Source organism: Nelumbo lutea, chromosome 2 (genome assembly GCF_056320005.1).
Source record: "Nelumbo lutea isolate HS-2025 chromosome 2, American lotus-T2T, whole genome shotgun sequence".
NCBI lineage: Eukaryota > Viridiplantae > Streptophyta > Magnoliopsida > Proteales > Nelumbonaceae > Nelumbo > Nelumbo lutea.
This window is the reverse complement of record NC_142685.1, coordinates 101,818,144-101,890,232: the sequence shown is the minus strand read 5'-3', so window position 1 is coordinate 101,890,232 and position 72,089 is coordinate 101,818,144. Positions and strand designations below refer to the sequence as shown.

Here is a 72,089-nt window from a genome sequence, read left to right as displayed (position 1 = left end):
CGTGATCAGGTATGTCATTTAAAGGTCATCTGTGATGTCTGATGTGTTTCAACAACGCTGGTTTAGATTTGGCAAATTCTCTCTCTCTCTCTCTACGCTTCCTCCTCAATTGTGTAACAGGTTGCAGCTTTTCAGCACATAGAAAGAATCTCTTTCTTTCCCGAGTGAGATCTACAGCATATGTCGGGCAGTTACATTCAGTCTGTGACATGTTTTCCATATAAATATCAATGTATTTGAGGTAGCAGATCCCATCTCTCAACCACTATTTCTATAGGTCACACCCTGAAAGTGAAAGAATGCCACTTTTTCCCAGCTCGCTCTATTGAACTCCACCACGCACAAAATCTTCAATGGCAACCTTATTTTCATGGTTTTCAAAATCGGATCGAACCGGATAGTTGGACCGAAAAAATTTAGAATGGTTATTTGATTGGTTCCATTTTTCTTTAAAATTATTTTTTTTTCTCAAAAATCGTTAATTTTGGTCAGCAAACTGCTGAACTGATCGATTAATTGTTTGAACCGTTCGAATGATTTTGACCGTTTTTCGATTTTTTTATTTTTTTGTCAGAAAGTGCTGGCCATTTCGGGTCGAATGGTTGAACCGTTCGAACCGATAACCGGACCCCTGACCGGTTCAGTCACTGGTTCGATTTTAAAAACCATGCATATTTTAGTAATTCAAGCTATATGTTTGGTTAAAAATTTAGTCCAAAGCATGGTTTTGAAAATCGGATCAGACCGGATGATCAGACCGGTTGACTCGAGAATCAGTTAGGCAACTGATTCTGTTTCACCCGCTCCTAGGCCAAAAAAAATCGTTGATTTTGTCAGCAACACATAGACCCGGCCAGTTGAACCATCAATCCATCAATCCAGACAATGGTTTTTATTTATTTTTATTTTAATTGTTTTTTATTTATTATTTTTTAAAATCAAAACGGGCCATCCATTCGAACCAGACAGTCAGACCGTTCAATCCGAGAACTGGTCCCCAAAATGGTTCCGTGTCCAGTTCAGTTTTGAAAATCTTGCTTCAAAGAATCACTATTTGATCAAAATGAAATTTGAATCAAAGTTGACTCTTTTTTATGTTGAAAAGAATTAGGTGGCGTTTGTAAAACTGAATTAAAATTTCTGAATAGACCTGTTTAAGGGCTAGGTTGGGCTTTGCTTCTTTATTAATAAAATACATTTATCTAGATCTAGAGCCTGAGCCCGACCTCATATGAAGTCCAAAGTCAGCCTAGAAATCGGACAAGATTATAAAACTGATTTATTTATAATAAACAATCTCAAAACCCAAAAATACTAAAAAACACTATGACTTAAGAAAAGAGAAGAGGAACATAGAAAAATATATTATATATTTCTACTATATAAAATTTTATCAGGTCAGTCCTGAGCCGGCCTGAAAAAAAAATGGGCCTAGTGTTTTGAGCCAGAGCCCTGAGCTGTGAGATTAAAATCATGTTCATCTGACAAAATAATAAGCTAGGCCGAGCCGGGCCAACCCTTTGGGCCACCTAGCCCATTAACAGATCTATGTCAGAAAACAAAAAAAGATACCAGTATGACTCTAGATTTTGAATAGTAAATTTGTGCTTTCTAAATGTAGTTGAACTGTTTGAATTTCTGAATATAATGATATCCATATATACCCTTATGAATTTATATTTCATGTTTTAGATGAAGAGAAAATAAAATGAATAAAATTGGGAAGAAAATGGTTTATTAGTAAAACATTGGTTCCATTAAATAAAGAGAAGCAAAAGAAAAATAGTGTGAGAAAGAGGTAAGAGTAAAAAATGTGGTTCAAAGTATCAATAATTTTGCATATTGAGAATTTGTGTTGAATGATACTCTTTCTTTTTTTATTATTTTTGTGGTATTATTGCATCACCTTTTAAAGTGGATAATTTCATTGGTTCTGGCACATGTAATAAAAGTTAAATTTGATTATACATGTCAACTTTATATTTTTGCCCTCACCTTGAACAAGTGTGAATGACAATGTGGAAATTTTGTATGACTAAATTATCCGAATTATTTTTGAATTTGGTCCCTCTCTAGTTATAAGGACAGGATTGTAGTTTGAACAACCACTTTTCTCCCCATTCTAATCCCTCTCTTATGGCCTTGATCATTTTTACTTACCTGAATAAGTGTATTTACCTGAGCCAATGTTTCCCAGGCAAAACTTGATTAGATAAGCAAGTTTCTAGGACCTTTGTATACTACCAGTTACCTGGATAAAGAGAGAGAGGTGAAAGGGAGAGAATGCTTATTGGCTTCAACAAGCATGCAGGTAAGTTGTTTATCCACCTTGCAGGAGGATATCAGTTACCTGAGTAACTTATACCCTTAGGTATCTTCGTTTACCATGGGACTCAATATAGCAACAAATTAACCAAAGTATTATGGTCAATTTATCGGTTGACCAACTTACCCCCCACCCTGGCTAAATACCAACAAACGAGTGGGGCCTAAGTCTTACATTTAAGGTATTAACTCTCATTACCATTCATTAAATTATATTATTAAGTAGAATACCCCTATTTTCTGAATTTGGCCCCTCTCTAATTTTGAGGGCACAAAATGTAATTTTAACTACTAAATTTCTCTTCTTTCAATTCACTCTCATTAAGTATTATATTTAAGGTATTAACTCACATTCTCACATTGAATCTTATATTTAAACTATTCTTTTCATCAATAAATTCTATCAATTAGCTAGATCCCTATGCAATACTTTTAACAATACAAAATACATGATTTTTTTTTTAAATTTATCCAAAAATATGACTATTCTTCCATCCTAATGGCAAGTAAACAATTCAACCATCTGGGTCAATGGGTCAATCCATGATGTCATGATTAAATAAAAAAAAAATTCAATAAAAATAAATAAAAAATAAAAAGTATAAAAAAAAATTGGGCACATCTCTAATTGTTTTATATTAAAAAATAAGTCCAATAAATACTAATTATTCTTAGGCTATGCTTGGTGATTAAGTGGTTTGAGAAATAAGCACCAAGTGCTTATTCTAAGTAATTATTTGAGCAATCACTTAATGTTGTTTGGTGATGGTGACCCATTTTCCAAACCACTTATTGGGTATTTTAAGTACTTATTATAGTGGGGATGTTTGGTGAGCCACTTTCCCTATAAGTGCTTATTTTAGTGTAAATGATAATTTTAGCCCTTATTTCACACACATTTTTAGCCATGTGGGACTACACATTAAGTGGACAATGTCATCGGTGATGGAAACGATATCAAGGATATACTCACTGAAAGTTTGCAAAGGCAATGGTTACTGCAAGGATACCATTGTGTTCACATTAGATTTCAAATTTGAAATCAATTTTTCTGAAAGAGAGGGAGGTTCCGAAGAGTTGAGTTGCAAAAGTGATGATTACAAGAAGAGTACCATAGACGAAGGCATTCCCTCTTTGGCTCGCATAGCCAATGAGAAGAAGCAGAAAAATCAACAAAAAGGCATTTGAAATGGCCTTGCCTATTGGGAGGGTTTGAGTGGTTGCCTTAAAGTCATCGTCGGTCACCCCTCCAATCTCTTGTCATTGCTGCCCTGTTCAAACTGTGTGAATGGAGAAGACAAGGGTTTTCTCCATTTGCGATGTAGTTTGGGTATTACCAAAATATTTTTCAAAGTAGACTATCCCAAAAATTTCAAAAAAGCACTTGTTGAATAAGTGCTTGAAAAATCCACCTGGAACCTGTTTTTTTAAGTGCTTCTTTTTCAAATAAGCACTTATTCTTGACTTATTTTCCAAACAAGCATAAGTGCTTATTTTCCATTAATGTGTGGTCTCAGGATTTCTTTTAAGTACTTATTGGAATAAGTGCTTAAAAGAAGTAAAATCAAACAGGGACGTATTGATATGTTGGCATAAATATAAATTTAAAACCAATCCAAAAAATATAATTATTTTTGTGGTGATGGATCAACAATTCAATCTTTTTAGTCAAATGTCAACCCTTGATCTCATAATTAAATAAAAATAAAAAAGATAAAAAATAAAAAATGTAATAATACAAAATTTTGTAATAAACATTTAAGCACTTTATCTAATACTTTATATTAATCATATTAAAGAAAATGTGTGATAAATAATAGTTGTTTTTATTGATGTTGAAAATAAAATTTAAAATGTAAAATCGACCCAAAAATGAAATTACTTTGTCGATGGTAGGCCAACACTTCATAACTTTTCGAGTCATATGTGTCAACCCTTGATTTCATAACTAAATAATAAAAATTAAAAAATAAAATATGAAAAAAATGGAAACTCTATAGAAAATATTTGGACACATCTTTAATATTGTATACTAATCATGTTAAAAGGTAAACACGATAAACAAGAATTATTTTTAACTTTTTATTGGTGATGGAAATAAAATACAAAATTTTAAACTAACCCAAAAATGAAATTGTTTTTGTGTTTGGTGGTAGATTAACAATCCAACCTTTCAATTCAAATGTGTCAACCCCTAAAGTTGTAATTAAATAATAATGATAAAAAAGAGAAACATACAAAAAATATATAAATTATATAGAAAACATTTGAGTGTCTCTCAAATATTTTATATTAACTAACCATATTAAAGAAAAATAAGTGTGACAAATAAGAAATATATATATATATATATATATACTATTTATAAAAGTGTGAATGAAGAGGTATTGGCTTATGGAATTTTTCTTTACTAAAACACCCCTCCTTTTGAATTTAGTTCTTCTCAATTGAAAGGGCAGAAAAAGTAATTAAAAGAATACCATTAAATACATTCAATTACCTCTCATTAAGTCTCATATTTAAGTCATTAAATAAATCACATTCTCTCTCATTGAATCCAACATTTATACTTTTTTTTATTACCATTAAATTCCACTAATAAATCCATACACAATAATTATTAATAGAATGAAATTTTATATTTTTAAAATAAACATAGAAACGAAATCATATTTTTCATTTAGTTGGTGAGTAAGTAGTTCAACATTTGAACCAAATGGATAATTTTGTGATGTCATAAATAAATAGTACAAATTTAGAAATACCAAAAATACTTTTGTATATCATTACTAATTCCACTAATAAATCCAAACACAATAATTATTAATAGAATAAAATTTTATATTTTTAAAATAAACCTATAAATGAAATCATATTTTCCATCTAGGTGGTGGGTAAGTACTTCAACCATTTGGTTCAAATGGATAACTTCATGATGTCATAAATAAATAATACAAATTTATAAATATAAAAATACAAAAAATATTAAAAATTTGGAAACATTTCTATTATTATATATGTTATATTAAAAAATAAATATGACAAAATAGACATAATTTTATTACTGATGAACATCAAATAAACAACTTAAAACCGATGGAAAATTAAACCATCTTCCTATTTAGGGGGTGGTTTAGTGGTTCAACCTTTTTGGTTAAATAGGTTAATCCATGATGTATAATTAAAATTATATTTTTTAAAATAAAATAGTACAAAAAATATGAAACAATTTTGGGCACATCTATAATATTATATACTAATAATACAAACAAAAATAAGTATGATAAGTAATAATTATTTTATCAATGATATTCATGATGCCATAAATAAATAATACAAATTCAGAAATATAAAAAATACTTTTGCTTATCATCATCAAATTCCACTAATAAATCCATACACAATGATTATTAATAGAATGAAATTTTATATTTTTAAAATAAACCTAGAAATGAAATCATATTTTCCATCTAGGTCGTGGGTAAGTACTTCAGCCATTTGGGTCAAATGGATAATTTCATGATGTCATAAATAAATAATAAAAATTTATAAATATAAAAAATATAGAAAAAACAAATTTTGAAAAAATTGGACACATTTCTATTATTATATATTTGTCATATTAAAAAATAAGTATGATAAAATATACATAATTTTAATGATGGACATAAAATATACAACTTAAAACCAATGAGAAATTAAACTATCTTCCTATCTAGGGGTGGGATAGTGGTTCAACCATTAAGGTCAAATAAGTTAACCCATGATGTGTAATTAAAAATAATTTTTTTAAACTAGAATAGTACAAAAAAAATATGAAACAATTTTGGACACATCTATAATATTATATACTAATAATATAAACAAAAATAAGTATGATAAATAATAATTATTTTATCAATGATATTAATGAAATACAAAATTTAAAACCAATTTGAAAATGAAACCATTTCCATATCTAGATGGTAGGTAGGTCAATGATCTAACATGTCGGGTTAAATGGGTCAATCTATGATAAAATGGAATACATGATTTGAAATAAGAATTGATTTTATTGATGATAAATGGAATACATGATTTAAAATTAACCGAAAAAGCAAAATGGCTTTTCTATCCACGTGGTGGGTTAGTGGTTAAACTATCCATGTCAAATGGATCAACACACGATGTTATTATTAAATAATAAAATACATAAAATTCTAGAAAATGTAGAAAATAGTTGATAGTTTTGCGTACATTCTATAATATTATATATTCATCATATAAAAAAGTGTTATTAATGAGAATTATTTTCATTAATGATAGAAATGGGATAAAAAATAAAGAGTATTAATGTCTAATACATGACCTGACTAACTATGTCAAATGATTAAATAATTTAATTATCTAGGTCATCGTATGAAAGTGGTTTGGTAGTGATGCAAATAGATCATATCATATTTAAATCAGGGTATATTCAAATCTGATATGATCCAAAGATTCGACCGGATCTCATAAATATTGATTCAAATCCGAATCCAATTAAGAAGTCGAATATACGAATTTGACACGATTTGATTTAATTTTTTTAAATAATAAATTAATAGAAGAAAAAGAAAATATAACAGTTGAAATAAAAACCAAAAAAATATAAGTATTTTTCAACTATTTCCATCATATAAAAAGTTTACAAAAATGCAATAATAAATAACATATATACATATAATGGATTTGACCACAATATTAAAAACCAATGTTCAAACAATATATTGGAATTGCATTTCTTCTTGGTAAATAAGTAATTTTTATTATCTCATAAATTAAATAATAAAAAATAAAAATATAGAATTTTTATAAATTTTATAAAAAAATTGAACATACATTAATATTATATGTTCTTCATATTAAAGAAAAATATGTTTGAAAAAATAAGAATTATTGTTAGTAAAGATAGAAATAGCTAAAATACAAAGAAAAAAATGAATTAATGTCTTAATCATAGTCTATTTTCTTAGTTAAATAGGTTAATGGTTCACTTAGTAAGGTCATTTGGTTGCTGATTATTATTATCATCATCATCATTTGATATTGCCACGTACAAAAATAAATGTGAAAAATAAGAATTACTTTTATTGATGATGAAAATGTAATACATGATTTAAAATCAACCAAAACAGAAAAATTGGTTTTTCCATCCAAGTGGTGGGTTAGTGGTTTAACTATCCATGTCAAATGGATCAACACATGATATTATTATTAAATAATAAAATACATAAAAATCTAGAAATGTAGAAATTTATAGATAATTTTAGGTACATTTCTATAATATTTTATATTCATCATATAAAAAATTGTGATTAATGAGAATTATTTTCATTAATGATAGAAATGGAATAAAAATTAGGATAAAAAATAAAGAGCATTAATGTCTAGCATATTTATAAATAAATAATAAATAACATATATTATATATAAATGATATATATAAATAATTGATTTGACCACACTATTAAAAACCAATATTCAAACAATATATTAGATTTGCATTTTCTCTTGGTAAATAAGTAATTTTTATTATCTCATAAATTAAATAATAAAAAATATAAATATAGATTTTTTTTATAAATTTTATAGAAAAATTTGACATTCATTAATATTATATATTCTTCTTATTAAACAAAAATATGTTTTAACAATAGGAATTATTGTTAGTAAAGATAAAAATGGATAAAATACAAAGAGAAAAAATGAATTAATGTCTTAATCATAGTCTATTTCCTAGTTAAATAGGTTAATGATTCAACCGGTAAGATCATGTGGTTGTTGACTATTATCATCATCTTCATTTGATCTTGCCATGTGCAATGTGCGTGCACTTTTACTAGTGTATATATATAAATTATAAAACACCTCTTAACTAATCATTAAGAGGCCAAGCATGTGAGAGGAATCTTTGAAATTAAGATTCTTGATTCAGATATTGTATCGAATGGTCTGCAATGTCTAGAAGATCATCTTTCTAGATCCTAGACATCCATTTAGTGCAAACAAACATGCCCTTAATTCTAACAGTTTTCATAAATCCAAATAAAAAATGATGTTTAAAATCACAAAATTCATTAGAACTAGTACTCTAGAAGCGTGCCAAATATAGCCTCAATCTTTTCTTATCACCAAAAGTTGGAAATCAAGTGTTAGGCATGTAAAATGGTCGACACTCTTTACTTTTATTGTTTCTTAGGTATGATAGTTTAGAGTTGCCAATGGGTCAGTTTTGCAAAACTACGCAACTGAACAACCGGTTATGTCAGTTTTGGCTCCATGATTTTGTCTCGATTAATAATCATGTTGGCTCTGATTCTTTCTTGTTATGAACCGATTATTTTATTAAATATATATAATGTTTTCCTAATTTTACTATATTTTCTAAAATGGTAAATTTGATAGATAATATATACAATAATATTAGTTAAAAATTCATTTTATATCATTTTTATTAAGATTATATTATCAAAATTTATGTTTTAAGTTATTATTTAAATAAATAAATAAACATAGTTTTCAGAATAATCAGGTCTATCAGATAAGACCTAATAAGACCCAACTATTAATCAAGATGATTCTGATCTCATTCGTGTCCCGATTAATAATAAGTTTGGAACTGGTTCTACCTAGAACCAACCTAGACCCATTACTATTTTAAATATTAAATCTAATTATTGCTTGTATTGGTGACTTAAAAATTGATACATATCATACACTTCACACCAATAATTGATACATATCATACACTCGGCCCTCATCGGTTGCCCCTCACTCTCGAGTTAAGATCAGCTCGACGAATGGAGTAGCTTGTTTCTTTGGCCCGGAGTGACTAATTTGATGAGCTCGTAGCCATTGATCCAATTTGCTCCCTTGGTTGGAAGAGTCTAAGTGTTGAATGTAGCCTTACGCAGGACCACACTGTCTTGATCATCGGAGCACGAGAGCGAATTCATCCGTTCGAGGAGAGGTGGAGCAAGTACCCCGAGGACACCTACCTTATCTGGGATGCAACCATCAAGGAGTTCTGCAATCCGACCAAGTACCTCAAGAGCAAAGCTCATCATGCCGTCCTCAAGAGGGGGTTCTAAATGCGTGACTACCTCATCAAGTCACTCCACCCAGGTAGGCTACAACACAATGTCCGTTGAGTTGGTTCTCGAAAGAGTAGCCAGTGAGTTCGATGTGGAGCCTGAAACTGAGGTGGAGGTCAGCTGTGAAGAGACCGGCCAAGTTTGCATCTACCATGGTGCTGAAAGTGAACTAGTCATTCCTTCGTTTCTTTTCTCTCCCTTTTTGTTTTCTCTTTTTTTTTTTTTTTCCAGGTCAGCGGTGAGATGTCGATGTCCTTTGAGGTCGATTAAGTGTAGCAACTGCAACCATGGCGTTGTCAAGCTAGATAGATAGGGGGCCAACCTACTGAGATCGGTCTTCATGTTGTCGATGTGTTTCAAGGTCAGCTTGAGGGGGCCTTCTCTAAAAAGCGGTATGGCTTTCCCTTAGAACTCGACTTGATTAGGTTGCCAGAGCGGATAGTCATTCTGTAGTAGCTTTAAATGTGGCTACTTCTATGTCGTTACTTGAGATTGGATTCCTCAGGTAGGTGCTTGCGAGATCATGGCGTATATGTACCACCTGCTCCCGGAACCACTAGCTGCCCACTCCTACTGGAGTCCTGGGAGGCTCACCTTGAGGGGTTGGCTCTGCTGTCTGTGGGTTGCCTACTCTCACGGGAACCACAAAGGGCTCAACGTATGAGGCCGGTTCCACATTTAGTTCGCTTCCAACTCTCAGGGGAGCCATGAAGAGCTCGATCTGTAATGAGGCTTTGCAGTTTAGGCAGGAGGCAATTTGGACCAAACCGTTGAGGCTCACCCGGGCTGGTTGTTCATTTTTGTTCTGCTTATGAGATTTGTTGATACGTACATTACTCTCGATGTTGGATGATAGGGTGATGCCACGGCTGCACTGGATCAGCCCTCGGAGACGCCGATCGTCTACTCCTATGAGAAGCCACAGGGAGCTCAACCTGTGGGGGCAGCTCTACTAATTGTAGGTCACCAACTCGCATGGGAGCCTTGAAAGGCTCGACCCGCAAGGGCGTTCGCATCATCCGTAGGCCGTTAACTCCCTCGAGAACCGTGAAGGGTTCAACCTGTAGGAGAGACCTTGCAAAGAAGGCTGACGAGACTCGTCCGGGCTGAAATGAGGTTGGTAGAGCTGCTTAGTCTGTTGGCCATCAACTCCCACGAGAACCATGAATGGCTCAACCTGCAGGGGCGGCCTAACTCCGAGGTGCCTATCGCTAGATTGCTAGTTGTTGAAGTCGTTCTACAACGGCATGAGTGCGCCGAACTTCTCCCGTGCCTACATCTGGAAATTTGTGCTTTAGCTCATAGAATTACTATGCTTCAATCCCAACGGGAACTGCTAATGGCTCTACCGCGGGGAGAGGGGATTCACATGAGGTAGTTATGTGTTTGTCTAGGGTAATGGGAGTGTTGGGTTCGGCACGGTTGCTACTCCAAGAAATGCTATGGGCACTGAACTTGCCTGATTGTCACAAGGGAGAGTTCTCAAGGTTCATTACGGATCTTCTTGCCCCCCAGACAACGCCAATTGATGGAGTCATGGGAGGCAACACCCCCCCTCCCGCTTATTGGTAACTTGGATGATGATTGATGGTGCACGATCTAACTGGTCTCTAGAGGATTTATGCTAGATGAAGACTTGGATGCCGAGCTGACTAGGCTGAGCTGGGGGGTAGATTGGGTTCCGAGCTAGGTTGATTGCCGAGCTGGGTAAATCTTCAGAGAAACCTGCAAGGAATCAATGTTAGAGGACCCGGGGTGGCTAACCCGACGAAGTTGCTTCGATGCTTAAGTTAGTATCTGGTAGTGAATTGCGAACTGGAAATCGAATAAATATGAGAGCTAGAGTGCAATTAATCGTGTGTACCTTGTGTCACTGAGATAGATGCCCTTATATAGGCGTTGTTTGGCATGGGCTTCACGCATCGTGTCCGAGCTCTCCGGGAAGACGTGCCTAACTGACCCGATGTCCTTGAAGGTAGTCATACACGTAGACCAGTCTTCGCGCCTTGTTCGGTTTTCTTTGGAACATAAGGTACGGGGGCCAACTTCCAAGAAACCTGAGAGTGTCAGGAATAGGGGTGATCATGGGGGTTTCGGGCCTATAACATAAGCCCTAGCCCTGGTCTACACGGGCCCGGGCCGGGCCGGGCCTGATTCCGAGCCAATGTCTTTCATATATAAAACATTATATATCTATAATATTTTATATTAAATGACATAACATGCATATAAACTTTTATTTGATATATTAAATAATATAAAATATTACATATAATATAAATTATACATGTCATGTTATAATATTTATATATAAAATATATAATATAATGTAAAATAACATGTATACATTATACATAAAATGTGTAAGTTTAAATATATGTGGGCCGGGCTTGAAGTATTAAACCCAAGCCTAGCCCTAAAATTTGCGGGGCTGAACACAAAACCCAGGCCCAAGCCTGGAATTTCCAGGTTGGGCCGAGCTGGGCTGAAATGATCACCCCTGGTGGGGATATGCATGCCGATTTGGTTGATGAACACATCTCGCAGGTCGCCACTTGGACCTCAATTAGGTCTGGAAGCCCTCAAGGGAGGTTGATCCTCATCGAGGTCACTTCGACTGCATTGACGAGGTGCCACAGGTCGGCCCTAGATGATGTGCTACAAGCCGCTCAGAGTTATGAATGAAGTCGTCAACTAGGTTTTCACCAGGTCAGCAGTGGTGGCAGGTCGCCTGGTCGGACTCCATTTCCTTGGCTAAGGCAAGTCATCGCCTAGGTGATGCCAAGGCATCATCCAGTTGTTCTGAATTGCCATGTGTCATGATGTCACTGGAGGGCCAAATCCGCCCTCATCAAGTTTGGAATTGGTTCTACCTAGAAACAACCTAGACCCATTACTATTTTAAATATTAAATCTACCTAAGTATTGCTTGTATTGGTGACTTAAAAATTGATACATATCATACACTTCACACCAATAAATTTCAATATTTTGAACCTTGCCCATTCAAGATACCTTGGTCAATCCCCCAAACAGATTAACCCGCTTGTCACAACTATCTTTGACCTAATAGTAATTTAAATAGTAGCAACAAAGGAAAATCGAATTATCAAAGGATCCTTTTAGGTTGCGTTTGGAAACGATGCAAACATGTAGAGTGTAAAATGGTTTATATAAATTACAAAGTTGGGTTAGTTTTGCATTGACAAATTTACCTTTTTACCAAATAGACTTTTAGCTGTAATGGATGCAAACGTGAATTTCAATAAAGCATATTCTTTTTTCTTATCAAAAGCCCACTTGAATGTAAATTTACTTCTTTTTTTATTGATGTACTTTTACATCTTATTATCAATGTAAATATGCATTGGTTTGTCATTTGTCAATATATAAATGTAATGTTACCAAACACAGGCAAAAGTGAATCAGAGTGCAAATTTACCCTGAACCAGGATTTACACTCCATTTGAATCATTTCCAAACGCAACTTAGGAAATATTTTTTCACTAAAAAACATACTACTTTTGAGGAAAAATCCAATACCACGTGAAATATAGAGTCTATGCCAGATGATCCAAGAGCTGAAAAATGGGTAATCATGAACAGGCTGGGCTAGGCTTTGCATGGGAGACATAGCCTAAGCCTGGGACTGGCCTGACCCGGGTTCTGAGCTTGAAACATAAGCCTAGGCCTAGACATACATGGGCTTGGGCCGAGCTGGGCCTGATTCAGAGCCTAAAGCTTTTGTATATAAAATATAAAATATAAAATATAAAATATATATTATATATAGTGTACAAAGTTTATTTTATACATTATAATATAAAATATGATAAATAATATGTAATCATGCCATATTGTAATATTTATATAAAATAAACCTTATAAATTTTTATGAATTTGTACAAATAGGAACAATAACAAGTAAAGTAATTAATATCACAATTTAGGGAGAATATCATAACATAAATGGGGTTTGTGATATATATATATATATATATACTATGCATGAATCAGGCCTAAATACAAAACTTAGGCCTAAGCCTAAAATTTGCAAGTTAGGGACAGGCTGAAATGGTCACTCGCCAAATATAGATGTATCCGATCGAAACCCATATAACTAAATTCTCCAAGATAAGATCAATAAACCTCACGTGCACCCTTCTCTATTCCTACAATGTATCATATGTAATGCAAAGAAAAAGGTCTAAAATAAATTTATAATTTAGGTTGCGTTTAGTTGCAATGCAAATTTATTTGCACTAATAAAATGTATAGACTGCAAATGTAAAAAAAATATAATTTTTTATTTAATTTTATTTTGGGTTTTACTTTTATTCTACTTCATGTCTTAATTTACTTAATGTGTATTGTAATCAAACAAATTTATTTTCATTGCAATCAAACACGTCATTATTTCAAAATAAAATTCGTCTGGCTGCAAATTGGAGAGCTGCCGCCACCCACCGCCACGTAATAGATCAGGGCGGTGCTGGTCCTGCTGGACGGTCCGGACCTAATGATTGTACACAAAAGAAGTCTCATATTAAAAGATACTGCCGGCCAGTCCATATATTTTATTTTGGTATTCTGCTGGATTGAGTATGATACAAACTCAAATGCATTAACCGATTCTGTTCCATTCAATTCCTTTCTTTGTCCTATGCAAGGCCCACATTTTTAAAATAGGCTTAGATCGAATTTGTTTTGGCCGGCTAAATTCCAACCTGTCAGAATTGACTCGGCAACAAACCAACCAAGTTTGAATCTTACCATTTTCAAGGGTTTTAGGTTGGATTATGAGATTATTATAATAACAATATAACATGTTGAAGCTGCATCATAAGATTTTCTGAACCGGTTCGTTTTGCTAATAGATTGGTAGTTAGGATTGATTTGGAGCCTAAATCGTTTTTGCCCTTTGGATTGTGGATCATCAAATACTAGTTTGATCGTGGGTTATCATTTTATATTTTTAATTCAGTTTTTAGTTTTTCTATTTATAAAAAATATTAAAAATTATGATTTGGGGTAAAAAAAAAAATTTAGCAAAAATAACAAGGAGAAGGCACCTTTGTCTCCACGAGATACATATATCTCAAAATGTTATTTAAAATAAAAAGAAAAAAAGAAAATCCACTCCAATCAAACATGTGAACACAGCCTCCAAAAATTTATATATATATTAGGTATGCAATCTATGACTTAACTTTTAAATTAAATAAATCAATGATTCAACCATCCAAATTAAGCAATTTTTACCAAGTCAATAAGTTTTGACTAAATTTCAGGTTTTAGCCAATCCAGCTCTAAAATCGTGACCGACTGATGGTTCGGATGATTCAACTGTCGATATCAATAACGGATTGAAAACATTGGGCTTAATTTGAATTGATTTCACTTTATTGTCTTTGGAGCACAAAACGGGTTGCTGTGGAGCGTATAGCCGGATTAATTCTCAAGTCATTAGGAACTACATCCACCAACTACACTACACTAACTTTAGGGTATGTTCCAATTTTTTCTTCTTTCTTTTTTCTTTTCCTTTGCTATACAACCTGGGGGGACAGTAGCCATCCCACATACCCATAACCCTTGTGGCAGTAGTATTTGATCCCAATTCTCTATTACAATTTACAAGTAACCAGAAAACTTATCAATTGAGTCATTTCCGTTTCATTCTAAGGCTATATTCATATTTATCCGGATAAATGTTTCGTAGGTAACACTCTCATATAACTACATTTACCTTTATATGTTGATCCATTTTGAATCACAAACTGAACACCACCTTAAGCGCCATTGACACACTATAACCCAAACCAGGCTTCATATTTTTATAATCCAACCTAACCTTCTCCATCGACACTTCTCTTTTTTTTGGGGCTGAGATACGTGGCATGAAGCCAAAAGAGAAAAGAGTTGCGCGGGGTCAAGAATGGGATTATACCTGTCTTATATAGTCAGAGCACTTGTTGCATATCCATATCAATCCCTTCTAAGGATGCAGCTTCTACATTAAAAGAAATAGAACATCAAGGACTAATATTTGTTGGAAAAAATATTAAAAAGACTTAGGACGTAGGGATTACTTGGACAAATTGAGATGAAACATGTGGCCAATCTAGATGGTCCCCTGCCCAATGAACGGTTTGGATCTGCCACATCATCCCTCCACGAAGTAGTAGAACAGGTTGTGAAGGGAAGCTTCCTACTTGATCCTATTTGGAAGTCTTTCTCCTAATAACAATAATAAATGTAATAATCCATGCTCATGCATGGGTTGTCTATTAACATGAATGTTTTTGTTTTGATTTGATTTTGAAATTGTCACATCAATTAAAAACAAACGGATTCGATTATGATACAGTATCTAAAAAACCACTGACTAATAAACCAGAATCATAAGCGGAACAAGGTGTTATTTATCAAAATTCAGGTGATTTTAATTGATAAAACAAAAAGATTTTCCTAAAAATCTTTTCTGTATCATAGATTTTTCTAAAACAAAAAGATGTTATTCAACCATGTTTTTTTTTTAATTTTTTGAAAAGCATAAATAAATTGGTTTTATTTAAAAAAAATAATGTTTCTAAAACCATTGAAGTGATGGTTTCTAAAATAAAACAAATTTTGTAATACATATATCATATGATTTATGAAATATGATATGAAGTGATTGTTTGACAACATGGTTGGGTTTGTTTTTGAAAACAAAAACAACTGCCATGTCAACAAAATGATGGTAGTTTCTTTTTTTTGAAAACAAAACCATGTTAAACACTCACTAAATAATTAGACGAAAACATGTTCTTTAAACCAGAAATTCATCAACATGTATCTGGTTTCAATTTTGGAAACCAAAACCACGTTTTCCCTATTTTGGTTTAAGAATCAGTTTGTTTTTAAGCTTTCATAAAAAAAAAGTTTGTTTCCAGTCTAGGGGTTGTTCGGTTCTGTTGTCATTTATTTAATAAATATTTTATACTTTTTTCATCTTGAAAATAGGAGAAAAATAGTTGAAAATTGTTCTCTGATGTTTTTTGACAGATAGGCGCCATGACACCATTAAATGCCACATAAACTGAATATTGAAAAAAATGCTTAGGTGATGGAATAAACATTAAAAAGAAGCTTAATGTAGGCTGCGTTTGGTTTGAAGAAAAAAGTAGGAAAAGGGAAAGACAGCTATAAAAGGTTGGTAAAAGTTTCTTTACATTTTCCTTACTTTTCCTGCCTTTTCCTTCAAACTAAACATAATAAATGACTATTACACAAACCCAGACAAATGTTTTTTTTAGGGGATGCTTATATGGAACTGAACTGGTGTCATTTTTCAGGTAAACAGCAATGAAACTAAACACCATCCAAATGGTTTTGATTTATTTTTAGCACCCACAACTATAAGAAGAAACAGAACACCCCCGACCCTTAGATGAAATCTGAAATTATGCCACATAATTTGCCATTTGATGATTCCGATCGACCAAACAGTACCCACACTCCAAACTAGTAATGCCCACCAAATGCTTCCACATTCACCATCCAGCCTTTCAGGGACACGAACAAACACATATATGCTCACACATGTGGGTCAATTTTCAACCAAACAATCTAATCGTTCCAACATACCAGTTGGTCAATCATATATTAACTCAGCATTCTTAAGACTAAGCGTTGTTTATGTAATTTAATCAATTAGCCTCTTAAAATAATGTTTCTTTGTGAATTTTTATATTTCTGTCGATTACTTGATTTTCAGGAATACATGAATGGAACCGGATTCTTGACAAATTGGCCAAGGCTACTACTTGGAGCAAGAAAAGGCCCCAGCAAGAGTTTGTTAGTTCTAATGTAGTTATCTGAAGCTTCCGTCTATAATAAGGAAAGTCAGTTTATCCGGATTAGCTTGGAAGCCAATCGAGTGAAGTTGAGGAAGAAACTGACGAAAGCTTAGGAGAGGCTTTACTCCAAACAATTGGCTTCTTGTCAGAGTTGTACATACGCCCGAGTCAACAACGATTCCATGAGGACAAAAAACTGACTGAAAATAAGAACCATCACCTACAATCCTGGAAAAGCCCATATGGAGCCACTGTGAAGAATCCCATTTCTACGGGACTCTTGTTTTCTTATATTACAATGCAAGATTTCTATTTGATTAGCAGAGTTTGTCAAACACCATTAAATAGTTGATCTGGCAATTTTAGACACAAAGTGAGAGGAGGAAGAAATGCATAAGAGTGCAATTTTATTTGGAAGAGAGTGGTTGATGAGTGAATTGGTCATTAATTCTAATTAATCTAATTAAGGCCTTGGTGCTTAATTAACCAAGCCCATTTTTCATTTAGGCTGTGTTGGTAGTAATGCAATGTTATTTGCACTAGAACAAATGGATAAGAGTGCAAATGAAAAAAAAATGTAAATTTTGGTTTAATTTTATTTTGGGTTTTACTTTATTCTGCCTCATATGTCTTAATTTACTTCATTTGTAATGCAATCAAATAAAATAAGCTAAAATTTGAAATAAGAATAGATCAAAATTTACACTGAAATTGTTTGTATTGCCATAGTTTTGCATCAGTATAAATTTATTTGCATTACAACCAGCCTTATGGTCAAATTTAAATTTATAAGTATGTAGACCTATAAATACCCGAGTCAGAATATGATATGCTATAAACATCATGCTACAAACTTTCCAATAAAACCAATCGCAATCACCTACTATGTTGGGTGGTTGAAGCATTGGGCAATTCAAACCTCACATGTTTTCATATTTTTATATATAAATAGTGTATAAATGTGTATGTGTGTATGCATGTATCCACAACTATTAAGGGTTTGACTATGATACTGGAAAGATATGATATCTGAAATTTTTGTAATCAATCATTTGATCTTTTTTATCTAAATTCATGGGGGTTTTGATTTGTCAAAGCTAGGGCTGTTAATGAATCAGGCCTATTCTACAAACCTAAACTAAGCGACTTAGACCCTGTTTGGTGTGTCTTTTTGCACAGTCTTTGGTTGTTTACAAGTTGGGCAGACTACATCTTGGTCTTTTTTCATTTGTTTATAACAAATCTAACCACCAAAAGTCAGTTCGCTGAAAAGACTCAAAGAGCTCATTTTGGACTGATTTTAAGAAGCTCCAAATGGTGCTTTTACGTCTTTCTCGCTTTATTCTCATGTAGTAGCCAAACTAGCTTTGGGCTGCTTAGATCTTCATGCAAAAGCTCAATGCGTCTTTTGATTGTGAGAGCTACCAGAAGATCTTCCCAAAAAGACTTGCCAAAAGGACCCTTATTATAGTTCCGGTTCCACAATTTTGTCCCAATTAATAATTGGGTCGGTTCCGGTTCTTGTCTTTGCTGAATCAATTCAAAACCAGAACTAATTATTTTATTATATATATAAGATCTGTTTTAATTTTCTTATAATTTGTATCGTATTTAATGTTTGAAATGATAAATTTAATAGATAATATGTAAGATAATATTAGTTAAAAATGTTTAATTATTAACATATAAAGATTTTAGCATTTTCTATCATTTTTATTAACTTTTATTATCAATTTTTAATTTTAAATTATTATTTAAATAAACAAAAATATATTCAGTACAATTGGATCTATTGGGGACTATTAACCAAGACGGTTTTGGATCTGTGATTTTGTCCAGATTAATTAATCGGTTTGGGACTAAAACCACCATGTCCTAAACTCTTGATCCAGACCTGACCTATTGACAGCCCAGTCAAAGCTCTTCGCAGCAGAGATTTCCCTTAGTTTAAAGGCAATTTTCTTTAATTTAATACTAGTAGTACTCATAAGGCACCATAGCTTTGTTGCCATATTGGATCAAGGAAAAAAAGCTTTGTCCCCATATTTAAATGTAAGAAGTGAAAATATTTTTTTAAAGCAAAAAGAAGTGAAGAAACTGGGCAAACTTGAACCCAATTCTTTTTTTTTTTTTTTTTTATTCTTTGATATTTAACCTGAACCCAACTCAATCCAACCAAAACAATCACTTGTCTTGGGTTAGGGTTGATCTCGACTCGGCTTAACCTGGTCTGAGGTGCACCCCTAACTGGAACCCAATTGACTGACCACTACTACCCTCTTTGAGTTGGTTTGAAACTTTTATCCCAACCACTCTTCCCTCTCTCTCTTCCCTTATCTTCCCCAACCAACAGACAAAAGTTACCTAAACCCTGGTCTTCCAGTCCCTTTCCTTTTTATATCTTCTCCACTCACAAACTCACAGAAACCTCTGTCCCTTCGCCTTTCCCTCTCTTCTCTTTTCTTTGCTCTCTCCACCAAATAATGCGTAACCACACAAGCAGCTGCACTGTCAGTTTTAGTCATCCCAATCTAGCTCCTATGTTCGGTTGAGCTGAAGAAAAGCACATTCACGATCAGAATGCGAAGGTGAAATTTTGATGGATATAGCTTGGACCTCAGCGTAATTGATAATTTTCATTAATTGGATATGAGAACCTAATATCAATTCAGTTAGATGAAGTGCTCGATGGCAAATATTATTGATTAATTGATAAGTTCAACTGGATCCTCGTTGAGGATACACTATGTAAGTAATGAGATGATCTGGTTGGAGACTCAGAGAGAATGCAAGATTGGTCTGGTTATAGTTTGGGTAGGTGAGTTCTTCGTGGAAACGTTGTGACGTTGTGGCAGGTGATAAGGTCCAGAGATTAGATATTGGTTGGGGGAGAGAAAGAAGATAGAGAGAAAAAGTTTAGAGAGGGGGGGGGGGGGGGGAGGGGGGAAGGATTTAGGTTGGGACTGGGTTTCATATTAATGGAGGGCATGCTGTGGGGCATTATGGGGCAGCCCCTTGTGAGGTGGAGATGTGATCACCCGTTTACAGTAAATCTGGACACAAGAATTTGTTTGGTTTGGTTTGTGGGAACAGGGGCCTAGAATCAGAACAGGACCAGCGATTGGTTAGATAGAATTAAAATCCAGTTCTCATTTCTAGTAGAATAGCATTCTTACATTTAAGGGAATGACAATTCTCACCCTTGGGAATGAGAATCCCATTCCAGGATTACAAAAAAACAGGTTGTTGTTGGTGGAAATTGACTGCCAGCATAGTCCATCAAACCACCGGTGCATAACTATGCTGGCAGACATAACCACCAATAAAGTTGCCGGTGTTCATGACCGCCAAGAGGGATCAACTTTAGTTAAAAAATTATTTTTTCCATTTTATTGTTTCATACTTTCATGCTAAATGTTCACCACATCTAATGATTCTAATCCCAATTAAATGAATTTAAGGCTATTATTTTCAAAGCAATATTTCATTATATTTCTATACAAATAAAATTAGGATAAAAAGACTTAAACATACCCTTGACTCAAACGCATCCTGAATTTTTTCAAAAACACTTAAATTTCCTTTGATTCTTTTACCCTTCATTTGCCTTCAAATTTTCAAAAATCTACCCTGATTTTTTTAAACTCATATAGGTGGTGGACTTCTCTCTCTCTATCTATTTATATATATAATTCTCATAATTCTCTACATCTCATACGATGCAAAGAATCAACATATAATGTGGACCAATATAATGTGGAATCTCCATTCCTTGCATAGATTTCCAGTTACAAATCATACAAGAACCCATTTTAGAGGAGAAAGACAAAACACATAAATTATTATAATATTTTTAATAGAAAAAAACTATGAACATTAAAAATATGGGAAAGGGAGCAAGAAGGAAGTAGAGGCTATAATTACATTGAATTGCAAAGAAAATCTGAACAATGAATACAATTTCTTTCTAAATCCAACCCCCCAAAAAAATGTTATCAATATTTTAATAATGTCTATTTGAATCAAATAAATGAAAGAAATAGGCCATTGTTAGGGTATCAACGATATTCGAAAATCCGATTTCGAATTCGATATTCGACATAATCGAATCGAATCGGATAATTTGAATATCTAATTGGTCGAATTAGGATATCTTATTCTTACCGAATAGTCAATCGGATTCGAATTCGGATGACTTGATTCGATTCGATAAATATTCGAATTCGACTGATTATTTAATTCTTATATATAATATATAAAATATTTTATATAATATATATAATAATTAAGTTATATAAATAATTTATATATTTATATACTTTATATTAACAAAATATTTATGTTATATATTTATTAATTATCTAAAATAATTAATTAATCGAATTCAAATCGAATCAGATTCGAATTCGGATATTAATTTTCAATATCCGTCGGATATTGAATCGAATTTGGATATCAAATTTTCTAATCAAATTCAAATTCAGATATTGCCTGATCCGATTCGAATTCGATTCATTTACACCCCTAATTCCAGTTTTGATTCTAGGAGATTTCAATTTTGATATCGATTCCAGTTCCTTCCAATGGCGAACCAAATGAACCCTGAATATCCCATGATCTTTAGTTATAACATCTAAGAATTGAAGATCAAATATAATGCTTGTTCTTTAAAATAAACCATATATTTCAACATATATTTTGATGCTTGATATATTTCTCAAGATCCTGTAAGGCAAAGCTATATTCACCAAAGCTTTTAAAGGGGGCTGATCCCTTTGAACTTAAACATACCTTGTGGGCTGATCCCTTTATACACACATAAAGCAAAATTCCTTATTCCTTAAGAACTTCTCCTCAACTTTCCCTTATTTCCTATCAAACCATCAACATAGAAAAGAATGGAATTCTATTTGCAATAAGAATCTAAGAGGCATTTCAATTTTGATCCATCTACTATTCTTCTTCCACCAATGGGTAGATGATATACTGTTTTCTTACATTACCATTTTCTTTGATGGATACAGTTTGTTAGTTAGACACCACTAAAATAGAATCTCAAATTGGCAATTTTGGAAATAAGCCATGAAAATATTGTTATTTGCTAATATTGCAATTATTACTATTTCTCATGGTTTTATTCTAAAGTTCCCTTAATATCCAAAATTAGATTTTATTACTAATAAAGTAAAAAAATATGTAATTTGGTCTTAACTCTTAAAAAAATATAAGGAAGGTGCCAGCCGGCTGAGCTGGAAAAGTCAGTGCATGTTGTTCCTCTTCCCACTGATCTAAGATCAAACCCTGCCTTCACCCCTAGTTTTTCTTAGCAAATAGGGGAAAAAATAAAAAGAAGAAGAAGAACCAAGGTGATATGTGGTCGATGTTAGTCCAACCTTATTTGAGAATTAAAAAAAAAAAACTAAAAAAGAACTAGTATTTGTGGTCAACATTATAGAAAGGGATGAACTAATGGCCCTTATTTAGAATGCGTTTGGTTCCATTGGTGTTTATTGAGTAACGTTTTGTATTTGATGTGGCTACAAAACTGAGAAAAGCAATTAATGAGGGTGTTTATGACACATAGGCATCATTAGGCACCACATCATCAAAAGTGCCAATAAACGCCTACCCATTGGGGGAAGTTTCCTAAAACGGGAGAGATGCACAGAATTTGCAAACATTGATGCGTATGGATGCGCATAATGAGACATTTGCTGATGGGGCACCTATATGACAGTGTTTATTCAATAAACACCAACGGAACCAAACATATAATTAATTTGAATAATCTTTTTTTATTGTCACACATGAATTATCTTGCCCTTCTTATTTTTCCTAATTCTTCATTCTTCTCCTCTTCCCTTACTAAACACAAAAGAAAAGAAACTAAAATAAATAAAAAAGAATAATAACTTCGGCCAATATCTTCCCCAACTTATTCATACAATAATTGCTCTCTCTCTCTCTCTACCTCCCCCAAGTAAGGAGGTCAGTGTTTAATGGTCTTAACGTCCGAGTCCAGATCTGGTAGGCATATTTGCTGGGCACACTTTGGCAATCAGTGTGCAATATCTGCCCCACGAATGTGCCTTTCAGTTCAACCAACAACCTCATGTGGGACAGATGTACAACACTGATTGTGTGCTTACAAAGAGTGCCAAGCAAATGTGCCTATCAGATCCAGACTTTCAATATACAGTTCATCAGCTTCACCACTGAAACAATCTCTTTTATGGTATTGGGTCCCTTAGCTTTGTAACCTTAGCATACTTTTTATCTTGCTTGCTATCTCAAACAAATCTCCATACAGCTGCTCTTTTTGTTGAAATGCTCTTATGTATTCAGAGGTTGGAGCTGTGCTAGACACATTAGGACAACACCCATTGTTATACCTCTCATTTTCCATTATTCTTTGTCATGGAAACAAATCCAACTAGAAAGCAGATGAACATGAATAAAGTAGAAAACAATGCTATTTCTGCAAATCAACTCCAGCCCATCCTTGCTCATTGCTTTATATCATTGCAGTGCCCAGTTGATGTACCAATTATGGCCACTTGGTGTGCAGCAATGTAGTGCTGACTGCTGATGATGAACAAAAGAAACCAAGTCATTAGATTAAAGACCAGCAAGACAACCTAGATAAGTGATGCCATCAATCTCATGGTCAGTGGATCTCACCAAAGTGTTTTCACAGTTAGTTCATGCCCAGCCAAGAATGACATTGTGGAAAGATTCCTTAACCTACTATGCTGCTTGTTAGCTAGTAAAGGTAAATATTAAATCTCATGTGAATATAGACATTGATATAAATGAATACCTAGATTTTTTTAGTGTTTTTCTACCTACCCAAGTAGCAGTCTTCTCAATCAATTCTCAAAAAGTAACTTTAGCCATAACACTGTTTGAAAATCCCTTACCGTATGTTTTAAATAATATCACCCCTTCTATTAGACAAAAAGTTACCTTGATTTGATACCTCTGATAATCAAATAAATAGATATTTTTAAAGAATATCATCCTTGTTTTTAACCATTCAAGATGATTCCATCTTGTCATTGGTTAATTTATCAAATTAGATATTGAATTTATTAGGTGAAAATCTTTAATATGAATTTAAAAGAAAATTGATAGATTTTTTTATGATATTAACTTTTTTGATGGACACTTTAACCATTGTTAATTAATCAAATTGGATTGAATTGAATTTCTTAGGTGAAAAATCATTGATATAGATATATGAATTAAAAAGAATATTAGATAGAATTTATGATTTTAACTTTTCTTGATAGGCATTTTATAGTTTTAGCTGTGGCATCTATAGTAATTCAAGTAGAAGAACTGAATTGAATGTTAACCACCCAACCAATTTGATATTTCTTATACTTCCAATAACATAACAAATTAATCTAAGAAAACATGGATTAATTAAGTGCATGATTTGAAAGATGAAAACACCATGTTAGCAGATCTCCAAACAAAAATAGGGCATAAAATGCAAGAGAATGATAGTGAATAAAACAGGAAGGATTTAGATTACATAGATGTAGCTGTCTTTTATCTCTTTTATGTAACAAAAAAAACGATACCTCTATGTACTGTTTTTATCATTGTAAGAAGGGATTTTCCATTCGGAAGGCACCCATTTATAAAAAATAAAGTAGATGTGCCCAAATGAAAGAAAGGTGGCAGAGTATATTAATCCCATAAACAACTTGTGGAGAGTGGATACTATTCATCAATCTTTTTTGTTTTCACCAAGCACTGCTGACGGGAGCTCGAGTTGTGTGGTTTGGCTCTGATTTCTCAATCCGGGTTGATAGAACTCAAACAGAACTTTTGAAGAAACGGTTCAAGACTGATAACAAGGATCATGAGGATAATGCTTCTCTTCATTATGGTTGTGTTTGGCATTGCTTCTTCTATTAAAAATGTTTGGGGTTTATCAATACAAAATTTTGACGAAGTAGGCCATTGTTTACATAATAATTTTATTTTTAATATTAAATGCAGTTACTATTGCCACTTATTCATGAAATGTCAGTAATTTGTATTGATAAACCCCAAAGGTTTATAGTAAAAACAGTAAATACAAAACACATAGGTTGTGTGATTATACCATGGCACATAACGCTGTAAATTATAACCATTTATATAATTTATATTTTATCTATTAATAAAAGATTATTTGAAAATGCTGTGTTTTTGCCAAGTAGTCATTGGTTCGAGTTTCATAAAATTTATTTTCAATATATTATGTTCATAATATACAATATGAAACCATTTTTAATTCGTTTTATTAATGCTATATTAATAGTTTGGTGTTTTTAGTTTAATCTGTTAATGCTGTTCAATACCCGAATGCATGCAATCCAAATTCGATATAAATCTGATGAGATTCAATTTACATCTAAATATAAATGAATCAAATTTATATCTACTTTATATCCAATTCATTAATTTGCACCCCTATATCACATTTGGAAAGCTAGAAACTGAGCCATATTTGAAGGAAAGCCTTTCAATCCTTATACGCTGTTTTTTTTTTTTTTTTTTTTAAATCACTGAGTTAGGGAGCTTACTACTGGCTACTGTGACCACCTAGTAGAGATGTCAAATACTAATCATGGGTAGGGGTGTTCATAGGTCAGTTTGAGTCATTTTCTTCAATCGACCTGACTTAGTCGGTTTATTTATTGACTAAATCGAAATCGACCGATCCTGAAGCAAAACCGATCTAAACATGAAGGGTCGGTTTATCTGTTTAGTCAGTTTTTGTATATATTTTAAACTAAAATACCTATTTCTAAATATCTATTATATTTAAGTTTATTTCCTTTTAGTTTTTAGTTTTATGCAAAATCAAAATGTATATTTAAATCGATTAGTTTTTTATGCAAAACTGATTTTTGTCAATATATATTTAAATTTATACAAAATTGAATTAAATATTGTACTATTGTATTATATTTGTATTGATTTTATGTTTTTAGTTTTTATCATAAATAACCAATTTTTTTTTTCAAATTTCAAACAAACACAAATAAAATATATCAACATTTAACATATAGGGTAGAGACTAATTAATAATTACTTAAACAGTTAAACACATAGGATCGATTCAGTTCAGTTTTTTATATAAATCGAAACCAACCGATAGTTTTAAAAAACTGACCAACTTGGATTGGGTCGGAGTTGTTTGATCGATTTAATCGATTTGACATTTAATATGAACACCCCTAGGACGACCAATCTCTGAGGCAACTGGTGGGGTAGACTAATGGAGCATCTGAGAGGTTCTTGGAATAATTCTCAGAAACTTATCTGATGAAAGAACATCCCAATTTGTAGTGCACGTGAAGTGAAGGCCATGGCCTTCAAAGAAGTAATGATTTTTTTTTTGTTAGAATTAATTGGGATTTTGGCTCTCATTTTGGAAGGTGAATCGCAAACTATTATTCTGCTCTTGTTGGTGGAAAGCTCTGAACCACCATAAGGTATATGAGCCCGAATCTGCTACCAACTATATGAATTTGTATCGCCAATTGTAAGGTGCTGATGAAGAAACTCACCATTACTTTTTTTTGGGGTACTACATACTACTTGGGCAACATGACAGCGCATGGCTTAGCAAAATTTGGTTGTTTTTTGATAGTGTTTATTAGGGTTAATCTTCCTGACTTTTTAATTTTTTATCACCTATCTTCGGCCAGGGCCCATGTACTAAGAATTCTTGATGAATGAGATTGGTCTTAGGAATAATCCGTATCATCAAATTCATAACCAATCAACCGGTATACATTCAAGTTCACATGGGTTTGTGATTGGTTATTATTTATTAAAGCTTTTCAAGTACCTTTCCGGTATATATCATAGAAATTGTCATCCTTAATTAATGCTCCACATAATTTTTGTGCTGGAAAAGAGTGCAGTTGAATGAGGTTGCCCTCTTTTCCAGGGCACAAGCCCTCCTTGCCAAGGCACCCTTTTTAACATTATGGGATCCAAACACAATTCATCAATTCATAGATGGGACAGAAATGTGCCCAAAATTAATGGTGATTCAGTTGGTAAGTTTTTTGGTTGTAGCGGAGCTGGGCTGTGTTTTATTGCAATGCAAATAAATTTGCATTGATACAAAATCATGGCAGTACAAATAATTTAAGTGTAAATTCTGACTTATTTTTGTTTTAAATTTTAACTTATTTTGTTTGATTATAGTACAAAAAAAAATAAAGTAATTAAAACATGAAGCAAAATAAAGTAAAATCTAAAATAAAATTAAACAAGAATTTGCATTTTTTTTTACACTTGCACTCCCATGCATTTGTACTAGTGCAAATAAAATTGCACTGCAACCAAACACAGCCCTAGAGTCTAATTAGTTCTTATCCATGTTCCATTCTACAGGGCTGTAAATGGTATTCGTTTACTGGAACTTAACCTCAAATTCAATCTGGTTAAGGGTGATTTGAATTTTATCTGTTTGCAATTTGGATTTGAATTTCATCTACTGTTTGTAATTTGGATGGAATGTGAATTTATTCCTATCCAATTCAATTTGGTTTAATTTAAAAGTTGATGCTTTATACTTAAAATTTACGGCCTTTTATTAGTAGAGTTGGTTTTAATATTGTAATTCTTAGGATCATTTACTAAAACAGCTGTTGTAATTTCATGGATTTACTAAAGCCTACCCTTTCGTTCTATTAAAACACCCTTTATAGTTTACAACCAATTTAATTAATCAACTTTCCATTAGATGGAAGTGGGAAATGACAGTTTTGACCTTAATATCCCTTCAAATAAAATTTGTTGTCTATTTGAAGAAGGAAGACATGCCACAGTTGATGAAGAATAATAGAACACTGAATGTCATTGTTTCTCTTCTTCATTCTATTGAAGACAAGCATTTTTTGATTGGTCTGAAAGTCAAACCTTGTTTCTTTCTAGAAGGTCAGTATGAAGTTTTAGGGGTGCTTTCGAAATAAAAAAGCAAGGGCTCATGCCCTTAAACATTTTCTACTTTGTTTTACGTGGTCATGTTACCATTTTTAGATTGGAATATAAAGGATTCTCAATAAATGTCTATTAAGTAAATTGGTTGTAAACTATGTGGGCGTTTTAGTAAAATGTAAACTATATGTAGGTTTTAGTAGATCCGTAAAATTAAAAGGGTGTTTTAGTAAATGACCCTACTTTTCACTTAGAGCCTATTTGGGAGGGTTTTTATGCAATGACTACTAGCTTTTCAAAATGAGCCTCATATAGAAAGCCTAGAAGCTATGTCTCGTGAAAAAGTCCAAATACACTTTTATTGAGCTAAGAGAGTGACTTTCCATTTAGACCTGTTCAAGGGTCAGGTAGCTTGACAAGCTTGGTTGCAAGTTTAGGCTCAAGCATAGAATTTAGGCCTATGGGCACGGGCTTAGGTTGTAAGTATCAGGTTTGAGTAAGTCTTGGAATTTTGTAAATAAGCCCAACCTTATGATATTGTATATAATAAAAAATATATTACGATTTACTAATGTATTATTATTAATAATATAATAAAAAATATATGATAATAATGTATAATAAAATTTGCTTTTTCCTATTTAGACTGGGCTTTACGCTTGGGCACAGGCTTCGAACTTTATTTAAGGGTCAGGGTTGAGATCAAGGTCTAGGCTTGATGATTAGGCTAAGCTTGGACTTGAGCATGCACAAGGTAGGCCCCATATAGAAAGCCTAGAAGCTTTGTTTGGTGAAAGTCTTGAAAAGCCATGAACAAGATATGCTTTCCATTCAACATAAAAGAGTTGCTCAATGGCTTCTATGTTTGGGTTGAGTTGCATTAATGTACTTCTTTGGTTGAGAACTCATGTTCTTAAAAAGTACTTAGAATAACTAATTTTGGCACATTTGGAACACCCATGTTAGTGAAGGGTGAGCATGGGTTGAATTGGTTAGGTTCCAAGGAAAAACTTGGAATATACCCTATAGGGCTCAGTTCTAGGTTTTTGGAACTAGAACCTACCTTAGTAGGGTTAGTTTTGGCCTTGGTGGTTCTAGGGTCAATTATAAGGTCTATCCATGGAACCTATTCTTTCTTTAACCCCCCCCTCCCCCCCCCCCCCCCCCACACACACACACTTGGGAAGAAAAAAAGACTTTTGTTTTTTAAAAAAACTTATTTTTTAATAATAATATTAAAAATTATCATTATAATTTAAATTTTAAATATTATCTTTTACATTACTTGTTATATATAAATATTAAATTGAAGAAAAATGATCAAATCACTTAATGGTCCATTTGGCTTGTGCAATTGGGATGGAAAAATAGGAATATTCTTCGAAGATTCATATTTTCCCAAGTTTGTTTTGGGCGAAAGGGTGAGATGTGACAAGAATACATGTCTCAATTTCTAGGATGTGGGGTCTCACCAAATAGGTGCAACCCCACTGGGAACTGGGAAAGGAAGTTGAGTGAGAAATTTTCATTGAGGAGGCAACTGAGTGTAGTCTTCTTCTCAAACACCCCAACGGTTTACTCACTAGCACCATCTCTAGTTTTCATTGCCAGAAAATGGCTTTCGGCTTCTGGCATCCAACAGTTTTCATTGCCAGACTTCCGGCATTTTCCTCTCTCAGATCTAGTGTCGCTCTTCCATTGGCGTTTGCTTCTTCCAGAAAATGGCTTTTGGCTTCTGGCATCCAACAATTTTTATTGCCAGAAAACGGCTTCCGATGTCTGCCTCTTCCAAATCTGGCATTGTTCTTCCACCATTGTTCTTCCTCTGTCGTTCTTCCACCGTTGTCTACCTCTTCTAGAAAAAAAAATTCCCTTCTCATCCCATCCCATCTCATCTCATCATTTCTTAGCAATCAAAGGGACCATAAGTGAGACAATGGCCTTTATAAAATAGTGCTTTCGTTTCATATCTTCATATCCTTAAAGCATTTTTGGGTTATTTTCAAGGTGAATTTAGTTCCAAGCATGGTTACCCTATCTGGTAACAAATTGGGTAGGGTCTGCTAATCCAAAATCAGCTCCATTTAATTTTGGGTAAAATCTACCTATTTACTCACTCATGTTGGCTTTCCGAATTTTCATCCAATATAACTTCAGAGATTTCCATACGGGGCAGCCTAGCTTAGAATGCCAAAGGTCTAGAAGTTGTGCCTCAAAAACCCTTTCAAACGGGTACTTAATAGTTTCTTCAAAGCGACGAAAGCAGCTCAATCAAAGCTGGGCTCTTAAAGCAGTCATTTATCCAAATTCAATACGAATGCGATATGAATATGAAAGCTGAATCCTTCCCAAACGGGTTCTTAGAGCAGTCATTTACTCCAATGCGATATGAATATGATGAATAAGAAATAATTTGAACCAAAATATATAAAAAATCATATTGGATCCTCCTTATATCCAATTCGATCGGATCCATTTCCAGCCCCACAATTCTAATTTCTATTTGTAAAGCTCAGTTCTAGATTCTAATCCAAAGATGAAAAATGGAGGAAGAAGATACCAGAGGCTATCCTACTCACACGCAAGTAGATTTGAAACATTTAATGATTATGCTACTACCTAATCGAGTTCGGATTGGCTCTGCACAGAGTGCACCCCCCAAAAGACCCACAGCTCATCCCAACCATGGGAGATGTTCCCAATGCACAGTTACGATGTGTAGTGGGGCGCGTGGAGGTGGGCAGCCAAGTTGAATTCTACTGAGCCACCGGGTGGACACACTTGAACCGAGACCGAGATAATAGGCACCTGACAAAGGGGTCGGAGCTCGGTAATGCTGAGTTCTTACACTTATAACCGCTAGAATACAGACATACGGGAACGTATAAATCTTCGGAATTAACACATACGGCAGAGACCAGAGACAGCGAAGATCAAGGAAATTAATTAAAAATAATTATAGTTATTAAAAATAAAACACAGAGAGATAGAGAGAGAAAAAAAAATAAAAAAGCCATCTTTTCATTCTTTTTCACAGTTTCCAGCCATGGCCGGTGCCACCGTGACTGATTGGTTCCTTCTTTTCCTTAATTTTCCTTTTCCGACTTTGCCATCCAAAATTTCCTTTTCTTCTTTTTTATTTTTTCTTATTGGCTTGTTTTGCTTCTATCCTTTTCTTATTCTAATAGAATTAAGAAATGAAAAAAAGAAAAAGCCTCTAAAACCCCAGAAACGCAAAAGGAGGAGAGAGAAGAGGGAGAGAGAAAGAGTTTAGAGAGAGAGAGAGAGCAATTATTCGCTTTTTTAAGTATCCTCTCTTTTGCCAGCTCTGCATCGCTTCCCATTTCGCATCCCTTCCTCCCACGTTCTGCTCTCTGCAAAGTGAAAGATAGAGGGAAAAGGAAGGAGTGATAGAGATCTAAGGTATGTTCTATTCGTATCTGATGATGATTCATTGTAAATTGTTCTCGTATTTGTGATTTGATTGGTGCTGAGATCACTGAATTTCGTAGATCTTCTTCGCCTCTGGACCTGCTTCTGATTGCTTGTAGGTTTGCCGTTTTTTTTGGTATCTGCTGCAATTGTATGTGAATCTTGTTGATCTGAGCTTCTGCATGTGTCAACTTCGTTTTCAGGAGATCTTCAAACTCTAGAGTATACTGTCTTTGATTGCTTGTCTTTTCCTTACTGTTCTTTTGCTTGATCATTCTATTATTTCTTTTTGTTGAAAGATTGGAGGTTTCCTTGTGTTCTTATTGTCGATTGTGTGGGTTCCTGTGTTGGAGATCTATTAATTCACTGTATGGCATGTTCTGATGTGTTGTTTGTGCAATCGAGGGGATTTTAATTGTGAGTTGGCATTTGGACAAAGTGATAGACTTTCCGAGAATTTCTTTCAGAGGATTACAAGTGGACTGGATGCATTCTTTCGCTTTCTTAGAAGATTATGGTTAAATCTGTAGATCCCTGGTATCTCTAGGATTGCCTATAATCTGGCAGACCACTTTGGAATAGCAATTTCACCCTGGGGAATCAGCACAAATAGTTCAGAATGTAGATTATAGTTTTTAACTCTCAATCAGTTGGGATCTTCTTGATCGGTTCATTTCTCCAGAGCTGAACCTGGAACATTTGTATATTTCGGGAAAAGTTATCAGTAAATGAGAATAAGGATAAAAATGGATCTCCAGACTCATCACCTGGTTGAAACAATGGAAGGAGAGAAACTGCATCATTTAATGTGCATGCAAAGTATATGAAGTTGATAAGTCACTACAACTTTGAAGTTGAAGGGAGGCAATCGTGGAACACATTGATTTATTTACTTTTTTCTTTTGATTAGTAAGAAAACATACTGTCTTTTTGTTTATCCAGATTGGCATGTTTAATACAAGAATTGAGTGATATTTTTATATTAAACTACTAATGCATGTCCTGCTTTCAAGTATATTTGCATTTGAGAAAAATATGTGTCCAAGTGGGTGATCATTTTTCTGTAACAAAAGGCTACTGCTTCTATGAACAGTCTTTTCTTTAGGGTGTCTGTGTGTGTGTGTTTCTTGTTATATTCCTCACTCTATTTTGAAACTGTTATACCCACAATGTTAAAACGTGCTAGAGCTTTATTATTATTATTATTATTTTGATAATTGAAAGAAAGTTATTAATCAGCAACGGAAAATAGTACAATGTCCCCAAGGAGAGGTACGAGATGCAACCTCTCCAGGCTAGTTAAGTACAGCTTTCCAATATACTATAACAACTTACACAGTAGCACAGAAAAGATCGTCCCTGGAAACCCCCTGTTTGGCCAAAGAATCAGCCATAGTATTAGCAGACCTGCTTACCCATTTTACCTCAACTCTCATATTACTAGTTAACCGCTTTACTTTTTTGATGAGGTCTTTGTAGCCCCAAATGGTAGCATCCGCGTTTAGTGCTAGAGCTTTATTATGTTCAAGTAGACTACGAAATGTGCACTCTTTAGAGGAAGTTAAGTTTGTAATTCAGTGGGTTTGTCATGCAAAATACTTGATCAATGATTAGTATGGAACCTCTAGTGTAATCAAAGCATTGGCTAGTTGAGTCTGACTAGATACTCATGATTCTCAGACCACCTGCATCACTAACCACTCTGTGACTCATTATGTGGTCTCCTAGGATGACTTAGCATTGACTAGGTTGACTAGTTGATTAATGAGTAGTCAACCTAGTCAACTGCTAAGTTATTTTATAACTTTATTTGTTTGTTTCCATCTCTAATTATTTGAGTTAATGCAGAATATGTTTGTATTTTGTTATATTCATGCTGTTGAACATTTATGGAACATGATTGGCTGATGGTACATAAAATAGAAAAAAGGCATTAAATAAAGGGTAAATGCCTTAAACCTCCCCTGGGTTTTGTGACAATACCTTAAACGTCCCCTGAACTTTGGCCTGACCAAAAACCCCCTGACTTTTGGGAGTAGATGGACTTATAGACCCTTTCTGTTACTATTACATTAGTAACCTAAGAGAAATTGCTGATATCATGGCTTTCAACATGTTAAATTGCTGATACTGTGTCTATAGCATCTGAAGGAGATGTAAGGAGAACGTCCCTCTGGTATATGCTTTGACAGCTTTGTCACAGCCCATATCACTTCGTTGAAACAAGTGATGATGGTTGTTCATCATCTCCTGAAATCTCCTTAAAATTTAAATGAAATTCAAAATAAAAAAATGACAGCAATCATCAAAGCCTTATCCTCACCATATGTGGTAAAGTCTGAGGGGTCCGCTAATGGCACCACTAATGACACTCTCTCCAATTAAACACAAAATACTTTTTTTTAATCTATAAAACTAATGAACCCATTGTTTTATTTTAATAGGAGACAGCTCAGATATGTTGGGGGGGGGGGGAGGAGTGGATTGAAAAGAGGAATGGAAAACTGTGAATAAGTACACTGTACACCTCAAGGGTGTCAGAAGCCAGAGCAATATCACCCAATTAACAGAGAAATTTCCTTTCTTAGTCTCGTAAATTCATAAACATGGACACATCTGTTTGTAGAAGAAACATTGATAAGAGAAAATGGATATAAATGGTAGACAGATGGAGAAAGAGGGAAGTTGGGTGTTGGGTGTCTGACAGTTTTGTTACTTCTGGTTTCTGTTTTCTAATAATAAATAATAATAAGGGTAAATGCCTTAAAACTTTCTCTGGGTTTAAGGTATTGTCGGGGGAGGTAAATGCCCAACAGGGTAAATCACTAGTGTTTGAGCATCATTGGCTGGACTGTCTGAAAAGGTTAATATGGGCATAATGGTCATTTAAACTCTCCACCTACCTAAAAGTTATTGAAGAAGTTTAAAAGTCCATTTACCCCCAAGGGTCAGGGAATTTTTGGTCAGGTCAAAGTTCAGGGAAATTTAAGGTATTATTAGAAAACCTGGGGGGTGGAGTTCTTAAGACATTTACCCTAAAAATAAAAGAAGGCACTGGGGAGTTATTTTAAGTTTTCTTCCTATCAGTGGTGTACTGTTATAGTGTTGCCACAAGCAAGGGGCACATTGAATAGTCAAGTGTGCCCTCTTTCTTCAGAAAACAAAGGCTGTAATGCTCCTTTCTAGCCTATTCAGCCTAATTTAAGTTTACAAAACAAAGATTGTAAACTAAATATTCAGTATCGTTATTTGTGCATGCTTGTAATCTATGATGATCTATTTATGAGATTTTACAAATATCATGAATCTAGAATATGTATTTTTCGTTCACTACATCACCTAGGCACTGACTAGAGAGGTCAAATTGACTAGTCTATCTCCTCACTGCATTGACAATACTGGTGTTCTCATGATAGGATATTTTATGAGCATATCTTGTGAAGGGGTCCAATTTTCAGTATGGTGATGTTATCAGTTTTTGTTTTTTGTTTTTTTTTTTTTTTTTAAATAAGAAAGAGCAGTGGGTTTGCAAGAACTACTGATTGAGGCATTTCCAAGGTGTTTTTGAAGATGAATATAGTGGCTAGATTTTGCATGAGAGTTATGACAGATAATTTAGGTATGAAGGTGCCAGTACAGGATAATATATCTGATATCACGTCCTTGCCATATTCCAGCAACATATCTGATACCATGTCCTAGGAAATATATCTGATACCATGTCTTTCCCATATTCCAACAACATAGATGGCTAGAGGCTTTTAACTTCGTGGGGGTAGATCTTGAAGATTTCCGTACTATCACATATCACTTTTGGACTTCTAAATGATTATTTTGTATTTTCTGAGACAAAGAATTAAACTTCACCATTCACAATCTAATGCACAATCTATAAATTGGCAAGTTATGCACGAAGTTGACCAGGGGAAAACCTGATTGGTTTGTTTAGATTGTGGAAATATTGTGCATCTACTTTCCTGGTATAATGGAAGATTACTTCAGTCCACGAAATTGAATGTGGAATTTGTGGATGAAAGCAAGCTACAAAATGACTATTTTTGCAGATGGTCTAGTGAATAACTTGACAAAGATAGGTGTCAATCTTATTGAGCTGGAATGGGGACAGATGGGGCTGGGTGAAAACCTGTAACTGTGCATTAAATTTAAAGAGTGACCTTACCAGAGGATGGCTGATTGTTATATATGGTTATACACTTCCAAGAGTTTTGGAGAGTAGTATTGTTCATTCTCATTTTTTTTCATTTAATGAAATTGACAGTTACTGATATAAAAAGACTTTTGGTAGTCTGGAAACTTTAGATTTTATGGTGCTTAAGTAATGACAGAGCTTAAGCCAGGCTAGAATATGCCAAAATGCAAGGCATCCATAGAACAATCACCTCTTTTCATAGAAATGGGGTCATTGGTATTTTGTTTCGATTACCTATATCGGTGGAACTAGCAAGTGTGTATATGATTAAGGGTGGTTAAGTGTATTTAAAATAGTCATGTGAAGCCGTGAAATCAAAAGGATGCAAGAATGAATATGAATGTGGAAGTGGTGGTTTTTGGGGTCCATCTACTTAGACCATCACCTTACCTGAAGTCCTTAAGATATAACCATGTTGAGAAATTTAGTTTTTGTTTCATCGAAGACCCATACAACCTATGATGGATTGTGCAATGAAATCTATTTTGTGAATGGTATATTAATTTGTTCTCTTATGAGCTTAAACTGGGTGCTGATTTAATGAAGCTTCCAATTTTCTCAGGCATAGGATGAATGGTTTGTTATGGAAAAGTACCAACTTTGAAGGTTTTCTTAGTACAAATCAGAGAGAAAGCAATTGAGGTTGTCTGAAATGAATTTAAATGAGAAGATGATTACTATCTGGTACACAGACAGCTAGGTAGTGCCGTGGTGTCTATTCTTTTAGCCTCTGATGCATTTGCTTGATGACTTGGTCAATAGTCATCCAGGTGTTACCTAGGCATGCGCCTAAGCAACACCCAAGGAAAAAAAGGTATTTTACCAAGGGGCCTTTGTTTGGGTGATCATTTCTACCTGGCATGGCTTGTAAGTTTCTGGGCTTGGGTCTAGGTTTTGTGCGCAGGCCCAGTCTGCAATGCATGCTAAGTACTGGTCAACCAGAATATTTTAATAGTATTATACAATGTCAGTGTTTACAAATGGCAGTTGTCCAAATATTTAATAACTCAATTGAGACATTTAAAGAAGTACAAAGCACAGGAAAATGTTTTCAAAATAAGGATATGTTCAACTTTTTGCACATAGTTGTTGTCCAAATGTTATAAATTTCAAGTCTGTTCTTTGATTAAATTATAAAACGAAGCATAGAGTATGGGCTGGAACCAGGTCCACAGACTAGATCCCTTATAACAGGTGCTAAGCCTTGCCCAGCCCATGACCACCCCTACTTTATATCACAATCTTTTTTTTTTTTTTTTTTTTGCATATATGTTCAGTGCCTTGTTTTGCAAGGAAAAGGGGAAGGCAGGTTTACATGTTGTGTTATATATATGTTATATATGTGTTGTAACTCTTTTCTATAATACACTATATCATAAAATGACTATATTAGTATGTTTTACATTATTTATTTGCTTGACTTCTTGCTGCAATACATCTTTGCTCAGATCCAATGTGCAATACTTTGCTTATTGTATTGATTTGATGTGTTAGAATAGTATTTTTCTTGGATTAACTATGCTATTGACTAGTTGCATTTCTTATTTGTTCAGATTCTTGTTATATGAAAATTCATGATTTTGAATATTCTTTGCTACATTGCTCAGTGGAGTTGACTATATTGTATATGAGATATTGAACTCAACATGACCAATCGGTGTGCATTACCCTGCTAGTTGTCTAGTGAGCGTTAGACTCCTTACGTATCTAGTTGGTTAACTAGTTCTAGTTGACAACTAAGAATGCCTCGACTATACTGGAAACTAGGTTGCTGAGCGTTTTTTCCATAGTTGTCAAGGTGACGCCTAGGCAACAAGGCGCCCTTGGAGTCTTGCCTCACCTAATCGCCAAGCAGTTTTCTATAGCGTGTTATAACAAACTTTTATATTCCTAATTTTTTGAGGTTATAATTATAAAATAGACATCTTTAAACTAAAATACTCATTTTGTGCGTTTATACTAATTTCTTTTTGTTATTTTCTTATTTGTTAGGGTTTAATCAACACAAACATTTCTAAATGCTGTATTAAACCCTCAAAGACTTCAAAACCTGAATCAATAAGTAAGAAAGAACATAAAATGTTGTCCAATCAACACATTTTCTTCTTTTTCTTTACTAATTTTGTGTTTTTATATACTAATTTGTTGTCGTTGTTATTTTCTTCTTCCACCTTTTCTTTTCTTCTTTTCCTAAAACAGAAATAGAGGTTCAGCCCCTATATTTGTTGAATTTTCTTTTCTTTCTTCTTCTTCTTCTTCTCATGAATATATTGGAATATGTTGATTTTCTATACTTTAACATGAAGTTTATACTTTTCTTATGAAAATTATGGATATTTAAATATGATTATGGAACCTAGGGAACTACCCAAAGATACATGCTTTTACTTGAAAAAAATCCATTGCCTTGGCGACTAGGCGCCCCCCTGTTTCCTGGCCTCGCCTTTGCGCCTTGAAAACTATGGTCTTTTCTATCTTTCCATTGTGACGCTTGTGGCCCCTTAAGCATACTGGTTAGGGATTCACATGCCCTACATCAAGGAATGGTTCCCTATTTAGTTCCTATTATCATTGTTCAAGAACTTGATTGCTATGTTTAGTTCTGAACCTTGTACTAGTATGCTTATATTGTAGGTATTAATACACAACTAGAAAGGTTCCATATGATTTTGTCCCTCCTTTAATTTGTAATGGATTTAATACAACTCATCAAGAGAGTGAAATGCTGATCATAAAGCATCACATCCCTTATCTATGATGGCATCCAGGCTAGGTAATCTAGTCTACTATCTGTAGAAGATTTGGGCACTTTGTTCATATTTTGTTTGCTATTTGTGTTTTTTATTTGTATACTTATCTTAATGTAATTCATGAAAAGAATCAAGATTGATTCTAAGAGATTATGACTAAAGCCCTATGATTTTGTCCCTCCTTTAATTTGTAATGGATTTAATACAACTCATCAAGAGAGTGAGATGCTGATCATAAAGCATCGCATCCCTTATCTATGATGGCATCCAGGCTAGGTAATCTAGTCTACTATCTGTAGAAGATTTGGGCACCTTATTCATATTTTGTTTGCTATTTGTGCTTTTTATTTGTATACTTATCTTAATGTAATTCATGAAAAGATTCAAGATTGATTCTAAGAGATTATGACTAAAGCTCTAGTAGTAGTATTTGATTTGGCATTGGCACTTACAGGATGTTGTTCTCCATCTTGGAATCTTAGGACTGCTTTTTCTTGATTGGAAATAGTAACTTCATTAATATTAAAATACAACTGTCAACCCCTAAAAATAGGGTGTTGAGCCCCAAGTAATCTTTAAAACAAAACTGCCCAGAACAAACTCTCCCTCACAGTCCCTTGTTTGCCTAACATATCAGCTAAAACATTAGCTGATCTTCTTGTCCATTTGAAGCAAGCACCAATCTCCCTTGTGGGATGTCTATAAACCCAGGCTCCCAACTTGCTTGATTGTAACCAGTCAATTAACAATTTAGAGTCTCCTATCTCAACTTGGTATGACCCCATTTGTTTGGCATATCTTACACCTTGAAGCAAGGACATCTTAGGACTGTTTTTTTGCAGTAATTCATATATTTATCTCAATATTTTCTTTTTATTTTCTTCTGCAGTAACTCATATATGTTTTGTGTTTGGGTTGTTGAAATTGTAGACATCAGAATCTCGGAATTTGAAGGACTTATTCTGCAATTTGCATAGGAGGAATAGATAAAGTTGTTACACAATGGCAAGCTCTACAAAAGTTGTTGATCCCGCATTCCAGGGAGTGGGCCAGAGAGTGTATCCTTTTTACAAACAATGCATTTCTTGGTTGATATTTTCATGTTTCCACTATCAACTAGAAACAATAAAAATGTGATTTAATGAATAACTTTCTTCCTCGAGCTCTCTTTTCTTATAAATGGTGAAAATTTCTGGGGTTCTTTCGATCGCATGTGGACTTTTGCATGATAGAACACAGGATTGTTTTTTTTTTTTTTCTTTTCTTTTTAAGAATTAGTACAACTATCTTGGCTTTTCTACTTAACAATGTGCAGTGGGACTGAAATTTGGCGGATTGAGAACTTTCAGCCAGTTCCCTTGCCAAAATCTGAACATGGTAAATTCTATATGGGGGATTCATACATTGTTTTGCAGGTATTTTCAAATTGCCTGTTGTTTTTCTTTTTAATGTAAACCTTGACTTTCACCTTGCCCTTGTTATTAGTATTTACATATACTTAGGTACCTTCGATCACATGTTCTTTCTTTCTTTTTCTTTTATCTTTTATTATTTATTTATCTTTTAGATTTAGATCTATATCTTTACTCCCCCCGTCATCGCATTAGGGAGGATAGGGACTTCGCTTTTGGAGTGAACATGATGCAGGAGCTGAAGAGTCAAAATTGGAATTTTATGAAACTTTATGCATTTCTTTATTTTTGGACAGTAGGGGTCTTTTTGTCATTTTGCAATTTTCTGTGGGGTCCATTGATAGGGTTTAATTTATCTAGGTATAGTTTGTTTATATTTAAAATTTCAGAGTCATTGCATAAGTAGGATACTAGGAATAGAGTTATTGAGTCTTCTTTGAATTGAAGTAGGATATGACAGCTTAGTTTGAGTCCTACTAGGATTATTGAGTCTAACAATTTGACTTGTAGGACTATTATGAGTCTAACAGTTTGACTACTAGGATTATTATGAGTTTAGAGTCTATAAATATGTATGGACGTTTTACACAAAGGCAATGAAATATATTGAGTTTCTTCAGCTTATGCTAACTATGGTGAGTGATTCCCATGCCTTACAGTGACTCTAGGCACCCTGTGAGTGATTCCAGGCATTTTCTCTCTTCTTTCTCTCCCTACTTTCTCTCTTATTCCTTCAAGAAGCCATTACAGCCATAAAATTCTGATCCAAGAGACCATTCAACATTCTCTAGGGACCAGAACTGAGCTGGTTCTACATCAGAACATCTTGTTGAGAATTTGAAATAGATGCCTAGGTTGCTTAAATTAGTGGCTGATAGCAAGTTTTTAAAAAGGTTGAAGGCATAGTGGAGGTGTAATGGCCCAAAAAGGTGAGGTGTAAGCCTCAAAATTTAAGAAAAATCACTTAAAATTTTTTAAATGATAAAATAACATATACTATATCAAGTTAGAATGATAGAAGGTAAAAATATCCATAAAATAGAAGTTCATAAGCAATAAGTTCTAGCTTTAAGCATTAAATAAAGTAATAATCAACTAACAATTATAAAGCATTTTACATTTCATGTTTCAAAATGCAAAGTTCTCTAATTGTTCAAATGACCAATTTAGAAGAAAACAATCATATAAAGAATCATGTATATAATTGATATTAGATTTATGGTAATCCAACAGTTTAGAAGAAAGTAAACAACTTTTAGTTGATTTGATCTATGCAAAAAGAGAAAAAAATAAAAAGAAAATAAATCCACTAGAAAAAGAAATGAAAAAATAACAAACTTGGGATGTTAGATTTGGAATAATAAGAAAAAAGTCCAACTTGATCTATCCAAGAGAAACTAGAAGGTAATGACTGATGGTAAGAACTGTAAACTGTTGAGTTGGTCCTTTCCTTTGATTGATATCCAGGCCAAAACATCCTCAACCATTGGTGCTGTTTCTAAGGTTGAGGTGAATTCTAGATTATAGTGTACCCTTGATGTTTGAAGCACTGTATTTTCTTTAGATACACATGCAACATGTACATAGTTTCTGAAATTTTGATGTTCTGGGGGACACAGTCTCCCTTTTAGGTTCTTTGTGAACTCATATCAAGCAAACTTTTCTACAGACCACTTCTGGAAAGGGGGGATCTTATCTATATGACATACATTTTTGGATTGGAAAAGACACTAGTCAGGTTTGTTATTGGTATTATATTTTTTTGCACTGTGCAGTTGATAATTACCTTCAAACTGTGGTCTTATTTCATACTGTAATTTATGGAAATTGTAATAGGATGAAGCTGGAACTGCAGCAATCAAGGCAGTTGAGCTTGATGCAGTCCTTGGAGGACGTGCAGTTCAGCATAGGGAATTGCAAGGGCATGAGTCAGACAAGTTTTTATCATACTTTAAACCATGCATTATTCCATTGGAGGGAGGCATTGCTTCTGGGTTCAAGAAACCCGAAGAAGAAAAATTTGAAACACGACTCTATGTTTGCAGAGGAAAACGAGTAGTCAAATTGAAGCAGGTATTGGTTTTTCTTAACTTGAACCAGAGATATCCTTTTGGTTTGGAGCTCTGGTTAGATGAAAAGAATATGATATTCTATTTCACATCATGCAGGTTCCCTTTGCTCGCTCATCACTAAATCATGACGATGTTTTTATCCTGGATACTGAGAATAAGATTTATCAGTTTAATGGTGCAAACTCTAATATTCAAGAAAGAGCCAAGGCTTTGGAAGTAATTCAGTATTTCAAGGAAAAGTACCATGAAGGGAAGTGTGAAGTTTCAATTGTTGGTAATGACTTCTATAATTATAATCTTGACGGTCCTCTCTCTGTTTTTTTTTGTTTTTAATTTTATGTAAAGGAGTATTTTCTGAACATTCACTGTGTTTACATTTTTCTACCTATATCTGCACTCCACATGCGGTCATGTGCTAATTCTTTATAAAATTGTAAATGGTGCTTGTTGTGATAGACGATGGAAAACTTGTAGCTGAGTCAGATTCAGGTGAATTCTGGGTTCTCTTTGGTGGTTTTGCTCCAATTGGGAGAAAAGCTGCAACAGAAGAGGATGTTATTCTGGAGACTACTCCTGGAAAATTATATAGGTATTTTATGTGTAATTCTATTATCTGTGAAAAGTAAAGGGGACTTTGATATCATTTATTATGACATCCTTGACATTATTATGATAAGTATGTTTTTCTTTATCTTATACTCAACTCAACAAAGTGTTATCCAAATGTTGGGATTGGGTACACAATCATGTTATGTCATTACACCCTGTCAAAGTCATGCTCTTGGTCATACTGTTGCACGGACTCCTGATTTAGTTGTAGGAACTGCTTGAGGCTGATGAGCATTCTTTTGCATTCTTTTCTGACAAGAGTTGCTAGTTCCATCCTTGTGAATATGTTGATATCTTGTTCGCCTATATGAGTCTTGTCGGAGAATGTACCAGGGTCTGTGGATTCCAACTAGTTTCCTATAGAACAGATATCTCCAAACTCCAATTAATTAGGATCCTTTTTCCCCACTTTCCAATATCCATTGATGTTGTAGTCCATCTCAATCTTCATCTGAGGTCCAAATCTACACACTTTTGGTAGATAGTGACCTAGGATATTGTAGTTGATATCTTATTATCTAGTAAATCGAATTATTAACTTGTAAGATCTAGGCGTGGGACTTCTGTTGTCAGAGTTGGTAATGCACATTTGGAGTGCTTTAGGCTGGTTTGTCTGGGTTGACCATTCCTTACTTCCTTTTGTTTGGATTTCATGTCCTATACTCCTTGTATATTTCTCTTTTTTTTCTTTGATAATTCCTTGTATATTTCTCTTTTTCTAGTAGAGTTCTTGTATATTTCTAAAGAAATTGAATTATAACTTAGTCACTTCAATTTTCTGTATACAAAAAAGAAAGTGATCAATAAAGAATATCTTAATTTATTCCTTTAACTCCCAGTAAAATTTGTAGGAATGAGATGTGTGCCTCCAGTGGTTATCAGTATGCCCTGGCCAGCTGACCTCTTGAATGTTAATACTTAATGAGCTCTTTAAGCATCCCAGGCTTCTGCATCATGTCTTAAAATGACAGATCTTTATTCTTCATAGGTCTTCATGTTGTATAAACCAGCTGGTATCAACTGTCTGTTTTCAATCTCATGATTTCTGGCTTAAATGTGCATTAAAGAATCTATTGATTATTATAAACTCCATTAAATCCAGTATCATGATTGCTTTTTTGTTGAAGATATATGTCATTGAGATCATTGTCTAATTATACAGAACCTATTTCTTCCAAAACTTAAGTTACATGCTTTATTTCCTTAAAATTTTTAACATTCTTATGAGTTGTAGTTCTTATCCTTTTACACTCTCCTGTCCCTCTCCCTCTCTCTCTCTCTCAAGTTTTGTCATCTCATGTTTATCCTTGCTATATTGCAAAATGAAGTTTCTGATTTACGAAGAAATGCCTTTAGTTTTGAGCAGCATATTGATGTTCCATGAAATGTCTATATTTATTCATTTATTTGTGCAATCTCTTCGTGTAGTGTGTATTTAGTCATATGGTCCTAAATGAAATCTCTGCTTGGTGTAGCATTACTGACGGTCAGGTGAAGCCGGTGGATGGTGCACTATCTAAAGCCATGTTGGAGAACAACCAATGCTATTTACTGGATTGTGGTGCTGAAGTATTTGTTTGGGTTGGCCGTGTAACACAAGTGGAGGAGAGAAAAGCTGCCAGCCAAGCCGCTGAGGTAGAGTATTAATTCCCATTCCTTCATGGTACTTAAATAGTCAGGAATCCTTATCTATTTACTGTTTCCTGTTAGGAATTTATCAATAGCCAAAATAGACCAAAGTCAACACGCATAACCCGGATTATTCAAGGGTATGAGACACATTCTTTTAAGTCCAATTTTGAGTCTTGGCCAGTTGGAGCAAGCACTTCTGGTGCTGATGATGGAAGAGGAAAAGTAGCAGGTAGTAGTCACTTCATTTGAAAGTCAACTTGTTTTTTCCTGGGATAAGTTTTAATCTGAAACTGTTTTATCTGTTAGCTCTGCTGAAGCAACAAGGTGTTGACGTCAAGGGAATGGCAAAAGGTGCTCCTGTCAATGAAGATATCCCACCTTTGCTTGAAAGTGGTGGAAAAATCGAGGTCTGACTATCACCATTATTTTTCTACCAAAAGAAAAAGATTGTCACCATTGTTTTGTAACTGCATTTTCTAGTGGTTTTATGATTTTTACAAACTGGTGAACAATAAAATCTTATTGGAGGACTGAAGTCCACTAGTTTTTCAGGTATGGCGCATAAATGGCAGTGCCAAGACACCAATTCCCAAGGAGGAGATTGGTAAATTTTACAGTGGAGATTGCTACATTGTTCTTTATACTTATCACTCAGGTGATAAGAGGGAAGACTACTACTTGACCTGCTGGATGGGGAAGGATAGTATCCAGGTAATTTAATTTGTTCTGTTCATGCTTAAGCTATAAAAATATGAGTAATATGATAGTTCTTTTTCAGGCCTTCTCATTTTTGCACCAAGTATCATGTTTAAACAATCTAAAACAAAGTTGTACCATGTTATTATGGAAAATTTAGGTGGTGTTTGCCAAAGGAACCATTTTCCTTGTGATTTTCAGAAAATTGGGCCTCACAGCTGGTTTAAGCAAATGATATTTTTTCAGATATAAGACATAGAAAAGATGTTCTTTGTTGGGTTGCTCTTCTTTGTATTATTTTTACAAAAAACTGAAACCAGAAACATGTTCTTGGTTTCCTAGTATCAGAAAATGGATTTTCTTTGTGGTTGAGAATATATTCTTGATTCAGAATATATTCATGTTCTATGTCCAATCTATAACTGTCATTGCCAAGTTCAAGTTTACAAGAATTGATTAGCAGCTGAAGGATGCTGCTAGAATAATACTGCAAGGTATCAAGGATACAATGTTTTCTTGTTCTCCCAAGAGATACAGAACAGAATGTATGTGTTTGTGTGTGTGTGTGGTGGGGGGGGGGGTAATCAATGGAGATACAGGTGACTACAATGTATGGATAAAGGTGTACTTGGGGTTGGTAGCTGGATCTACCAGGGGTTCTGATGTGCGAGGAACTTTTGTATGGTTATACACATTCTTTTTCTAATTAACAAAGCTCATACTTATCAATAAAAAAAACTTGAAAGGGATACAAATCCATCTTACAACAAATATCTAGAATATTGTATAAAGGACCCACAGATGGAGTACCCATCTTGACTGATGAATCTGTGCTGCAGGAATTACTTATATTCCCTTACCTTTTATTTTGATAACCTTATTATTACACAACAATACTTGTACTGCTTCTCTGGTTTTCTTTTGTCTCTTTGATAAGTTGGATTTCTGGTTTTCTTTTGCAGATGGCTTAGCTAGGCAAGGGGTGATTGGGAATTTGGTTTTTTGGGCCCTGTTGTAATTGTTATTGTATCTTGTGTGTTAGTGACAGTTATGGGGGGTTGAGATAATTTAGCTCCCCTTGTATTATTTTCCCTAATCTTTTAATGAAATCTCTGTTATTGATAAAAAAAGCTGGATTTCTGGTTTTCTCGGTAGTTGTAAATTATACTTGTGTTTGTGTTTTACTTGTCCTCTGCATATAGTCCTGATTTTTCTATACTAAGGTCTTGTTATATACAGATTTTGAATTTATTGGTGTGTGACTGTATTACTGCATTGCAGGACGACCAAATGATGGCTACACGATTGGCAAGTACAATGTGCAACTCATTGAAAGGACGGCCTGTCCAGGTACTGTGTTCTACCATATGTCATTAAGTTTGTGTAGGTGACACAAGTTTTGTGGTTAAAATTAAACCTCTTGCAGGGCCGCATATTTCAAGGGAAAGAGCCTCCACAATTCATTGCAATGTTTGAGTCTATGGTTGTCCTCAAGGTACTAGTATTTTGAGTCTACGGACTGACTTGGTGTGTAAATGATATGAAATTACTGAACCAAGGTCCTTACCTTGAAAGTTGAAATTGGACTGCTATAGGTTAAATACTTACCTAATGGAAATTACTATTTATAATCCAGGGTGGCGTAAGTTCTGGTTACAAGAAATTTATAGCAGACAAAAATCTAACGGATGAGACTTATACTGCCGATGGTATTGCACTCATCCGTATTTCTGGAACATCCGTGCATAATGATAAAGCAGTGCAAGTTGATGCGGTATGTGCCCATTGTTCTATTGCTTTCACTATGATATCATGAATTGGATTCTGCTTATTTTTTTCCAAGACTATTACACACCCAAAGGCTGCTCTATTTTACTGGGGTTTTATCTTTTGACATCAGTGACAACTATCTGTATTTGAAGAAATATGAATATTCAGATGCTTTTTTAATCTAATGAATCAATTTTGAGTTGCTGTCAAAAAATAAAAAAAAAAAGAAAAAAATATGAATATTCACCTAAAATTTGGTCAAGTTAATGTAGTTGTTTCATATGACTTACTGTCCTATCCTACCAAGTACCAATTGTCATACAAAGCACATTTGCTACGACAGTGTTGTAGCCCTGCACTGAAACAACTAAATCAAAGCCTTTGGTTTATTGACATGGCCCCACCTTGAATTAGATGAAGTTACTTATTGCTGGGACCACTCGCTACTGCAGTACATCTAAGGCCATGATTTTCTGTTTTAGCCCTGTGCTACGACTGTGTCATAGCAAAAGTGAACCCATTGTCATATTCATTGATATGAAAGTTCTTTTTTGATGAAAGCAAGGAAAATTTTATTTAAGAAAAATGAGGAAACAGAATAGAAAGCATAGCCCATTAAAGTGAGGGGGAAAAACTTTGGCTGTTCGGAAAAAAAAACAGCCTGGGCTGGTTGGGAGATTCCTGTGCATGACATGTTACCATTGATGTGTGATAAAAAGAGTATTTGCAACTAGTATTTTTTTTGATGAATAATATTTGCAACTAATATTCTTTTAGCCAGAAAGACAAGCCATTAGTTTTTCCTAATGAGAGACTACACTGGAGAGTAGGGACAAGAAAGTAGCCGCAGAAAACCAAATACAAGCCCACCATCATATCACTGCTTGAATAGCGAGTCACAAGAAAAGTAAGGGTTGTGGTTTGCATCCCTGAAACTTTTGTGTTCTTAAGACCATGAATGGGCTATCAGTTATCACCACCATCTTTCAACCTATACTTTTTTTTTTTTGATAATGAGCTAAAAGGAAATTTCTTCAAAAGAGAAAATCTACACTAACCAAATTCATTTAAGTGGGTGATGAGGTTTCACCTATACAACCAATGACAAGTTGACAACATCCTTAGACTTCAATCTTAAACATCAACTTTGGCAATATCATCAGAGTAAAAATCTGTACCAAATGAAGCCTGATTAATATAGTTGACAATAAACATGGATAATCTGACTTCTTTCAACAAGAAAAAGCAAGAGAAAAAAACAGAGAAACAAGAGAGAAGAAAGAATGAGAAATGGGGTGTAGAAATCTAATCTGTTCTGCCACCACACATGTTGCTATTCATATTAAACAAAAAATAAAAGGTTGCAATGATAGGAATAACCCTGCCACCAATAACATCAGAAAAATAAAGAGCTAACAGCAAAATAACATAATAAAATAATAAACTAGTGGGACCACAAACTGATTAGCTCTTTTCTATACACTCCCCCTCAAGTTGGGAAAATATATTTGACATTCCCAACTTAAATCTGTGTCTAGATCGATTTGGTGACTGCCTTGGTGAAGAGATCAGCAAGCTGCATATCAGAGGCTACATAAGGAAAAAATGTTAGCCCACCTAAAATATGTTTTTATTCTTCCATGCTGTATCGGATTATGAGCAATGTTAATGGCAAATTGGCTATCACAATACAACATCAAGGGTCTTTCATACTCGATTCCCAATTCTTCAAGAAGTGATCTCAACCTTAAAACTTTAGCTACGCCATTAGCTATAGACCGATACTCAGTTTTGGCATTGGAGCAAGCAATAACATTTTGATTGATTTCCTCCAATAGGAGCACAATACCTTGAGGTAGATCTCCTATCATCAATACATCCTACCCAATCTACTTCTGTATATACTTCTATCTTCATATGACCATTATTTTTAAAAGTATACCTTGATATGGACACCTCTTCAAGTAGGCTGATATCATTTTAATAGCAAGCATGTGAGTTGTCCTATGAGAGTGCATATAACAACATTGACAGCATATGAAATGTCAGGGCAAGTCAGGAAAAGATGGAGAAGCTTTCCTACAAGTCGTTGATACATACCTTTATCTTCAAGAGGATCGCCATCTTCTACATTTATCTTATGATTTTGCTCAATTGGTGTGTCAGTAGGTTTAGCCCCCAATTTTTCAGTTTCTTCAAGGAGATCATGAACATATTTTCTCTAGGGAATAAAAATGCCATGCTTGGACCTTGCCACTTCAATCCCAAAGAAATACCTCAACTCACGTAGATCTTTCGCTTCAAACTCTTGATTAAGCAACTGGTTAAGGGAATGAATTTCTTTAATATTATTCCTTGTCATCACAATGTCATCAACATACACAGCTAGGAGAGTCAAAGTAGAGCCTTCCTTCTTAATGAAAAGAGTGTGATCAGACTAGGCTTGTACATAGCCAAACCTTTCTAAAGAAAGTCAGAATCTATCAAACCATGCTCTTGGAGTTTGTTTCATAGAATGCTTTCTTCAACATATAAACTTACCAACATCTACATCATAAAAACTAGGAGGTAACTCCATACACACCTCCTCCTGCAAGTCACCATTTAGAAAAAAAAGCATTCTTAACATCCATTTGAAACCATGGCCGTGAGAAGTTAGTAACAAGAGACAACGAAACTCTGATGTTGTTCATTTTGGCAATTAGTGTAAAAGTTTCCAAATTCCAAGTAATCAATACCATAAGTTTGTGTATCCCTTAGCAACCAGTCTAGCATTGTATCTTTCCATTGTACCATCGACATTATACTTTATTGTGAATGCCCATCTACACCCAACAGATTTCTTTCCTTTCGACTGATTTACTAATTCTCAAGTATAATTTTTCACAAGGGCATCCATCTCAACTTTCATTGTGTCCTTCCACTTAGGCACTACTAGGGATTCTTGCACAATTCTAGGAATAGGAATTGCAACAATGGAATCCAAAAAGGACTTATATAATGATGAAAGGTGGTCATAAGAAAGAAAGTGGGAGATGGAATGGGTGGTAGATGAGGTACAACGATGCTTCCATTTGCATAGTGCAAATAGGAGGTCATTTGTAAATCTGTTCATGGGCCGGGTAGCCTGATGGCCCGGTCCGCACCTCGGTCGGGCTTGGTCATGTAATTAGGCCTGCGGGCTTGACCTCGGGCCTAACACAGTAAGCCCAACTGTGTTTTGGGCCGGGCTCGGGATTTGTCAAAAAAGCTCGGCTCGACTCTGCATTATATATTTTATAAAAAATATATGTATTTTATATATTATATAAAATATATAAATAATATAATATTTATTAAAACATATATTTATAATTTAATATATACATTTTTTATTCTTTTATTTATAATTTCTCTCTCTATTCAGCCGCTTCAGTAGTAGTAACAGTATGGGCTAAATTTCGGGCTTGGGCCCAGGCCCCGACGTCGGGGCTTTTTATGAGGGCCGGGCTTAGGCCCAAGTTGTAGGCCCGATGGTCGCGCTGGGCTCGGGCTTGGGACTTAGAAAAATCTGTTAATACAGAGTGAAAGCCCGGCCTGGCCTGGCCCAGTCCATGAATAGGTCTAGTCATTTGTAGTTAGAATAGGTAAAGTGGGTGTAATACTTGAATCTGGTGCCGCAAATGAGATTGGAACTGGCCTGGACTGCTCATTACTAGGATTGACTTACCTCCACCATCGTCTGTGAAACATCCTCAATTCTTTACACTTTTGACAACTTCCCTTCATTTGCAGGAATAGGCAATAAGACTTCCTATGCAAATATACCCTGCTCATCGCTCCCCTCCTGAGATGAAACCCTAGGATAATAGGGGACATCTTCAAAGAAGGTAACATCCGTAGGCATAGAATGGATCCCTGAGATGGGATCATAACAACAATAGCCTTTTTGATTTTGTACATGCCCAAGAAAAATACACTTGGTTGCCTTAGGATCAAATTTAGAATGGTTAGACCCAAGTATTTGAACAAACAAGTGCATCCAAAAGGTTTTGAGAGGAATAGAAAACTGATCCTTATTAGGATACAACAAGTTAAAAGGAGCTTTTATATCTAAGAATTGTGAATGAATCCTATTGATGAGATAGTCAACGGTGTGAATGGCATCCCTCTAGAAACGTATAGGAATATTAGAGTTCAACATGATGCTTCTTGCAACTTCTAGGATGTGTCTATTTTTTTTTTCTTAGCTACTCCATTCTGTTGAGGTGTATGGGGACAAGTGCTTTGATGAATAACCCCATGCTCAAGAAGATATGAGGTCAAGGGTTTTGCAAAATACTCCTTGGCATTATCAGATTTGAGACTTTTGATTCTAATCCCAAAATGAGTCAGAACAATCTGATGAAAACCAAGAGAAGTCATCAACTAATAATAGAAACTATTTGTACCCACCCATAGCGGTAGTATGGTATTGAACATCAAGAAACTCATAATTGAAGGGGATTCAGAGGTGGTGATAGGGTGGCTGACTAAAGATCAAAATGATTTATGGAAGTACAATAATGAGGAGGAAATTCAAGTGGCTGGTGTGGGAGATGGAAGTTAAGACATGTTGGATTAAAAGATCGGCTAATTCCCTAGCTGGCGATTTAGCTAAACAAGGGGCAGAAAGGGATTTATTAGTGTTTTTGTCTTTTTCTTTTTTCCTTTCTTGAAGCTCTTTGTGACTCTTGAAATCCAAGTGTGTTTGTCTTCCACTTGTAAATTTTCCACTGATGAATTAATGAAAGTGTTATTGATAAAAAAAAATAGCAGTAATATGGTATGTTCCGCAAACATCGGTATGCACAATTTCAAAAGGAATAGTAATTTTATTATTCAATGGATAAGTTGATCTACAATGCTTTGCTAATTCACAACTTCCCTACTTCAAACTAGACACTTTGATTAACTCAAAGAAAGTAGGAAAAAGACTCTTTAAAGACCCAAAAGATAGATGATCCAACTGATTATGCCAAAGCATAATTTGACTCAGACTATGACACAAAAGACTTCCCAACTTCAAACATTCATTTTTATAGATGTTTTTATATTATTTAATAAATAAAATATGTTGTTTCCTAAAAACACCTTTAAACAGGTTTATTGGAAACCACATGATACAATATGATGTGCCCAATACGGGGTGTATCGTATTGATACTTTGGACCTTCCTTACTTCTTTCCATCAGTATACCCCAACCAACTGCAAATGGCATCATACTACACCTAATCTTTGCTTTCCTGCCTCTAGAAATTAAGGCCACATAGAGATCCCACATGGTTTAACTGGTCTAAACATAAGTTCTCTCAGAATAGAAAGAAATAAGATCAAATAAGCATAAAAAATGTCCACACGCCTAAGTTGGTGTCCTTAATTGCTTGTATCACATTTCACCATTTAATGGTATGGGGTGAATCCCCATGAAATTGTTGCATAAGCACTATTTGTAGCATGTAAACTTGTAGTCCCTGATCAACCCATGGGTGATTAAACAGACATGGCAAGCATGACATCCAGGGCTGTAGTTCATTGGATGTGAGTTCTAGATGTTGGAATGCCTCATTTTCTCAGAAAATCCTAACTTTAAAGCAAAGTACAATAGCAACCGAGTGTTGAACCCTAGCCCAGGTGAAAAGAAGATCCCCTTACCTCTATGCGCCTTAAATAATCCTACTCTGAAATGGATGAAAAGATGACTGTACATGGTGCCTATAAAGCTCACACTTGTAATTTTGATAGTGGAGTTCAATACAATAACTTATATTTTTGTCAAAAAAAAAGATGGCAATTGTTGACTTCTTACTCTTCCGAGAAAAGTGCAATAATTGGTGGTATACTTCCTAGTAACTACACTTGTTCATGAGCTGGCTAACCTAATGGGCTTGCTTAGCCCGGCCTGTTTTGAGGCCTGTGGGCTTGGTCTTAGGCTACAAGTATTATGCTCGCATATTTTTTGGGCCAGGCTTTTTAAATAAGCCTGGGTTTGAGCTTGAGACGACTCGATAATTCTATTTATGTATGTATGTATGTATGTGTGTATAATACATATATATATATATATATATATATATATATATATATATATATATATATAATAAAAGTTTGAACTTAGGTGTATAATTATATCTTGGGCAGCAATATTTTTGAATAAGTTAAAAAAATGGAATTAGAAGATAGAACTAAGATATTGCATAATGTACATACTTTGGGCTTTATATTAGGGCTGGGCTCAGGCTCAAGAATAGGTCCATAATCAGGCCAATCTTGAGCTTGGGTTCAGGCCTGGACGTTTTCTGTTAATAAGTGTTAAAGCCTGGCTTGAGCCCAGCCTGTGAACATGTCTACTAGTGACCTTATTTCCTCCAACAAATCAAGTACATACTTTCATTGTGAAAAAGAGATTCCCCACTTTGCTCTTGCCACTTCAATTCTCAAGAAATATTGGATGTCCCAAGTCCTTGGTTTGAAACCTCTATTGTAGAAACTATTTCAACTTGCTAATCCCTTGTGCATTGTTAGAATGCTCGAGTCAGGGGTATTTTGGTCATTTTGGTGTATCTTATTGAAAGTGAAATGTCTATTATATTTGAGTTTAAATTATGTGTCCCATCTTCTATGAGGGACAAAATTGTCTTTCTTGTAACTCAAGTTTTTCATGAATAAAAGTTAAGTGGGTCGGCTAGGAGAGGTACTTTTGTACATTCTCTCTTCTAGTCTGGCCGAACACTCTTCTCCTCTCCTTCTTTCTCTTTTCTTTCTTCTTTCTTCTTCTCTACTTTGACCTAAAAACAACTAGGGTTTATTCACATGGTATCAGAGCATTAAGGTCTGGTGTTCGTTTTCTTGTTGCTGTCTTCTTCCTGGGTTCGTCGCCAGCTTCACAGTAGGTTTCATCATCCTACGACTGATCTGATTGAAGACTTGATAAAGGGCTGAAAATGAGTTGTCGTTTTGAGGGCCTGGAGGTGAGAATGCCTCTGGCCGGTGCTGTGGTGGTCATTGAAGTGGTGTACTAGACCCTCTATTCAGTGTATGAAGAGGGCTGGTCGTATACAGGTATGGACACTGCTGTCGTGTGTTCAGAAATGGACTATGAATGCTGATTTTTTTTTTTGTGTGCTTCGAAAGTTAGTTGTTGTGGTGCTGGGTGAAACTGATAAACATATCAGTCATGTTTTCTTTGTGTGTTTTCTTGCTCACATGTGTGCTGAAAGAAGAGTGGTAGACTGCTGATGTCCACGATAGCAGTGGTGTGGTGTTGATTGTGTTGTGGTGGCTGACATATCTATGTTTTTAAATGCTTAAAAGTGAATCCCTAGACCTTGTGTGTAATCAGTTCTGCAGTTTGCAAAACAAGTGTTCGATGAAATGACTGAGTAATTTCAGTAGTGGTGTGTTGGTGGTAAATGGTTTTGCAGTGTGCAGTCCAAGTGTTTGATATGTTGATTGAATGATTTCAGCTTTAGAGTGTAGTGTGTAATGTGCAGTTGAAGGAAGTGGGTTGGTGGTATTGTAAGTGAGATAAGTTTTGTGACAAGTGTGAGATTGTGGTGTATATTTAGAGGAGACATAATTGAGATGGCTTCAACTGTAGTTGGGAATGACAACAAAACAGGAATCATGCTCTCCTCAGATTATTTAAGTGTTCAAATGATATCCATCAAGTGAGAACTATGTACCATGGGCAAAATCTGTGGATGTGTTCTTGAAGGCCAAGAGGAAAGTAAAACATGTGAGGGAGGAGAAACCTTCCTCTGATTCTCCTAGGTTCAGTGATTGGGAACACGATGATGCACTGATAATGACATGGCTTTGGAACAGAATGGAACCAAAGATTAGTGTGAACTTCATGTTCCTAGATACAGCCAAAGAGATCTGTGATCATGCTAAAAAGTTGTACTTTGGACAAGACAATACAATCAGGGTATATCAGTTATACCAAGAGTACTTCAATTTGAAGCAAGGAAGTCAAAGCTTAGAAGAGTTTTATGCAAGTTTGAGAAACATCCGCAATGAGCTAAATGTGTATCACCCTCTCACATCAGATGTCCAGATCCAACAACAACAACGTGAACAACTTGATGTGACTAGGTTTCTTGTGGGCTTGAAGGTTGAGTATGAGCTTGTCAGAGCACAGATATTGGGGGGATCAACTCTCCCCTCACTTGAAGAAGTTTTTGCCCGTCTTAAGAGGACATCCATTGAGCCGATGGAACATTCTTCCTTCTCTGATAGATCTGGTTTGGTAGTGACTAAAGGGAGTGGTCGTGGAAGTAGAAGTGGTGGTGGCAGCAGTGGCCCTCCAAGCAACCGTGGTGGGCAGATGTTTAACCGGGCCAGTGGCCGGACTGGAGGCTGTGAGTCAGGGGGAGGCCGTGGAAAAGGAAGGGGTAATGCTCAGAGAAAATGTATACATTGTGGCTTAGAGGGGCACACAGTTAATTTCTGCTATGATTTGCGTGGTCCACCCAACACTTGGACTAACCATGTTACATTTAAGAGTAGTAGCACAATTACTGAAAGCCAGCAAACTGCACCAACCCCCTCCACACCCACTTGTGCTTCCGGGCAAGAAATGGTGAGTGTACCACGGGCAATATATGAGCAGTTCCTTCAAACAACTCAGCAGAACACATCTACACTTGCCCATTCAGGTCTGACTTGTTTAGCTTCCAAAGTTTCACCCTGGATCATTGATTCTGGCGCCTCGGACCATATGTCTGGGACTCCTGATGTATTTTCTTCCCTTTCTCGCACCTCCACATCTCAAACAGTTACACTTGCTAATGGCTCTACATCTCCTATTTGTGGTGTTGGTGATGTTGATCTCTCCTCATTGTCTTTAGCATCTGTTTTATATGTTCCTAAGTTCCCTTTTAACTTTATGTCTGTTAGTAGATTAACCAAGTCCCTTAATTGTTCTGTAACCTTCTATCATTCTTCATGTGTGTTTCAGGATCTCAAGACGGGGATGAAGATTGGTGGAGGGCATGAAGCCGGTGGTTTGTATTATCTTGATGGTGGTGGCCCTCCAGTGGCTTTTCAGTCGTCTCTTACTCCTCTCCAATGGCACTGCAGACTTGGTCATCCCTCTCAAGGCTTTGAAGCTGCTAGTTCCTTCCTTGAGTCATCTTTCATCATTAGATTGTGAGTCATGTCAGTTGGGAAAACATCATCGAGTCTCATTTAGTCCAAGAACTGATAGTCGTGTCTCAAGTTCTTTTGTTTTAGTTCATTATGATGTATGGGGTCCAGTTAAAGTGGTGTCATATAATGGGTTTAAGTATTTTGTAATATTTGTTGATGACTTTTCAAGAATGACATGGATTTATCTTATGAAAGACCGTAGTGAATTGTTCTCTATTTTTTAAAAATTTCATGCTGAAATACGCACTCAATTTGGTGTTCATATGAAAATACCTCGCAACTTCTATTCCTAAGAAATACTTTAACTTCCCCAGATCTTTCGTATTGAAGTAGTTCTGTAAGAATTTTTTCAGCCTATCAATTCCATTGTTGTCACTTCTAGTTATGACAATATCTTCCACATGCACGACTAGCAAGATGTTTCCATCTTCCGAGTTATAGCTAAACACGGAATGATCAACCTGACACTGTTTCATCCCAAAGGCCTTCACCACTTCACTGAACCTGCTAAACCATGCACGAGGAGATTGTTTCAGTCCATAGATTGCCTTTTTGAGCCTGCACGCCTTACTAGCCTCCCCCTGAGCAACAAACCCTGGTGGTTGCTCTATATACATCTCCTCATCATTTCAGCAATACCTAGAATATCATGGAATAATTCATCAAACTTCTTGTGCCTACACCCCACAACAAAATGGTGTAGCTGAACGGAAAAATAGACATCTTCTTGAAACTGTTCGGTTCTTGATGATCAATATGCATGTCCCAAAGCATTTTTGGAGTGATGCTGTTCTTACATCCTGTTTTTTGATAAATCGGATGCCCATGTCAATCCTTGGAAGTCAATCCCCTTTCTCCGTGTTGTTCTCCACTTTGTCTCCCTTTCCTCTCACCTCAAGAGTCTTTGGCTGTGTTTGTTTTGTTCAACACTTGGGGCCTAGAGTAGACAAGCTAGATGCTCGGGCTACAAAGTGTATTTTTCTTGGCTACTCAAGGACTCAGAAAGGGTACAAGTGTTATAACCCTAAGTTTCATAAATCGTTTGTGTGCCCTGATGTTACATTCTTTGAATCAGTTCCCTTTTTCTCCAATGTTGGGGTTTCTTCTTCTCCCTCTGTGGTTCCTCTTCCTGTTCCAGTTGTGGACCCCCTTCCCGTAGTTCCCACTCCTACTGCAGATGCACATCATATGCCGGTTACTACAGAGAGGCCGCCAATTACTCAAGTGTATACTCGTAGAAGTGCTTTGGCTCCTCCTCCACTTAGCACCCGTCGACAGATCCTGCTACGTTCCCTTCTCCTTCAGATCTTCATCTTCCTATTGCTTTGCGGAAAGGTAAACGTACTTGTACTTCTCATCCCATTTCAGACTATGTTTCCACTGCTCACCTTTTTGCTTCCCATTGCAAGTTTATATCATTACTCTCATCGGTTCCCATTCCCAAGATTGTACAGGAAGCCCTTGTCTCTCCAGGGTGGCGGCAAGCCATGGAAGAAGAACTCTCTGCTCTACAACATAATCATACGTGGGAACTCACCACCCTTCCTCTTGGTAAGCACACTGTTGGGTGTAAACGGGTCTATACAGTGAAGCATCTTCCTGATGGCAGTGTGGAACGATTGAAGGCACGGTTAGTGGCCAATGGCTATTCTCAATTATATGGTGTGGACTATATGGAGACATTCTCTCCTGTGGCTAAAATTGGTTCAATTCGGGTGTTGATCTCATTGGCTACTATGTATGATTGGCCTCTCCTACAACTTGACATAAAAAATGCCTTCCTACATGGTGATCTTGTTGAGGAGGTGTATATGGAGCAACCACCAGGGTTTGTTGCTCAAGGGGAGGCTAGTAAGGTGTGCAGGCTCAAAAAGGCAATCTATGGCCTGAAACAATCTCCTCGTGCATGGTTCGGCAGGTTCAGTGAAGTGGTGAAGGCCTTTGGGATGAAACAGTGTCAGGTTGATCATTCCGTGTTTAGCTATAACTCGGAAGATGGAAACATCTTGCTAGTCGTGTATGTGGATGATATTGTCATAACTGGAAGTGACAACAATGTAATTGACAGGCTGAAAAAATTCTTACAGGACCACTTCAATACGAAAGATCTGGGGAAGCTAAAGTATTTCTTAGGAATAGAAGTTGCGAGGTCAAAACAGGGGATCAGCCTATGTCAGAGGAAATATGTTCTTGATCTACTTGAAGAAACTGGGTTGTTAGGTGCTAAACTAGCAGAGACTCCTATGGAACTCAATGCCAAGTTAAGTGTGGCTGGAAGTGACAACAATGTAATTGACAGGCTGAAAAAATTCTTACAGGACCACTTCAATACGAAAGATCTGGGGAAGCTAAAGTATTTCTTAGGAATAGAAGTTGCGAGGTCAAAACAGGGGATCAGCCTATGTCAGAGGAAATATGTTCTTGATCTACTTGAAGAAACTGGGTTGTTAGGTGCTAAACTAGCAGAGACTCCTATGGAACTCAATGCCAAGTTAAGTGTGGATGCAGGTGAAGAGTTTGATGATCCTGGAAGATACAGAAGGTTGGTGGGAAAGTTGAACTACCTGACCATTACCCGACCAAATATATCATTTGCTGTGAGTGTGGTGAGTCGGTTTATGCAACATCCCGGGTTCCTCACTAGGAAGCTGTTATGAGAATTGTTAGGTACCTAAAGGGTGCTCTAGGTCGTGGTTTGTTATACCAAAAGGGAGGACCTCTTGAGATAGTAGGGTACACAGATGCTGATTGGGCTGGCTCTATATTAGATAGGAGGTCAACCACAAGGTATTGTACCTTCCTGGGTGGCAATCTTGTAACGTGGAAGAGCAAGAAGCAAACAGTGGTGGCAAGAAGTAGTGCGGAAGCAAAGTACAGGGCTATGGCCCATACCACATGTGAACTAGTATGGCTGAAGAACCTACTACAGGAGATGGGTTTCTCAATTGACAAACCCATGAAACTATACTGTGATATCCAAGCTGCTGTTCACATCTCATCCAATCCTGTCTTTCATGAAAGAACTAAACATATTGAGGTGGATTGTCATTTTGTGAGAGAGAAAGTGATAAGTGGGGTAATAGCTACATCTCATGTGAGCTCAGGAAATCAGTGGGCAGATATCTTCACAAAAGGATTGTCTCGAGGAAGAATAGATTACATTTGTAACAAGCTGGGACTATATGATATATACTCTCCAACTTGAGGGGGAGTGTTAGAATGCTCGAGTCAGGGGTATTTTGGTAATTCTGGTATATCTTATTGAAAGTGAAATGTCTATTGTATCTGAGTTTAAGTTGTGTCCCATCTTCTATGAGGGACAAAATTGTCTTTCTTGTAACTCAAGTTTTTCATGAATAAAAGTTAAGTGGGTGGCTAGGAGAGGTACTTTTGTACATCCTCTCTTCTAATCTGGCTGAACACTCTTCTCCTCTCCTTCTTCTTCTTTCTCTTTTCTTTCTTCTTTCTTTTTCTCTACTTTGACCTAGAAACAACTAGGGTTTATTCACATGTATCACTCTCTGTAATAATGATATTAACATAAATTGCTGGAATGATCTTCCTTGAAGAGGCATTTCTACTAAAAACAGAGTGGTCAACATTGCACTGTTGTAGTCCAAGCTAAGCCATGGTGATTAATGGTGCTCTGATACCATGTAATTGGCCTTGAATAGGCCACAAAGTAATAGAAAGTAAGAGAAATACATATGAAATAATTCTGGGCTGAAAGAAAGAAGAAAATAGGAGAGAAAGAGGAGAAAGAATAAAGAATTAGGGCTGAAAGCAGAGGAGATTGAACTGAACGAGATCTCCTAACTGCCACTTATCTTAACCAAGGTTCAAAGTATCGATATGATACGCGTATTGGCAGTATCGTATCGGTACTTAGAAACGCCCAAAACTCTTTTTTTTAGTTTTTTTTTCAAATTTTGGTTTTTTGGGAAGCTAAAAACAGGCTTTTTTTATTAAAAAAAGTTGGGGTTCCGAAACACTGTATCGTATCGATACTTTAAACCATGATCTTAACTAAATAAAAAAGAGAATTACAAAACTGCATCTGTTTACATAATGTAAAGAAAAAGACGCTTCTACCCTGCCACCAATACATATAAACAAATTTATAACTTCTAACAGGGATGCACCCTGTGAAGCAATAATCAGGGGAGCAGGAGTGGGTTTTATAAACGATGGTAAAGAATTAAAGAAGGGAGAGTGTTGGAGATGGAAAGGTGGTTTTGAGAAGGTTTAGGTTGTAAGGTATCCTGTTTTTGAAGGTGTGGTCAGGTTTTTTTTCAAATTTTGGTTTTTTGAGAAGCTAAAACAGGCTTTTTTTATTAAAAAAAGTTGGGGTTCCGAAACACTGTATCGTATCGATACTTTAAACCATGATCTTAACTAAATATAAAAGAGAATTACAAAACTGCATCTGTTTACATAATGTAAAGAAAAAGACGCTTTTACCCTGCCACCAATACATATAAACAAATATATAACTTCTAACAGGGATGCACCCTGTGAAGCAATAATCAGGGGAGCAGGAGTGGGTTTTATAAACGATGGTAAAGAATTAAAGATTGGTAGGGAGAGTGTTGGAGATGGAAAGGTGGTTTTGAGAAGGTTTAGGTTGTAAGGTATCCTGTTTTTGAAGGTGTGGTCAGGGAATAATTTTTTTACCTAAAGGTTTAGAGGAGGGTGGTTGTTTTTCCATTTCTATGGGTGATATCTTATCACCTATTTAGTATTCCTTTTTGTCTTATTAATGAAGTTTCTTTTTTTATTTATTACAAAAAGAGATACGAGCCATGCAATTGCCTCATCCAAGAAAAAAAAGAGTTGTCCTTAAGCCTTTCACATAATGGTAAGTGAAAACATATAATGCCTCACAGAGGTCATTAAAGACATGACTACCATCAAATTCATTAATTGTAATTTTGAAATGTCCAAATAAAGTCATTCAGAATGAAATCCCCCTTCTTAAAGACTTTTTGATGGGATTTCTTGTTTACAACAACGAATTCTTTTTCATCAGCATCATGGTTGATGACTAAATTTCCTTCTCACTTGACACTCTTGTTGAGAAGAGTTTGCTAGGAACTTGCGATATTTGAAATATACTTTTGCCTGCATGAACTTGGGAAATTTTTAGGAATTTTAGAATACCTGTATCTATTTCTGTACTTAAGTAGATGCATATTATCTTTCAAGGTCATTGAGAAGATAATTGCATGCAATAAATACTCTTACATATTTAGCCATAAATACTTGTATGCCTAATGATATGATGGGAAATTTTCTGCCATTGTTCATCAATAACTTGCATGTGTGCATGCATTTTTTTATAGTAAAAGGAAATTTTGTTAAAACATATAAAAAAAGTTTCCAAGAGGTGATAAAACAATCTTACAATCACTGAAGAGAGAAAAGAAACTAATATACTAATTAACTCCAATTTTTAAGAACCCTCCTATAAAAACAAACCCCATAATGGGAGACCTTACACAGCACTTAAAAGGGATAGGAACCATCTTCCTAACAAATACTCAGTCTCATTGAAAAATCCATTGACTTCCTTTATGTTATTTTTTGGTCTTAATTGGTCCTCTATAGTTCTCCTTTTTTTAGGTCAATTTACTGATTGAACAAATGCTTCATTCCCCTAAGAAAAATATCCATTTTTTTTTATCAAAGAAAAATAGCCAATTAATTTGGCAAATGTGTGTATTCATACATTCTTGCTGTAATGTGATTTTTTCTGATTTGTTTTTCTTCTTTTTAGGTGGCAACATCCTTGAGCTCTAACGATTGTTTCCTTTTGCAATCTGGCTCTTCAATTTTCACTTGGCATGGAAACCAAAGTACCTTTGAGCAACAACAATTGGCTGCAAAAATTGCAGAATTTTTGAAGGTATGCTCTCCTATTAGGTAATGCATTCTAGTTATCATCTTTTTGTTTTTTTGATACATAATAATAATTTTTATTAGAAAGAGAAATAGAATGAGTAGAAAAGTGAAGCACACAACAACAATACAAAAATAGAGGAAAAGCACAAAAAAGGAAAAGATGGAGTATCATACCCTCTTTACCAGACGAGGTTAACCTCATTGAAGCAAGAACCTTGCTATATAGAAAACCCAAACCAAACCAAAATCTAGAACCCCAATACTGACCTCAAGCTCCTTTATATCAATTGTTTATTGGCACCCCCCACAATCAGGTACAGTTACAAACAATAAGGCCAAATTTTGATGGATGCAGCTTTGGTAATCCGAGACAATTGGAAGTGGGTGGAGAATTCAGAAATGAGTACCAACACATATTAGAATTCCTTGGGGTTGGAGATTCAACTAAGGTAGAAATTTGAGCAGTTCTTATAGGCTTAAGAAAGGCAGAAGCACTCAAGTTCAGAAATTTGGAAGTTGAAGGTGATTCCCAAGTTGTAGTGGGCTAGCTGAATGGTAGCAAGGGGCTCTGTGGAAGCACAGATTATTTTGAGAGAGATACAAGGATTAATGGAAGAGATAAGGATTCAGGTGAGATGGAAATCATCAGTAGCTAATGGGCTGGGAAAGCAAGGGGCATCAAGGGAACAAATGGATTGCGAATGGTTCACTTGGGGGGGGGGTTGGAATTTGTATTCTATAAGGTGGTTAGCTGTGGCTAACTATCCTCAAGGGCAAGGTTTACAACTTTGACCCCATAGGCCCCATATCAAGCATATCGTATCATATAAGCAAGAAGGCTGGTACAGGAAATTGGGTGTATCATCTTTTTTTCTTTTTTTTTTTTTTTTCCTGTCATGCTATGCCCATATCAGCTCCATTTTGAAGAGTAATTAGTAGAAAAGTGCTAAAATAAAAATCTGTAAAAGGAATATTTCTTGAAGAAGAGAAGAAAGAGAAGAGAAGAGATTTAAGAGAGAAAAATAGGGCTTAATTCTGGTCGCCCCCTTCACTAGTATTTATATTAAAAAATATAAAGTTGAGTACAATGACTAATATGCCCTTAGTGGGCGGAAAGCATCTAAAAACACATAAAAGACAAGAAACAATAAGAAACCATCTACAAAGGACCAGATATAAATGCTGTGATCCCCACTTCCTATTTAACAATTAACATATAAAAAATTGTGGGGGGGGGGGGGGGGGAAGAAGGCTTTTAACAAGCCTTGTCTAGGCGACAAGGCATCCTTGGAGGCTTGCCTCGCCCAGTCGCCAAACAGTTTTGCATACTGTGTAATAAAATACTTTGATATTGTTATTTTTTTGAGATTATAATTATAAAATAGACATTATTAAAGAAAAATATTCATTTTTTGTGTTTATAAACTAATTTGTTTTTATTATTTTCTTATTTGTTAGGGTTTAATCAACACAACATTGATAACTTCTGTATTGAACCCTCAATGACTTCAAAATCTGAACCAATAAGGGAAGAACTTAAATTTTTGTCTAATCAACACATTTCTTCTTCTTCTTCTTCTTCTTCTTCTTCTTCTTCTTCTTCTTTTCCTATCACAAAAATAGGGGGTTCAGCCCCTATATTTTTTGAATTTTCTTCATTTTTTTCTCATAAATATGTTGATTTTCTAGACTTAAACATGAAGTTTATAATTTTCTTATGAAAATTATTGATAGTTATTAAATAAATTTGGTTATGGAACCTAGGGAACTACCCTAGGGTATGTGATATTTACTTGTAAAAATCCATCGCCTAGGTGACAAGGCGCCCCCCTGTCGCCTTGACACCTTGGAAACTATGTTTCTAACCCCAAAAAGAAGCCTTCTTCCATGCCCAAAGCCTCCAAAACCTACTTCTACATTCCCAAAATTCTAGATCTGCAAAAAAAATCAAATCTCAAGTTTTTTGAATATTATACATAGCCATAAATAATATCTTGTCTTTTTTTGTTAATTCTTGTGCTTTTTTTGTGTTTTTTGAACCACAGTGGCTGGGCTTCAAAAAAAACCCAGTTTGCTAATTTTGTTCTTTCATTCTTGCTAATAAAAGATATTTTCTAGTGTTATTTATTAATATTATTATATTTTATACTTATTTTATATTATTTTTAATAATACTATATTATATTTTTTATATTTTTAATTTTTACTACTATTATTTTATTAATGTTTTACATTTTTATTATAATATTTATAATATTTTTTACTATTTTATCTTTTTTAACTTTATTTTTTAATTTTTCATGATGTTGTTTATTGATTATTAATTTTTTATTATTTTAATAATATTAATCTTTTTATACACTTTTAAATATTATCTATTAGTCTTTTTTATTATTTGTTTAATATTTTATTGCATCAATTCACAATATTTTTTCTTTTTCTAATATTTTATAGTTTTCTATAATAGCATATTATTTTAATCTTTTTCATTTTTTTTAAATAACAACTTCGTGGGTAAATTAGTAAAATGCACAATTTTCAGACCTCACAACATTCAGATTATTGAACAATTCCACTATATTCAGATGTCTGCAAAAGCAGAAAAGCAAATTTCACTGAATGCTTTCAGAGCTTTTTTAGAGTTTTTTTTTTTTTTTTTTTTTTCTTTTCAAACTTCAGACTTAAGACTTCAGATTTACTGAGCGCTACCATACTTTTTGAGTGAAATCTTTTGTCATCAAAAAAGAAAAAAACATGTTTTGCTAAATAATTTTATTCATTGAACCTAATAACTATTTATACAATTTTATTTTTTTAATTAATTATTTGAATAAAATCATCGTTTCAAGATCATGCTACACTGTTTCCTTGGGCCTGGGGCTGATGACTGATGGAGGATAATGCTTAGAAATGGTGGAACAGTGGGGGAGCAGTGTGGGGATAGATTAGACTGTAATCATACCAAAGTACATATGTTGGGATAAGGCCTTGATAAATCTAGTTTATCCGAGTACTTTATTAGAAATTAGTAATAAAAAGGAAGAGTCCTGATTGAACGAAGACCTGAAAGATAAGTGCTTTAATTTCTTCATTGGCAACAATGCCAAGTGATTAATTCATTTCTATCATTGTAATAGTACTGTTGATTTATTGATAAAAAAATATTGCTGTTGATTTTGTAAGCTTGGAAATATTTTATACATTCTTGTATTATTATTTAATTAATCACTTCTATGTTAAATTTCTTAATGGTTCAGCCAGGAGTTGTTTTGAAACATGCAAAGGAAGGAACCGAGAGTTCAGCCTTCTGGTTTGCGTTAGGAGGGAAACAAAGTTACATTAGCAAAAAAGTAACACAAGAAATTGTTAGGGATCCTCATTTGTACATGTTCTCATTCAACAAAGGTTGGTGCTCAATCTTGAATTCCTAATCTTGTTGGTGCAATCTATACTTCAGAACATGGACATTAATGTTCTGATGAACTTGGTTAACTTTGGTATGACTTAACTCTGATCATTTTGTAACTGCTAAAATGAAGCTGCTGATCATTCTTTTCTACTTGTTTTTATCTCTTTCTATATTGCTATTACAATGCTGCTCTTCCAGGAAAGTTTGAGGTGCGTCTCATGCTTCAAGACTTTGTTAGACTTTCTCATGTTTTCATTGGATATCTTTGGTTTTTCATTTTCAACTGTTACTTCTAATTTATAGGTATCAGAAGTTTACAACTTCTCTCAAGATGATCTGTTGACTGAGGACATTTTAATACTTGATACACATGCTGAGGTATTTGTTTGGGTTGGCCAGTGTGTGGATAGCAAAGAAAAGCAGAAGGCTTTTGAAATTGGTCAGGTATTATTGCTCAGAAAGAACCTTTTTCCCCTAGCTTTTCTAGATTCTCTGATTTCACCTTATGCATTATGATATTTTTGCAGAAATACATAGAACTGGCAGCAAATCTTGAAGGTTTGCCTCCTGATGTACCACTTTACAAGGTCACAGAAGGAAATGAACCATGCTTCTTCACAACATATTTTTCATGGGATTCCTCAAAAGCCCTGGTATGTTCTGCAATTATGAAACATCTCTGATTACATTTACCTTGAAATTTTTTTAGGGTTGGTACTTAACTTTGGCTTCAAATAATGTCAAAATTGGTGCTGTTGCAGCAAAAGTCAAAGACAGCACAGAAACAGGAAACATAATAATCCATAATTGGACTCAACCTGTTACAAACTCTAATAATTCTATAGTTCTGCTAAAAAAATGAACATTGAAAAGTTCATGGCTTTAAATTAACCTTTAACTATTGTAGATCCTCCAACATGGATGCATTATTTATGTGAACAACGTTTATTTTCTATAGTCTTATTTACTTTATTATTTTATTATTCTTCATATATCTTGTTAAATCATAAATGATGTCTTTATGAAACTGCAGGCTCAGGGGAATTCATTTGAAAAGAAGGTTCTGTTGCTCTTTGGCTCAACACATGCTTCAGAGGTGAATACTTGACCTGGTTTACTATTCCTGTTTACTGTGATAAAATTATACAGTGATTTGGTTTAGAAGTTTCAAATTACCATCCAGTTTAATATCATGTACTCAAGGGATAGTTACATGGATTGCAAAGGTTTGGAATTGTATGATGCTTTGTAGGTGATCACCTTATATGTGGCATGTACTTGCTTTTTCTTATCTTGCCAATATTGTACAATAAAATGAGTGCTTCAAATTCAAGCTGTGTTTCTGATTTAGTTTGCCAGCAACTTTAGGTTAGCACTTTTTTGTAATATCACTATACTGTCAAAGGGGGCTCTGGTGAGTTTCTGCTCACCTCGGAAACCTCTTCAAGGGAGGCTTGACCTTCTGAAACAGAAGATGGAGAGAAAAGAGAGGAGGGAAGGAAGAAACTGGAATCAGGGAGAGGAAAATTAAGGGAGAATCATTCATTGCTTTCATTATGTGATGATGGCCTTATATAGCTGGCCTACAGGTGTAATATCATAGGGAATATTCTCTGATTTCTGAATAACTAACTCTGGCAGATAACATGGGTGGAAAATCTTCAGGTGGCAGAGTAACCAACTCTGAGTGTAACTAATTCTGGGGCTCTGCCGCCTGGCTCCTCTGTCTTCTTGTGAATGGCTGATAGGTGGCGGCCTGCTCCACTCCCCTAGTGGGTTTTGGAGGGGGTGTTTGGGTCTCAACAGGCTCCTTGGCTTTTAAAACCTTGATCAGATGCATGAGAAGATTTGGAGTATGGATGTTTTTGATATCTTGTCATGCTTTTTCCGTAAACTATTTTTGTGATCCCTGTTACAGTCTTACAGATTGTCATGTTTGGTGCCATTGTTACATCTTTTCTCAGTTTAGCAAATTATTTTTGAGTTGGGATTATATTATAGGCTATGGACTGATTGATCCTTTTCTGTTTTATATATTTTTCAGAGATTTTTGCTTCAATTTTAGGATGAACTTTATGTCCTATTTACCAGTTAAAGTTTCTTTAATGCAGAGTCAGGAGAAGTCCAACAGTTCAAGTCAAGGAGGGCCAACTCAAAGAGCTTCAGCTTTAGCTGCTTTAAACTCTGCATTTAATCCATCTGGTGGAACCAAAACAGCAGCTCCTAGGCCAGCTACCAAGAGCCAAGGATCACAAAGAGCTGCTGCTGTAGCAGCTCTTTCAAATGTACTTACCGCTGAAAAGAAGAAGCGATCACCCGATGCATCTCCTGCCCGAGCCAGTAGAAGTCCTACACCCACCAGGAGTCCTCCTGGTATGATGATTACAATGATCCTACTGTTTCTTTATTTTATTTTATTTTTTGCTAGAAAAAAGGATATCATATGTCAAGTGATCAATATTTTCACCAAAACCAACATTTTAAACCTTGGATTTATTGATGGACACCCTGGCTTGGACAGTCCACTATTCTCTTGGGCCCTTCAGCCAAGCTAGTCTAGCCATGTCAAAGCCTGATCTGATCTGCACTTATTAGTATTACTATCGTCAAGTATGCTCCTTAAGTTCATACTTCTAACCACGGTTTGGTTCCTCCATTTGCATTTTCATTCAGAAAATTTCTCCATAATGGCAATAGAATATAAGATATTGACTAGATGAGAAATATATAATTACAATATTATTTATCATTATAGATCAGCCAAGCTAGTCTAGCCGTGTCAAAGCCTGATCTGATCTGCACTTATTAGTATTACTATCGTCAAGTATGCTCCTTAATTTCATACTTCTAACCAAGGTTTGGTTCCTCCATTTGCATTTTCATTCAGAAAATTTCTCCATAATGGCAATAGAATATAAGATATTGACTAGATGAGAAATATATAATTACAATATTATTTATCATTATAGATGACCCCAGTAAGTTGTCACCTACATTTTACTTTCTTGTGTAAATTATTTCATTTAGTAAATTGAGGTTTTTGTAGCTGTACCTTGGCACAACGGTTGGGTTCCTCCGTTCTGACCCGGGTGACTAGGGTTGAAATCTTGGAAACAGCCTCTCTGTATGTGCAGGGGTTAGGCCATATACATCTGTCCCTCTTCAGATCCCACATTGGCAGGAGCCTCACTGCTGCCCTTTCTGGTAGCTCTCACTAGGTGTCCAATGGGGGTTGGCTGAAGTGGGTTTCCTTGTGCTACTCCCCCCCTCCCCCCAATGGGAATTTGGATTAGCTTAACGCTTTAGCTGTTCAGCGGGCTGTGGAACCAATGATGAATTCCACACCAGTAATAAATTAATGGGTCCCACTGTAAAAGATGCGGGCCCCATATATTTAAATACTGGCGTGGAACCTTATCATTGGTTCCACAGCCTGCTGAACAGCTAAAGCGTTCAGCTAAACCTTATGGTTTCTTATTTGGAGGGGGACCTCTATATTTTGTCTAATGTTGGGGTCCGAACTGCTTTTGACTTTGCATTTTTTCTGTCTTCTTTTTTTTCAGTTTGGTCTCTTTCATGTTGGATATGCTTGTGCTGTGCCCTCTGTTTTGTGCTTTTTGTTATGAATTGAAGATTTTCTTTGCCCAAAAAAAAAGAATTAATATGTATTGTTTTTTTAAGGTTTCTGAGGAAGACCCCTGTAACTATCAAACACAGAAACAAGTACCCACTTGTTTTTTCTAACATTATTCCACATCAACTGCAGTCGGCACAAAGAGCGAAAATACTAGTCCTGAGGTGGAGGATGCCCAAGAAACTCAAGAAGTCAAGGAAACAGAGGGAGTAGTATCTGTATCACAAAGCAATGGTGAGGACTTGGTTAAAGAAGTGATACAGCCGAACGAGAACGGAGGTGACGGTACATTTACATATGATCAACTGAAGACCAAGTCAGCAAACCCAGTTAGTGGAATTGATTTCAAGAAAAGAGAGGTTTGTTCTGCTAGCATTTTGAAAATGATTATGTTGAATCCTCGTACTTTCTACTTTCGGAGATGAACTAATACTGTTATAAGATCAATGAATTGCCTCTCTCTTATTTTGAAACTAATACCATGGCATGCACAAAACTGATTAAAGATGAGACCTATTTCATTTATTATTAACATTTAATCTTTTTTGTTAATTTTCATAGGCCTATCTATCTGATGAGGAGTTCCAGACTGTATTGGGGATGACAAAAGCAGCATTCTACCGGCAACCAAAGTGGAAGCAGGACATGCAGAAGAGGAAGGTGGATTTGTTTTAAATCAATCCAAGTAGTGATTGCTTACATTTTTTTTTGCCGGCTTTTATCCATTATGCCTTGTTATACTGTTGTCTGTTGAGAAATGTGGTTATATGTTTAGTCTTGGGTGGCTCTATCTAGGATTTGATGTTTGCTCCATAATGAAGATAGTTGCAGTCAGCTTCATATATTCTCATATCATGCCTGCCTGGGAAAGTGTTTTTTAGTCAACTGCTGCTATTGACCCTGTGATAATAGTTTTAGGAGAGCAGCAGGCAGGCCATATTCTTTTATTTTTATACCTGGGTTTTACTGTTTGATGTCCTTGGATTGATGTCTAGCGTGTCTAGGGGGGAAGTTGGTCACTGGTCCTTGTGTATTATTTTAGTTTGGTTTTTGAAATGGACTCTTTACTCATTCGTCAAGAAAAAGGGTGTATATGCATTGTAATCATCCAATAGAAGAACAGACTTCTCGTTGTTTGTCTTAATGTTATAAACGAGTCCATGTTGGTTCATCAGCTTAGCATGTTAAATTTCTTCTCTTTGATCTCCCAATCTACATGGAGAATTGGACATACTCCAGTTTTAGTGTTAATGTCCTGCTCGCTTTCCGGTAAGTCACTTGCCCGAGTAAGTGCATTGATCCATGTTCTTTTGTTTTTCATTTAAATAAGGCAATGACCATCTTAACCATAAAAATTCCATTATTAAAAGGGGCATTTTTGTCCCATCTAAGTATTGACAACTTTCTCCTAGATAGGAAAGTGAATTTATTCGCCTAGGAGCTGGTAAGTGATACCTAGGAAAATAAATTTTCCATCTCATATAAATCTGAAAAAAGAAAAACATGGGATTCTTGGTCAATGGGAACCAAAATTCTATTGACCAACTTCCCCCCTTCTCAAAATCCAAAAAAAAGAATGCCTTCTCAAAGCAATTTCAAGCTTATTTTGTTATAAACTAACTTTAAAAACCAATTCAGAGTTATTTTTTATCTTTCTTGCAAATTTTTAATTAAGCTAGTTGAACAATCAAATCGGAAGGTTGCACCATTTGATCCATGACCCACTGACAAAAATGGTCATGTGTCCTGTCCGGGTCTGATTACACTGATTAGAAGCATGGCTGTTAATTGTTTTTGTTTTTATTTTTTTATTTTTGTGATTTAAAAAATCATTCAGCTCGGCTGTCGAGATCCTAAAAATGTTAGCTAGCTTCATAATTCACGATTCTGAGGCAAATCCATTGAAGAATACTAGTAAGCGACGTTCTTACACTACTGCGTACTATGCCCTAAAGACAAAGTGGACTAGTACTCGATATGGCAAATAGTATTGAAAAGACGATTAGAATACGCACAAATATGCTAATGTAACTTCCAAATACCCTGCAATACATCAATATTGTGTTTGTACCAATGTACCCCCTGTTCCTGGTGATTAACTATTCTCTGCAAATCAGAATTGGGAATCAATGTCTCCAAGGAAAATTGTCATTTTCAATAGGAAATTCGAAGAATGGTTTCCTAGCAGGATGAAGTTTGATTATCCTCTGAATCTGAGATTTATTTAGTAGTCAGTGACAGTAGAGGAGGTAGACACGAGGTGACCGTTGTATCATATCCAGTGGGAAGAAAAGAAAAGATGAGATGGAATAATATTTTACTTCAGTGGATAAGAAGGGAAAGGTTTACATCGATTTTATCGATATAAACTTTTCATTGATTTTCAAGGGAAATTTTGACATAAACAGAGTTTTACACCGATTTACGAGTTTTAATACCTCTACCGACCACCTTCAAAACTGGACCGGAGTGTATAACACCAGTCCAAAGTTTACACTACAAACAATCACAGCCAAAGATATTTTTCTACCTGAAATGATTTGTATTGATCAATACAAATTGCTGTTTCTGTCTGAAACATCAAATTTAATGTTTCAATTATAAATATCAATGACCAGTCCCATACATGTAGTTTTGTAGTTGAAGTGATTCTCATATGTGATGTGATAACAAATATTTCTCACCAATCCTCAAAAATTTTCAGATAAAAACAGTAATGGCACCAAACACAACAGATTCAAGTATAAACACACAACAAATGCAATAATAATTGGTACGATGCAATATCTTGCAGTCAACATGCTACTGTAATAACTTCAATAATGATCCATTATCTCAAAAATATATTAGATCCATGAGTTTAGAAAAGGATCCGTAAGTGATCAACCTATAAGCTAGAGTTCAAATGAAGCTATTTTTTTTTAAATATTAATTAATTACTTAAATATACCTTGCGGTTTTACTTAGGGCTGCAAAAAATTCATACCAATCAAACTGACCAACCCGGTCCGACCCAACTCGAGTCGTCCGGTTTTTCACCATCGGTCGGTTTCAGGTTGCAAAGATGGGTAAATAGACGGTTCGATTCGGTCACATGAAAACCAAAACTTTACCGAGTTATCTAACTACTTAACTAGGTTGTCTCTATCT

At 35.1% G+C, this 72,089-nt stretch overlaps 1 protein-coding gene across 1 annotated transcript; it reads left to right on the top strand.

Annotated features, from left to right (window-relative positions):
* Positions 1-31,397: 31,397 nt before the first annotated feature.
* Positions 31,398-70,110, top strand: LOC148872365 (villin-2-like). The gene is made up of 23 exons (XM_088968455.1): positions 31,398-31,663; positions 39,563-39,690; positions 39,948-40,047; positions 41,714-41,782; positions 41,881-42,117; positions 42,213-42,390; positions 42,573-42,705; positions 44,201-44,360; positions 44,436-44,586; positions 44,664-44,764; positions 44,910-45,068; positions 46,335-46,403; positions 46,480-46,548; positions 46,690-46,827; positions 61,772-61,900; positions 65,154-65,301; positions 65,504-65,514; positions 65,609-65,749; positions 65,833-65,958; positions 66,339-66,401; positions 67,417-67,678; positions 69,072-69,298; positions 69,501-70,110. Exons 2-23 carry the CDS (start codon positions 39,635-39,637, stop codon positions 69,612-69,614), a joined length of 2,841 nt encoding a protein of 946 aa, XP_088824581.1. The 5' UTR covers positions 31,398-31,663; positions 39,563-39,634; the 3' UTR covers positions 69,615-70,110.
* The last annotated feature ends 1,979 nt before the right edge of the window (positions 70,111-72,089 follow it).

Bases quoted from the DNA above. Each gene is read 5' to 3' on its own strand.
- LOC148872365 (XM_088968455.1), top strand. From the start codon at position 39,635: ATGGCAAGCTCTACAAAAGTTGTTGATCCCGCATTCCAGGGAGTGGGC. The intron at 44,587-44,663 runs GTAGTAGTCACT...TTTATCTGTTAG, and splicing joins TGGAAGAGGAAAAGTAGCAG to CTCTGCTGAAGCAACAAGGT. The intron at 44,765-44,909 runs GTCTGACTATCA...CTAGTTTTTCAG, and splicing joins AAAGTGGTGGAAAAATCGAG to GTATGGCGCATAAATGGCAG.